The 61,509-nt window shown below is 38.4% G+C and overlaps 1 protein-coding gene across 3 annotated transcripts; it reads right to left on the minus strand.

Annotated features, from left to right (window-relative positions):
* Positions 1 to 22,371: 22,371 nt before the first annotated feature.
* On the minus strand, positions 22,372 to 60,721 carry GAS2L3 (growth arrest specific 2 like 3). 3 transcript variants are annotated; one of them, XM_062201999.1, is made up of 10 exons: positions 60,634 to 60,721; positions 54,429 to 54,570; positions 49,815 to 49,868; positions 45,326 to 45,494; positions 43,534 to 43,649; positions 42,345 to 42,486; positions 31,277 to 31,340; positions 30,485 to 30,623; positions 26,761 to 26,868; positions 22,372 to 24,512 (listed from the first exon to the last, which is right to left on the minus strand). In XM_062201999.1, exons 3-10 carry the CDS (start codon positions 49,836 to 49,838, stop codon positions 23,205 to 23,207), a joined length of 2,070 nt encoding a protein of 689 aa, XP_062057983.1. In that variant the 5' UTR covers positions 49,839 to 49,868; positions 54,429 to 54,570; positions 60,634 to 60,721; the 3' UTR covers positions 22,372 to 23,204. The 3 variants fall into 3 exon arrangements, with proteins under 3 accessions (XP_062057983.1, XP_062057982.1, XP_062057984.1); XM_062201998.1 differs by lacking the exon at positions 60,634 to 60,721 and adding an exon at positions 59,568 to 59,590; XM_062202000.1 differs by lacking the exon at positions 54,429 to 54,570.
* Positions 60,722 to 61,509: the final 788 nt, after the last annotated feature.

The following is a 61,509-nucleotide window of genomic DNA, read 5'->3' on the forward strand; positions in this document are numbered from 1 at the left end:
GGGGTTAAGGAGGAAGAAAGGGGCTCTGAGAAGAGAAATTGAAGATATAAGAAAGGGTTCACTTGTTTGAACTTGGCTATGGAGGAGCTCAAGGGCTGACTGAGCTCCGTGAGCAGTGGCACACCAGATATGTGGCCAATACACCTGGCTCTAAGACATTCGGGACAGGCATCACCAGCATATTTTCCTGCCCACTGGAACCACTTCTGGAGAAAGCTCACCCACTCATAATCAAATATTGTCTGTGATGATATAGTGTCATCAAGCCTTTCTCAGCAAGCAGAGTGTCATTCCCATTAGTTCTGCTATGACAAAATACCACAGATTGGGTAGTTATAGAAATATCACATATTTTTTCTCACATGTCTGAAAGTTAACAAGTCCAAGACCAAGATGCTGACAGATTTGGTGTCTGGTAAGGGTTCTCTTCCTGCTTCCAAGATAGCATTTTCTTGCTGTGTTCCTCCGCTCTGGGCAGAAGGGATAAACTCGCTCTCAAGTCGTTTTATAAGGGCACTAATTCCATTAATGAGGATAGAGCTCTTGGGGCTTAAACACCTCCTTTTGGTCCCACCTCTTAATCCTGCTGCTCTGGGGTCTGAGTTTCACCATGAATTTTGGAGGGGCACCCGCATTCAAATCGTAACACAGAGGAACAGAAGAAACAACTTCTCATGCCTTGGTCTCCTTATCTATAAAGCAGATATAATGAAGAACCTACCTTATATAGTTGTAAAAATTAAGTGAGTTAACTCTGTGTAAATAGCATCTGACACAAAGAGAGTTCTATTTAAGTGTGTTCTCAAAACCCTTCCAGGTTTTAGAAAGAAGCTGTCAGTGTTGTGGAGAGAGATGCTAAAGGCTGCTTTCTGCAATTATCAAAGAGTGAAAAAGAAGCTCTGATACATTAGGAGGCAAACAGGCAGAGTAAGCAATGCATATATTTAACATCTCCACCAGCTTCAAAGTCAGTGTTGTTAAACGAAAATCAATCTCCATTTATCTTCTGCAGTTGTGCCATTTCAACTAATAAAAAAAAAAGTAAAAGATTCAGAACAGGTAAAAAGCTCTTGAACACTTGAAAGAGTCTTTGAAAGTCATATTGGGACAGAATTTTAGAGATAGGAATGATTGGATCTGACAGAATAAACTCTGGGCACCACAGACTGTCTACAGACTACCAAAACAACCAACATGGAAAGTTTTACCAATCCCTTGTTTTATTTACATGATTCTCAAGCACTAGTATGACTGAGAGTTTTGTTTCTCATTTTAGATAATTAGTCTTTTTGAAAATTAGTTTTGAAATTTGACACATATTTGTACATATTTATGGCATACAGAATGATAATTCAATACTTATACAAATGTAATGATCAAATCAGTCTTAAGCATTTCCATCTTCTCAAACATTTCTCAATTCTGTGTTGGGGATACTCAGACACTTCTTTTCTAGCTATTTTTAAATATATCATAAAATTGTAGACTACAATTACCATTCTGCATTATAGATCACAAGAATAATTCCTCCTAACAGTATTTTGGTACCTGCTATATAACCTCTCTCTACTCTCAACTCCCCAACACATAGTCAAAATGAACTGATTAAATCAGTAGGCTGTTTTGACCTTGTAGTGTCAGGATTTCAGGGTTGGAGTATCACCTCCAGAAGTTGGATGGTGAGAGTCCAGGACATTTTTCTCCTACTTGGAAAAGGACTTTGGGAGGTCCCAATGTGGGCCTGTGCAGAAAAAGCTGGTAATTCTCCAGGATCCAGGAATAAAACACAATCTGGCTGATTTGGACTTTATAGCTCATCCTCAATAATATTGATGTTTTTGAGCCTTTCCAGTCACCAAAAATGCAGGTTCGTATTGGGGAGAGTCACATACACATCATACAACTCTCAATGACCTCAAGGGTCAATGATGGAAACTGATAATTGGTTGATGCAAAACAAGACCTCCCTAGGTAGATCAGACCAAAGTTGACCAGATTCTGGACTTGTTTTCCAGAGTCCTGGACAAATCAATCATACTCAGCCATTTAAGTGAAACTGCTGGGCCGTGGCTTCTGCTAAATCAAATGAACAAAGCAGTTCCTTGAGATGAAGTAGGCGTGCTCTGGACCATGTGACCTGTGTGTTCACAGATTGGTTGGTCAAGGGAAATCTGAAGGCAGCCAGTTCGTTGGTTCACTGGTGACCTATATACAGTGTCCAGGAGCATAAAATTCTGTCCCCAAGGGAACAATGGTGATTAAGTCACTCGGATTCTTGAAACCTTGAGTTGGCAAATGGCATCAGTTATTTCTGTTTATTTTTGGAAGATGCAAGAAAACACACAAACATGGAGACAGGTAGGAGACTGTTCAGGGCAGAGTACCAGAAGGAAGAGGTAGGAACCCAGACTGAAGAAAGGGAGCTGGAAGTACCCATCTCCAGCCCTCCCTGGGCTTCTGAATGCCTTTCTAATACCAGTTTCTGTGAGGCTCACTGGACGGCTGCCAGTTGCCGTCCTTTTGTGTATATCCACAAAGTAACTTGTTATTAGAGAAAGATGAGATGACTCTCTCTATCTTGCAACCAAGAGAGCTGAACTAAATGCACCAGGTCTTCCCAGGATGCCTATGGGTTGTGTGGACTACAGGCCAGCCAGGAAGATGCAAAGGCCCCTAAGGTGTTGCTCTGTGATTGACAGAATGTATTTGAGAGGACAAGTTTCCTCTGGCATCTGCTGGGGCAGCAAGACAAGACACTGAGATGTCAAATCACAGGGAGTGTCTGCTCCAAGCTGCGCTTCTCTGACATAACTGAAATGGCTGAACACAGACCAGCTTCCACACCAGTAGCCACTTGGAGACTCCATGTAATCGTGGTGCACTTATTCAGTCTGTGGTGAAGTTTAATGGATGGGGCAGGGAGAATCAAACTTCATTGTCACAGGAAATATTTTACAATTGAGTAGCGTCATTGTATTAGAGATGCACATTTCTTGATTTTTAAACAAATGGTTTACCCACAGAAAGCTCAGATTCCTCTCTGCTTCCGGTGACTCGCTTAGGGCTTGATCCTTAACTGTTCTGTTCCTGAATGATGATTCTGAGCAGGAAAAAATTCTTGTTCTGGAGGCTGAGATATGAATACCAGTTTTTCCTTTTTTTAATGGACTCCAGATCATTAGTAATATGAGAAAACATAAGCTGTTCTCATGGAGGTATTTTATGCCTTGAGTGAAATAAATTACAAAGCAAGCATTGAGTGGGATACAGTGGCAAAATATGTCACACTTTCAAACAACACTTCAGTGAAGACTAATCTCCTTGAGAGCAGTGACAGGTTGTATCAATTCCTAGTGCCTAGTTTAATATCTGAGTAGGCACTGTCAGAGCAGGCACTCGGAAAAACTTTGCTAAGTGAGCAAATGAATTGATGAATGTTTCACTGCACTGTGGCCAATTATATTGCTTTAGAATCAATCATAAATATGGGTAATACAAGAAACTGGCTGGCATAGAGGATTCATTGGAATAAGCACCTGGTTTAGGATTCACCTGACCTCCCGAGGAAGACTACATCCACCATGTCGACTTCACTCTGCTGCTCAGAGGTTGGCTTTAGCAAATTAAAACAGACCATGGTCAAGAAGCTCCGTGCCTGAGTTTCCACATCTATTCAGTGTGTTGACTGCATTAGTGGCAAGACATTTGTTATTTTAATCAGTACTTTATACTCTGAGAAGCCTTTCACAACCTTCATAATTAGTATTTTAAGATATATTTTAATTGACACATAGTAATCATAGATATTTATGTGGTACAGTGTGACATTTCAATACGCATATGCAATGCATAATATCAGATTAGAGTAACTGGTATATCCAGCACCTCAGACATATTTCATTTCTTTGTGTTGGAAACATTCAAAATCTTCTCCACTAGCTATGTTGAAATGTTCAATTTTTGTCAACAATATTTAACCTACTGTGCTACAGATATTACAATTTATTCCTCCTGACCAACCACGTTCCCATTGATAATCCTCTCTCTCCCTCCCTCCCCTACAGCCTTCGGTGTCTGGTAACCACTCTTCTAGTCTCTACTTCATGACATCAACATTTTAGCTTCCACATATAAGTGAGAATATGTGGTATTTGTCATTCTGTGCCTAACAATGTCCTCCAGTTGCATCCAAGTTGCTACAAATGAGTTTCATTCTTCTTCTATGGTTGAACAATGTTCAATTATGCATACCTTACGTTTCCTTTATCCATTCATCAAGAGGTCAATGGACACGTACTTTGATTCTGTATCTTGGCTATTGTGGATAATGCTACAATAAACATGCAAAGGTAGATGTTTCCTAGAACATGCTGATTTCATTTCCTTTGGATATATATATCCAGTAGTGGCATTGCTGGATCACAGAGGAGTTCTATTTCTAGGTTTCTGAGTGACCCCCGTAACTGCTTTTCATACTGGCTGTACTAATTTACATTCCCACCAACAGTATACCAGAGTTCCTCTGAAAATAAATATTAAAAAAAAAAAAACCTCAGATCTGAGAAGAAGGTCTTCGGTATCTTGATTGGTATTACATTGAATGTATAAATTGCTTTTGGGAGAATAGACATTTTGATGATATTGATTCTTCCAATCCATGAGCATGGAAGATTTCTCCATTTTTTGGTATCCTCTTCTATTTCTTTCTTTAAGGTTTTGTAGTTTTCATCGTAGAGATCTTTAACGTCCTTGGTTAAGTTTATTCCAAGGTATTTGATTGTTTTTGTAGCTATTGTGAATGGGATTGATCTTAGAAGTTCTTCCTTAGCAGTGGCATTGCCTGTGTATACAAAGGCTGTTGATTTTTGTGCATTGATTTTATATCCTGCTACTTTGCCAAACTCTTCGATGAGTTCCAGTAGTCTCTTAGTAGAGTTCTTTGGGTCCCCTAAATAAAGAATCATATCATCTGCAAAGAGGGATAGTTTGAGTTCTTCCTTCCCAATTTGTATCCCTTTAATTTCTTTTTCTTGCCTAATAGCTCTGGCTAAAACTTCCAGAACTATATTGAATAGCAGTGGTGAGAGTGGGCATCCCTGTCTGGTACCAGATCTCAGCGGAAATGCTTCCAACTTTTCCCCATTCAATAGGATGTTGGCTGTGGGTTTTTCATATATTGCTTTGATTGTATTGAGGAATGTTCCTTCCATACCCAGTTTGCTTAGAGTTTTCATCATGAAAGGATGTTGTATTTTATCAAATGCTTTCTCTGCGTCTCAGATCTGGAAAAAATGATGCTGAAATTCATATGGAGACACAGAAGACCTCGAATGGCCAAAGCAATCTTGTACAACAAAAACAAAGCCGTAGGCATCACAATACCAGATTTCAGGACATACTACAGGGCAGTTGTTATCAAAACAGTATGGTACTGGTACAGAAACAGAAGGATAGACCAATGGAACAGAATAGAAACACCAGAAATCAATCCAAACATCTACAGCCAACTTATATTTGATCAAAGATCCAAAACTAATCCCTGGAATAAGGACAGCCTATTCAATAAATGGTGCTGGGAAAATTGGATTTCCACATGCAGAAGCCTGAAACAAGACCCCTACCTTTCACCTTACACAAAAATTCACTCAACATGGATTAAAGACTTAAATCTACGACCCGAAACCATCAAATTATTAGAGAGCATTGGAGAAACCCTGCAAGATATAGGTACAGGCAAAGACTTCTTGGAAAAGACCCCAGGAGCACAGGCGGTCAAAACCAAAATTAACATTTGGGATTGCATCAAATTGAGAAGTTTCTGTACTTCAAAAGAAACAGTCAGGAAAGTGAAGAGGCAACCAACAGAATGGGAAAAAATATTTGCAAACTATACTACAGATAAAGGGTTGATAACCAGAATCTACAAAGAAATCAAGAAAATCCACAACAACAGAACAAACAATCCACTTAAGAGATGGGCCAAGGACCTCAATAGACATTTTTCGAAAGAGGAAATCCAAATGGCCAACAGACACATGAAAAAATGTTCAAGATCACTAGCAATCAGAGAAATGCAAATCAAAACCACAATGAGGTTTCACCTCACCCCAGGGAGAATGGCTCACATTCAGAAATCTACCAAAAGCAGATGCTGGAGAGGATGTGGGGAACAAGGGACACTAACCCACTGTTGGTGGGAATGCAAACTGGTTAAGCCACTATGGAAGTCTGTCTGGAGATTCCTCAGAAACCTGAACATAACCCTACCATACAACCCAGCCATCCCACTCCTTGGAATTTACCCAAAGGAAATTAATTTGGCAAATAAAAAAGCCATCTGCACATTAATGTTTATTGCAGCTCAATTCACAATAGCTAAGACCTGGAACCAACCCAGATGCCCATCAACAGTAGACTGCATAAAGAAATTATGGGACATGTACTCCATAGAATACTATACAGCAGTAAGGAACAATGAAACCCAGTCATTTGCAACAAGATGGAGGAATCTGGAAAACATCATACTGAGTGAATTAAGCCAGTCCCAAAGAGAAAAATATCATTTGCTTTCCCTGATCGGCGACAACTGAGCACCAAAGGGGAAACCTGTTGAAGTGAAATGGACACTACAAGAAACAATGACCTGATCAGCTCTTGTTCTGACTCTAGATGTACAATGTAATACTTTATCCTTTTTAGTATTTGTTGTTGTTGTTGTTGTTCTAGTACTAGTGGTTGAACTCTGTAATTAACACACAATTATTCTTAGGTGTTTAAATTTTAACTGAAAAGTGATCCCTGTTAAATTTCAGAGTGGAAAAAGAGAGGGAGGAGATGTACAATTTGGGACATGCACAATCAGACTTGCCCCAAATGATGGAGTTAGAAATGTACCAGGGGATTTCAATACAATCCCATCAAGGTGGCATGTACCAATGCCATCTCACTAGTCCAAGTGATCAATTTCAGTTCACAACCGATGGCTCTGATAGGTCTAAGAATCAAAGGGATCACACAAACAAGACAAGTGTCTGCTAATACTAACTGATAGAATCAAGGAGGGAGAGAAGGATCCAGCATGGGAAGTGGGATACACAGCAGACTCATAGAATGGCAGACGTCCTAAACAAGACTCTGGCCTCAGAATCAGCCCTTAAGGCATTCAGATCTGGCTGAAGAGCCCATGAGAGTATTGTAGGCATGGAAAGCCAAGATACCATGGAAAAGAAAAAAAAAAAAAAAGAAGAAGACCTAAATGAAAGATCTCTGCGAGTGAGATCCCAGTGGAAAGAACGGGGCCATCAAAGAAGAAGGTACCTTTCTCTGAAGGGAGGAGAGAACTTCCACTTTGACTATGACCCTATCGGAATAAGATCGAAGTCGGTGAACTCTAAAGGCTTCCATAGCCCTGGCAACTCATGACTAGAGCCTAGGGAGATTACTGACGCCATGAACTGGAGTGTCAAATTGTTAAGTCAGCGACAGGAGTCACTGTGTGCTTACATCCCATGTGGGATCTGTCCTTAATGTGTTGTCTAATGTGCAGTGATGCTATAACTAGTACTGAAACAATATTTTTACACTTTGTGCTTCTGGGTCAGTACAAACTGATGTGATCTTTACTAATTATATACTGAATCAATCTTCTGTATATAAAGATAATTGGAAATGGAAAAAAAAACTGGTGTTAAATTGGAAATGGCATAGAAAATTAATTAATTTTTAAAAAAAAATATTATGTAGTATCTCTGTCTTTAATGTGCTGTACATTCTTATTTAATGCTATAACTAGTACTCCAACAGTATTTTTTTTCACTTTGTGTTGCTATATGGGGGCAAACTGTTGAAACCGTTACTTAATATATACTAAACTGATCTTCTGTATATAAAGAGAATTGAAAATGAATCATGATGTGATTGTAAGGGGAGAGGGAGCGTGAAAGGGGAGGGTTGTGGGTGGGAGGGAAATTTTGGGAGGGGGAAGCCATTGTAACCCATAAGCTGTATTTTGGAAATTTATATTCATTAAATAAAAGTTTAATAATCCCCCCCCCCAAAAAAAAAAAAAAAACCTCAAATAGTGAATCGGCATGGCTCCAACAATTCCCCTCTGTAAGAATGCCACAATCTCTAAGGTCTCTCTTATTTCTGCCCTTTTCCTCATCACCTTTCCTCTTCTCTCCAAAAGTCAGGATACATTTGCATACTTCTTCAAATTTACCATGACTTTTTTTTTTCCTGAAAAATATCCTTACACTGTAGGGTAGGCTAAGAAAATTAAAGTAGATGGTCATATTATGCATGCTGATGGCCTATTTCCACTAGTGAAAGGACATTTCCTTCCTTTCATTCTTTATTCCACAGACATTTAAGCTCTGTGCTAAATACAGGAGATACAATGATGAATAAGTGAGACAGAGTCCTACTCCAGGTTTGCTGAGAGATTTGGACAAATCAATGGGAAGTTACAATGTTATGTTAACGTTATACAAAGCAATGATAGCAAAACTGTGAGGTGGGAAGAAAGTGCATTGGAGGCATTTAATCTGGGCTTAAAGGGTTTGGAAGCTTCTGAATGTGATATTTAAAATGAGACAAGCATGAAAACTGTGAGCCAGGTGAGAAGTTGGGGTGAGGGAAAGGAGTGGATGAAGTCAAAGGAACAGCACCTGGTTCTCATCTCCTGCTGCAATGTCCTCTTAAGACTCTGACTTCTTGACTGTTGAGTCTCATGGTTCAAAGGCTGTAATTCTCAACAGGGTTGATTTTTTTTTCACCTGTAAAGAGTCCTGAAGTTTCATGGACTTCAAACACTGCTTTGGCTGAACTCAAGGTAAATGGAAGCCACTGCAAATTGCTGTTTGAAGGCACTTGCCTTCATTTTATCTTGGTGCTTGAGATTAAAATAAAATTGAAAATGTCAAGTTACACTCCTTTTCTACTCTATACCACAGTACAGCCTATTTTTCAACAGTTATTTATTGGACTCCTGCACACAGCACAATGCAATGAATTATTGAAGATACTGACATAACACAACTTTGTACCACATTTTTAAGGCTGTGTGAGAGAAATTTAAATTTATTCCTTTTGGAAGAAGCATTATAAAATCTGCTGACTCAGAGAACAAGCACTTAGTTTTATAAGTTTGTTTTTTTTTTTTAAAGAAGATTCTAGGGCCACCTATAGTACCTTTAACCAATATCTATTTCCATTACACTATCAGGAAATTAACAATTACAAATAAAAGTATTTTGTGCTAGATTTAACTTATTTTTCTCTTATCCATCAAATATGTACACAACAACCTTTACTTTCTTTTCCTAATGATTGAATACAATAATTCATTGTTCTAAGAATAATGCTTTGGGGGGTGGCACAGTGGGTTAAAGCCCTGGCCTGAAGCGCCAGCATCCCTTATGGGCACCAGTTCTAGTCTTGGCTGCTCCTGACTTCAGGTCGGCTCAGCTCCGGCCACTGCAGCCATCTGGGGAGTGAACCAGAGGATGGAAGATCTCTCTCTGTGTCTCTACCCCTCTCTGTAATTCTGTCTTTCAAATAAATAAAATAAATCATTTAAAAAAAAAAAAGGATAATGCTTTGTACAAAGTGTTTTACAATTATCAAACTAAAAGCATAATATACTTATCTCTAAATCCTTAATTTTACAATATTTAATAAAAGATAATTCAGAACGGGGCTGGCACTGTGGCACAGCGGGTTAAAGCCCTGGTCTAAAGTGCCGGCATCCTATATGGTGCCGGTTCTAGTCCTGGCTGCTTCTTTTCCAATCCAGCTCTCTGCTATGGCCTAGGAAAGCAGTAGAAGATGGCTCAAGTCCTTGGGCCCCTGTACCTACATGGGAGATCCAGAAGCAGCTCCTGGCTCCTGGCTTCGGATCGATGCAGCTCTGGTCATTGCAGCCACCTGGGGAGTGAATCAGCCGATGGAAGACCTCTGTCTCCATGTCTTTACCTCTCTCTGGAACTCTTTCAAATAAATAAAAGAAATCTTTAAAAAAAAAGATAATTCAGAAATAATTAAGAATTTTTTCTAAGAAATAACATAAAAGCAGGAAGCAATATTCCAGATTTTTAAAAGATGCCACTTAGTTCTATTTTGTGAATCACATTAACATAAAGAGCAACTGAGTAGTTTATGGGAAAATACTAAGATGTTAAAGAAAAATTATCCTTAAAATAAAATTGAATTAATCAACACCAATAAGTATTTTTGTATTTACTATCAACTCTCTTGAATCATAGGGTCATTTGTGCAGAGAGTTCTTTCACTGATTCATTCAAAGTTAATGCATGCCTACTATATGCCAGCCATGGGTTTAGGCTTTAGGAAGACAGTGATAAACAAAATATGCAATTCTTGCCTTCTTAGAGCTTATATTCTAATAAAAATAATACCTATCTCATGGAATTACTGAGGAGGTTAGAGGTTACATAATTGTTTTGTGACCCAAGGTCCTTCAATATGACTATCTATTCCTCCATCTCCTATAGCATCCCCCACACTCAGGAGGTATTAGTAAATGGTGATTTGCTACATCACCAAGTGTTTCCACTGTCACATCTGACTAGTAGAAGTCCTCACATATCACGGCCATCTTTAATTCATTCTATTTGTTCATTCCAACATAATATGCTGTGAGTTTACACAAACTAATTTAGGAAAACTCGTTACACTTTTATCAAATAAAATGTATTACAGGGAATCCCAAAAGACTAACAAGAGGTCAATGATAACAGTAATATTTATTGAGCCCACATACCATGCAACAGGAACTGTGTTCTTCCTGACTGAATATGGAAAACTAAAAATAGTATATATTAACGTTTTAGGACTACAGTTTTTCTAAACAAACAGCTTTATCATCCTATGCACTGCTTTTAAGAGAAATTGATTTCTACATCATTTTTAATGATCTATATTTAATTTATGGCTATACCAATACTAATAATGGCATGATCAACACCCCTATTGCTAAATCTTTGTATGTATTATTTCCTTAAGGTCAAGTCTTACTGTGTTTTCCTATAAGAACAAAACAATGTATTTACAGCAAAATACCTTAAGTTTAATAAAAAGCATGTCTTCCTATTTTACTAGAAAATGTTAATATTTCCCTAATATTTTCCAATTTCATAAAATGGATGTTTTAAATTTTTATATTCACAAAAAGATAGGAAAACATAAGAAAAGTTTTGTGTAACTTACGTTTAACTGTTCTCTTTTTGGAAATATATATTAATAGCTTTTTATAATTGCTCTGGACATGAGTGATGAGTACTTCAATAATAACCTCACTATTAATGTGTGACATTGAATAGGACTACAAGAATTTGAAATTTTTTATGAATAGTAGCTTCTGTGAACACACTTGTGTAATCTATAGAATTCCACCTGAATAACTGAAAAATTATTTCTAGTTTCTCAAAATTACTAAATATGAGGCTTGGGCTTTCCAGAACAAATTTTCTAGCAGATATAGCAATTTGGGAGACAAATACTATTGTTCAATGGCAAGACTTTATACTCTCCTGGAAGCAGTAAAACTGCACAGTATAGAAAGGGGATTTCAAATGGCAATAGAATTTAAAACTAATCTCAAATTATGAATGTTTCATATAACCAACCTCCCATTTGAAGCAGGTGATCAGACCATATTCAGAATACATGAAAAAAAGAAACTGAGACCTTAGTATACACGTGTAAATTTTAATCCTTGAGAAAATATAAGTCAAAATTCGATACAAACACTGCTGGCACAAAAAAATGCATAAATGTGGATTCAAAGTGGAGTCAGTATCTGAACCTAGATGTAGAAGTACATTGTAACACCCAGATACTAAAGCCTTTTGCAGAAGTAACAGATTTTAAAGCAGAACAAGACAGATTATAGAAGGGAACAATTTTTCTGTAAAAAAAAAAAAATACATTTTCCATTAACAACTGTAAACTCACCCCAGAGAGGAGACTTATAGGTCATGTAATTTATCAAGGCATTGTGATGACATGTCTTAAATATATACTCTAAGCTCAAACAATATGAAAATAATCAACATTCCATTTCCATCTGGAGTTTTATTACAGCAAAGAAAAATAAAGACATTCCAATTTTATTTCTTCTCTCACTTATTTAAGCTTAATACTCATTTTATTAAATATTAAATACAAAAAAGACCCTCTAAAATCTTGCATATTATTAAGAAGGGATGAGAATTTCTGCCCAACTACAAACGTAAAAAATTGCTTTAAAAATTGTTTAAGTGATTAAAAACACCAGGAGGAGTCCAAAATGTTTGAAGAAATTTTCTTTAGGCATTGTTTGTTCAAACAAAACTTTTATTTTGGAAGGGTAAACTATATATATATATATATATATATATATATATATATATATATATATATTCATTCAATGTGAATACAATTAGAGAAATTTCCTACAATTTAAGAACAAAGTTACCTATAAATTGACTTCCAATTATCCAAATGAACAATTACTTTGGTTAATTCTAGAACTTATTTCAGATGTCTGTGGAATACTTTTATTTCTGATTATGCTCAATACAAAAGTTAATGTTCACATAATTGTAAAATCTATTTAGATTCATAGTTTGGCTATAATACCATTTACTTTTTTTCCAATTAAAAGACTTATTGATATACAAGTATTGTTTGGTCTTGTCTTTTTAAAGATTTATGTATTTATTTGAAAGAGTTACAAAGAGAGAGGGAGAGACAGAGATCTATCTTCTATCTGCTGGTCCAGACCTCAAATGACCATAATAGCCAAGTCTGAGCCAGGCTGAAACCAAGAGCCAGGATCCTGGTCTCCCACATGGGTAGCAGGGGCCCAAGCCCTCAGACCATCCTTCACTGCTTTTCCCAGGCTACTAGCAGGGAATTGGATCAGAAATGGAGCAGCCAGGACATGAACTGGCACCATATGGGATGCCAGCATCGCGACAGCTTTTACCTGCTACGCCACAAAGCTATCCCCTGTATGGTCTTACAAGGGAAAAAAATTCCTTGAAAATAAACTCCCCACCTCCTTTGAAAGAAGCATTAAATAGTTTTGCCTACTAAAAATGTAAAGTTTCTACCTTTTGAGCATTGACTTTACTTTCCAAAGACATAAATATTATTAGTATCAATAGGAGAGTTAAGCCAAATATTTGTCTCTTTTAAGAGGAGCATCAGTTATTCCAAAATCTAACCTGCTTTTTTTAAAATTTCAAATGTGTATGTCAAACAAAAGATCAATTTTTTTAAAGATTATTTATTTATTTGAAAGACTGACAGAGATCTTCCACCATCTGGTTCACTCCCCAGATGCCCACAATAGCCAGAGTTGGGGGTTTGGTGCTGTGGCATAGTAGGTTAAGCCTCCACCTGTGGCGCCAGCATCCGTTATGGGCACTGGCTCGAGTCCTGCCTACTCCACTTTTTGAAAGATTTATTTTATTATTTATTTGAAAGGCAGAGCTACAGAGAGGCAGAGGCAAAGAGAGAGAAGACTTCCATCTGCTGGTTCACTCCACAAGTGGCCACAATGGCTGGAGCTGAGCTGATCTAAAACCAGGAGCCAGGAGCTTCCTCCAGGTCTCCTACGTGGATGCTGGGGCCCAGGGACCTGGGCCATCCTCCACTGCTTTCCCAGACCATAGTAGAGAGCTGGATGGGAAGTGGAGCAGCTGGGACTGGAAATATTGTCTATATGGGATGCTGGCACTGCAAGTGGTGGCTTTACCCACTACGCCACAGTGCTGGTCCCTGCTCCACTTCTGATCCTGCTCCCAACTAATGCTTGGGAAGCAGTGGAAGATGGCCCAAGCAGAGACCTGGAAAAAGTTCCTGGCTCCTGACTTCAGGTTGGCTCAGCTCCATCATTGCAGCTGTTTGAGGAGTGAAGCAACAGATGGAAGACCTCTCTCTGTCTTTCCCCCCTCTTTGTAACTCTGCGTCCTAAATAAATACATCTTAAAAAAAAAAAAAAAAAAGCCATGGTTGGTCCAGGCTGAAGTCAAGAGCCAAGAACTCCACCCAGATCTCCCATATAGGTGGCAGGAACCCAAGTGCCTTGGCTTTATGTCTGTCTCCAGGTACATTAGCAGGAATCTGGATCAGAAGCAAAGACTTGATCCCAGGCATTCTGATATGGGATGTAAAGAGTCCCAAGCAGTGGCTTAACTCACTGTGCCATGATGCTCACCCCTAGAGCACTTATTTTTATACGTTTTCTTGCTTTATGATTTATAGAATGTTAGTAATCAACTTAAGCTTCTTCTATGACTGTACACTTGTATGAACTTTATTTTTCTCTAGTAAAAATATTTTAGTTGAAAGCAAACATAGACGTGCAAACCTCAATATTGAACATAATAACCTAATACTGTAACACTTCTCAAAGTATATTAATAATTTTTAAACAGTCACAAACCTTAAAAATAAATTATTTGCAAGTGTAATTTTAAATAGATGGAGTCTATGCCATCGTTATGCGATAGGGAGATTTCTGAGAAAATCTGCCTACACAGCACAAAACATCCTCACAGGCTAGCCACTTGCCATCAGAAACATAAAGGCAGCATGATGTTATTAAAGACCATTAAAATAACTGGTAAAATCTAACTCTGGTATTATTGCACAATCTCAAGAAAAATGCTAATCACGTGATAGACATTACATATAGTATCAAAGATTCTTTTAACATTATCTTAATTTTAAGATTGTTAAAACCTGAAAAAAAGGTGGATTAGGGAGCAGCACGCTATGCAGCGTTAGGAAGAAAAAGCGTGGGGAATAAGGTAGGGAGTACACACTTGGAGGAGAAGAGAAGAGAAAACCACCCGGGCAGCCTCACAGGAAAAGGGGAAACAGCTTGAAACTGCGTGGTGAGTGCTAAGGCACCCACAGAGAGCCACAGCCGTGGACAGGGTGAGCCAGCTGCACTCCTGAGATGTTGGGGTAGGTCAGTCTGCACCAATTCATGGGGATCAAGCCAGAGAGAGTGGTGTGGGTCTGGTCTGGAGCCCGGGAAGCTGGCGGTTGCCTGGGGTCCACGTGGAAGTAGAGGGGGACTGCTGATTCAAACCAATCTCCCCAAAACAAACCCACGACCTGGCTGAGAGGGCGTGGGGGCCATTTTAAATCAGTGCTACAACTCAGAAACCTGCAGGCACATGTACATAACAGATCACTGAGACAGGACACCTGAACGCAGTGTTGCCAGCAGCAGCAGGCAGGCATTAGACCAGGGACTCTAGTGTGTGTGCGTGATCCAGAGCTACCAACAGAGGGAATACCAGGAGGTGTGTGGTGGGTGTGGCCTGGGGGCTCTGGTTAATGCTCTATGGTGGGGCTAGTTTCCAGAATAACAACCACATTGGATATGGTAGCACTCCAAAGCCAGCTATGCACTATACCTTTTCCTGTAGCCACAGAGGCCCCAGGCTCTAGCATATAGGGCTCCCACAGATGCTGAGACCAGAGGGCGTTGTTGGTGCGGGCTCCCCTCTGTCTTTCACAGTTGCCTGGCCACCTTTCACTGAAAGGGCAGAAGCTCCACGAAGCCACAGAAGTAAAACCCCAAATATGAGAACCAACAGAAGGAAAAATTAAAAATCAACTCCACAAATGCCATAAAACAATAGTTGTAATTAAAGAAATAAGAATAAGGACGTCACCATGACCTCCCAAGAGGAACACAGCAATATTTCAATATTAGAATGGGAAGATGAAGAGATCATGGAAGTGCCAGAAATGGAATTTAGAAAATTAATCATAGGCATATTAAAAAAAAAATCGGAAGCAAATCCACAACCTAAAGAAAACCATATATGACATGGATGAAAATTTTTCCCAGGAAACTGAGAATATAAAGGGAATCAAAATGAAATTTTAGAAATGAATTCAATGGATCAAATAAAAATGCAGTGAAAAATCTTAACGCAGGCAGAAGAAAGAATATCCAAAGTAGAAGACAAATCTTTGGAAATCTTAGACAAGAAAAAAAAAATCAAGAAGAAAACTTGAAATCAGTGTTGGATATCTATGGGATACTATCAAGCTACCTGATCATAGAGGTCTTAGGTCTTGGGAGTTCCTGAAGGAGTGGAAAGAGAGAATCGAGTAGAAAGCCTATTTAGTAAAACAGTTACAGAAAACTTCCCAATCTGGAGAAAGAAAGGGATGTTACAGTAGAGGAAACACATAAAACCCCTAAAGAAATGACCAGAAAAGACCCTCACCAAGACACATTATATCAAACTTTCCACAGTAAAACATAAAAGATTCTAAAATGGGCAAGAGAGAACCAACAAATCACTTTCAGAGAATCACCAATTAGACTCACAGTTGACTTCTCATCAGAAATCCTACAGGCCATAAGGGAATGGCAAGGTATAGTCCAAGTCTTAAAAGAAAAAAACTGTCAACCCAGAATACCATACCCCACAAAGCTTGCACTTATGAATGAAGGCAAAATAAAGACCTTCCTTAACAAATAGAAATTGGAAGAATTTGTTGACACTCATGAAGACTTACAGAAAATGCTTAAGGATGTGCTACACAGAGACACAGACACATAGCCATCATTATGAAAGAATGAGAAGGTAGAAAAACCACCAATAGAAATCCAAAATAAATCCAAGTAAATAATAGGAATATTTATGGAACAATGGCAGGGTCAGGTTGTTACTTATCAATAGTTACCTTGAATATAAATAGCCTCAATCCTCCAGTTAAAAGATAGAGATGGTCTGAATGGATTGAAAACAAGACCCATATATTTGCTGCTTACAAGAAACACATCTCACCAACAACAATGCATGTAGACTGAAAGTGAATGGATGGAAAGATAGTCTATGCTCATAGAAACCAAATTCGAAAAAACCTAAATCATTCCACGCACCTTCTCAGACCACAGGGAATGAAGCTAAAAATCAACAACTCAAGAATCTCTAGAACATACATAAACATATGGAGACTGAATAACATGCTCCTGAATAAAGAGTAGGTCATAGAAGAAATAAAAAGAGAAATCAAAAATTTCTGGAAACAAACGAAGATGACATACATCATATCAAAACCTATGGAATACAGCAAAAGCAGTGTTAAGAGGGAAGTTCATAGCAATTGGTACCTACATTAAGAAACTGGGAAGGCACCAAATAAATGAGCCATTAATGCATATCAAGGACCTGGAACATCAACAACAAACCAAACCCAAAACTAGTAGAAAGAAAGAAATAATTGAAATAATAAAAATTAAAATAATTAAAAGAAATAAAAAATAATTAAAATAAAATAATTAAAATTAGTGAAAAATAAACAAAATTGAAACAAAAAAAATCAGTGAAATGAAAAGCTGTTTTTTGAAAAAATAAACAAAATTGATACACAATTGGTGCACCTAACCAAAAAAAAAAAAAAAAAGGAAAAGACCAAAATTAATGAAATCAGAGAGGAAAAAGCAAATCTAACAACAGACAACACAGAAATAAAAAGAATCATCAGAAATTATTACAAAGAGCTGTAGGCTAATAAACTACCAATCCTATAAGAAATGGATAGATTCCTAAAAAGATACAATCTACCAAAACTGAGTCATGTAGATAGAGAAAACGTGAGACCAATAACCAAGATGGAGACTGAATCAGTAATAAAGACTGTTCCAACAAAGAAAACCCTATGACTGTAAGGCTTGAATGCTAAATTCTACCAGAAAATTAAAGTACTAATTACAATTCTTATCAATCTATTCAAAACATTTGAAAAGGAGGGAATCCTCCCAAACTTCTTCTATGAAGCCTGCCTCACCTTAATACCCAAACCTGGAACAGATGCAACAGAGAAAGAGAACTATAAACCAATCCCTGATGAACACAGATATAAAAATCCTCAACAAAATATTAGTCAATGAAATCCAACAAAACATCAGAAAGATCATCTACTCTGACCAAGTAGAATTTATCCCTGGAATGCAGGGATGGTTCAATATTTGCAAATCAATGTGATATACACATTAATAAATTCAAGAGCAAAAACCAAATGATTATCTCAATAGATGCAGAGAAAGCATTTGATAAAATACAATGTCCTTTCATGATGAAAATTCTAAGCAAATTGGGTATAGAAAGAATAATTTTTAATGCAATTAAGGCAATTTATAACAAACCCATAACCAGAATCCTATTGAATGGGGAAAAGTTAGAAGCATTCCCACTGAGATCTGGAACCAGACAAGCATACACATTCTCACCACTGCTATTCAATATAGTCCTGGAAGTTTTAGCCAGAGCCATTAGGCAAGAAAAAGAGATCTAAGGGATACAAATTGGGAAGGAAAAAGTCAAACTATCCCTATTTGCAGATGACATGATTCTATATTTGGGGATCCAAAAGACTCCAGTAATAGACTACTGGAACTGATAGAAGAGTTTGGTAAAGTAGCAGGATATAAAATCAACACACAAAAATTAATAGCCTTTGGATACACAAATAGTGCCACGGCTGAGAAAGAACTTCTAAGATCAATCTCATTCACAACAGCTACCAAAAAAATAAAAAATGTTGGAATAAATTTAACCCAGGATGTCAAGGATCTTTACAATAAGAATTCCAAAGCATTACAGAAAGAAATAGAATATACAAAAAGGGAAAAAATCTTCCATGTTCATGGATTAGAATAATCAATACCATCAAAATGTCCATACCACTGAAAGCAACTTAACAGATTCAATGCTACATCAATTAAAATACCAAGGACATTCTTCTCATATGCAGAAAAAATGATGTTGAAATTCATATGGAAACACATGAAACCGCAAATAGATAAAGCAATTTTATACAACAAAAACAAAGCAGGATGCATCATAATAGCAGACTTCAAGATACACTACAGAGCAACTATAATCAAAACAGCCTGATACTGGTATAAAAATAGATGGATAGACAAATGGAACACAATGGAAATTCTAGAAACCAATGCAAGCATCTACAACCAACTTATCTTTGAGAAAGAAGCTAAAATCAATCCCTAGAGTAAGGACAGTCTCTTCAACAAATGGTGCTGGGAAAATTGGATCGCCACATGCAGAAGCATGAAGCAAGATCTCTACCTTACACCTTACACAAAAATCCATTCAAAATGGATTAAAGACTTAAATCTACAACCTGATACCATCTACCATCAAATTATTAGAGAACACTGGGGGAACCCTGCAAGACACTGGCATAGGCCAAGAGTTCTTAGAAAGGACCCTAGAGGTACAGGCAATCATAGCCAAAAATGACAAATGGGATTACATTAAATTGAGAAGCTCTGTACTGGAAAAGAAACACTCAGGAAAGTGAAGAGGCAATATAGGAGATATTATTTGCAAGCTATAAAGCTGATAAAGGATTAATAACCAGAATATACAAAGAGACCAAGAAACTCAACAACAAACAACCCAGTTATTAAATGGGAAAGGAATTAAACAGGCATTTTTCAAAAGAGGAAATCCAAATGGCCAACAGACATATGAAAAAATGCTCGGGATCACTAGCTGTCAGGGAAATGCCAATCAAAACCATGTTTCTCCCATTAGAATGGCGTTCATACAAAAGTCAACAAACAACAAATGCTGTTGAGGATGTGAGGAAAAAGGTACCTTAAACCACTGTTGGTGGGAATGTAAACAGATAATGCCACTACGAAAGACAGTATGGGGGCTGGTGCTGTGGCGTAGTGGGTAAAGCCGCCGCCTGCAGTGCCGGCATCCCATATGGGCGCCAGTTCGAGACCTGGCTGATCCACTTCTGATCCAGCTCTCTGCTGTGGCCTGGGAAAGCAGTAGAAGATGGCCTAAGTCCTTGGGCCCTGCACCCATGTGGGAGCCTGAAAGATGCTCCTGGCTTCAGATCAGCTCAACTCCGGCTGCTGCGGACAACTGGGGAGTGAACCAGTGGATGGAAGACTTCTCTCTCCCTCTCTCTCTGTCTCTCATCTATGTAACTCTTTCAAGTAAAAATAAATAAATCTTTTTAAAAAAAGACAGTATGGAGATACCTCTGAAATCTGAATATAAATCTATCATATGACCCAGCCATCCCACTCCTGGGAATTTACCCAAAGGAAGTGACATCAGCATAAGAAAGAGCTATCTGTACCCCCATGTTTACTACAGCTCAATTCACAATAGCAAAGATATGGAATTAATCCAAATGCATGGAAGACTGGACAAAGAAATTATGGGATATATACACCATGGAATACTATACAGCAGCAAAAAAAATGAAATTGGTGATTTACAATTCAATGGATGAAACTGGAAAACATCATACTTAGTGAAATAAGTCAGTCCCAAAAGGACAAATACTGTATGTTCTCCCTGACCCATGATAACTAACAGAACACCTAGGAGGCAATCTGTAGACATGAAATTGACACTTTGAGAAGCAATGACTCTGAACAGCCCTTGTCCTGACTATTGAGGAACAGTTTTTTTCTTCTTACTATTTATTGAACTCTTTACTTAACATAGAGTTAGTCATATGTGTATAAAATTAATTGAAAATAGATCCTAGTAAAAAATAAGAGTGGGAATAAGAGAAGGAGGAGGAAGAGGGGTTGGAGTATGGGCACAATGGGAAGAATCAATATATTCCTAAAGTTGTAATTAGAAAGTGTATGAAGTCTGTAATTGTAAAGCTGTATAGTTCTTTATACATTCTTATGGACTTACTTCTAATGGTACAGTTTAAAAACTTTCCATGGGACCCCAAATCCTCTTAAGCTGGGGGGTAAAATAGCATTTTAAATATTGGAGTGATCATATGGATAACATTAAGTGTTAAAGTGATCATATAAATAGGATTAAGTGTCTGGTAATAATAATAGATAGAAATAAAAAGGAGTGAATGCTCCAGCATGCAAAACAGTCCATACAGCAAACTCATAGAATGACAATCACTTAAAGTAGCACTTTGACCTCGGAATCAGCCCTTTGGGCATTCTGGTCTGGCTGACAAGCCCAAGAGAGCACATCAGGAATGGAAAGCCAACACACTATGGCAAAAAATGAAGACCTCTATGGGTGAGAACACTGTGGATAAAAATGATCATCAAAGATGGATGTATTTTTCTCTGAAGGGAGGGGAGAATTTCCACTTTGCATATGACCTTATATAAATACTGATGGAGTTTGTGGATTCAAAAGGCTTCCATAGCCTAGGCAGCTCATGTCAAAAGCCTCGGGTGGTCATTGACATCATACATAAGAGTGTTAATTATTAAATTAACAACAGGAGTCACTGTACACTAACTTCTCATGCAGGACCTCTGCCCTCAAAGAGCTGTCTTAGGAGAGCTAGCAGTAAAACTTGTTTTCAAAGATTTATTCCATCTTAGTATATTAAGTAGAGGATATACTTATGTCTCATAAGTTTTAGTTACGCCAAAGTGTCCAACTCCATTGTTTGTTTTCTTAGGAGCTTCTTTAATTAATGATAAAACTTGTTCCCAAAGACTTACTTTCTTTTAATGTAGTAAGTATTTAGGATATTCTTATGTCTCATAAGCTACAGTTCTCTCTAAGTGCTTCTAAAAGATGTATCATTCTTGGTTTGTTCTTTTTTAAGTTAATTAAGTTTCTTAAAAACAAGTTAATTTAACTTTGAGATGCAATGACTCTGAACAGCCTTATTTCAACTGTTGAGAAAGTTTTTTTTCAATTTTTAATCTTTAAATTTTTTTCCTTTTTTCATACAAATTGAGAAGTTCTTACTGTAGACTTAATATTCTGTGTATAAAGTTAATTGGAAATAGACATTAGTATAAAATAAGACTGGGAATAGGAGAGGGTGGAAGAAGTATGCGAGTGTGGGTGGGAAGGCAGGCACAGAGGGAAGAATCAATATAGTCCTAGAGTTGTACTTATGAAATGCATGAAGTTTGTTTTTCCTTAAATAAAAGGTTTCTCTGGGGAAAAAAAAAAAAAAAGAGTGCCCAAAAGGCAAAAGCAAAGTAATTTGAGCAATAAAATAAATATTAGTGTTGGATCATCAAAATATAAAATAAAAAGATTGTTAAAATAACTCTGATGTTAAAATACATTATTTTCATGTAAAATTCATATCTGTATTCATAGGAAACATTAAAATATCTTTAATATGCTAGTAGCTATTAAATCAGTCTCCCCATCACATTGCACAATATCTACTAAAATATAAGCAAAGTTTTTATAGACAATATAGCTTAAAATCTTGGATTTTTTTAAACCAAGTTTCAGTTTTTGTTTCAATAAGTTAATTTTATTTATACCAAAAACACTGGTAACAAAATATTACCAATGTTAATATAAGCCAGGTAAAATAATCTCTTCCTTCTGATTTGAAAGCTTAAAAACATGTAAGTACTAAGAACTGTACCTCACCCAGAGCAATGCCAAGCTAACATGCACACCACTGTCACCTGGCATTGTTGGACTAGGCAATGCTGACCAGGAAGTTAAATTAGATACCTTCTGTAGGACAAGTGCCAAACCGTTCCTTTTTTACTAAAATGTAATATCTAATATTAAGAGCACCACTGCTGTATTAGCAAGTATGTAACCCCATCTTTTAAAACTCTATTTTAAAAATAGTCCCTATAGTTCAGGGGTAGGGAACAACCAGTCCATGGGCCTGCAGGTCCTTTGGTCTGGCCTGCCTTGACTCGCAATTCAATAAACCCAGAGCAAGCTAATTTTTTTAAGTTGATAATTCTGTATGAACCAAGCATGACATTATAAATATCCAAATGGCCCTTCACAGAAGAAAGGTTTCCCACTCCTGCTGTAGTTGTAATTCTAGTAGTGTTATTTGACTTGTACATTTCCCTTAAAGACAGCCACTGATAATGATGCTATAGACTGAAATCACATGCACGTCTATTTTTCAATAAGAACCATGTGGTGATTTTACAACAATATGCCTTACAAGAGTAGCTTCTGGTGAATTCAGAGCTCTGAATTCTGAGGAGCCTCCTCCTCATCCCAGCCTCTGACCCCATCCTCAACCTTAGTCATCCATTCCATTGTACTTAATGTCTGTACCTATTTGGACAAATACATACAGGAGAAATTTTTATGTGCAAAGCTAACACATTGACCTGCTCCTGTCCCATTTTCTTAAAATGACACACAAACATATATATATATATTTATTTATTTTCTAGGTTTCTTACTTCCAGTCATAACAAAATAATGGTCATCATCTTCCTTTTTCTTTGCAGTAGGTTTCTTATCTCCATTATCTGCTTCCTTACCAGATGAAGGTGGTTTCCTGCTTGAAGTTGGAGTCTTGTCACTTTTGGGAGGCCCTTTGGCTGAATACTGGCCCTTTGTGGCACTGTGTGCTGACTTTGGTATCATCTGTGCTTTTGCAGAAGACTGGGGAAGACTCATGATTGACAATGGAGTACGGCCAGGGGATTTTGAGGAACTTGGTCCTGGCTTTTGGCATGTACTTTTATTCTGATGCTGCTTTTTGGCAACTGAAATTTTAGCATCTTTTGATTCCTGTGCATTTCTCGCAGGGGAAATGGAGGACACAGAAACTGGCTGATTTAGATTCAAGGCTGACTTAAGTTTCTGTGCAGGGACTACCCCTGCATGAGAGGCTCCAGCAGATGGCTGAGGCAGTGTTTCTAGAACTGTGGCTTTGGTTTTAGAACTGGATTTTGTCATTTTTGCAGGGGACTGCAAAGGAGAAGGTTTAGGCCTTATGTGTATGTTTGCTTTAGGTACCTTTGGATACTTTGACGATGAACTTAAATGTGCAGCTGAGTGAATTACTTTTTCATCCTTTGAAGAAATATGATTCTGTTTCAAATACTTCAACTCAGTTTTTCCAGAATATTTACTTGGCAACAGAGGAGACTCAGGCAGGTCTTTTGATCTGTGGGCCGGAATAACCTTGGCCTTAGGGGTCCTGGAGGATGATGACTCAGAAACACAAGGTGCAGTTCTTGATAAAGCAGGTGAAGAAGTGTTTTTACTTACCGGGTTTAAAGAAGCCAGTGAAGATGAGACATTGTTTGATGGAGTATGTGGCTTTTTTGTTTTGTCTTTAGAAGACTTGAACTTAAGATGGGAAGACACTGCTGGGGACTTTGGAAATTTAGACGGGTCTGACGTGGAGCCGAGATTACTTCCTTTCCGTGAAGAAGCTGGCTGCAGAACACCTGGTGGATGCACCTGCTTCTCCTTGCTCCTGGGAACTGGTGTGCTAGGTTTTGAAGTTTGTTTCTGAAACATGTTAACTGCTGACAAAGGATTCATTTCAGGAGGCTGAGGTATTCTGGCAGGTGAATCAGGTATGCTTTCATTAGAAACTCCTTTTTGAAATGCTAGAATTTTTTGCTCTAGTGTAGCAAATTGTAATATTCGACAGGGATCATATTTAAGCAAAAATCCTTGAAGAGTATCCCAGCCTCCACCAACACGGACCATAACATGTTTTCCATGAAGCATCTGCGCCCAAAGGAAAATTTAAAAATAAGCTGTGAAGTAGTGAAGTTTATAATAATTACAATTCATTAGCAGTCACAATTTGTGATGTCTATGAACTATGAGATTCAGAGATTTTGCCCACATCTTCACTACAAATTGACTGTCCCTTGTATTAATAGATTTAATTCATGTTGAATTATACAACAATCAAAATCCTACAATCTGTAAGGAAGATATTTACAAATAACTTGCATCTTAAAAATTCAAGTTATTAATACACAAAAGTAAGTACAAGGGCAATATTGTTCAATGAAGAGTTAAAAATAAATGGAAGGAGGGGCCAGCGCTGTGGCATAGCAGGTAAAGCCACCACCTGCAGTGCCGGCATCCCATATGGGCACCGGTTCTAGTCCCGGCTGCTCCACTTCCAATCCACCTATCTGCTATGGGCTGGGAAAGCAGCAGAAGATGGCCCAAGTCCTTGGGCCACTGCACTTGTGTGGGAGACCAGGAAGAAGTCCCTGGCTCCTGGCTTCAGATAGGCACAGCTCTGGCTGCTGCAGCCATCTTGGGAGTGAACCAGTGAATGGAAGACCTCTCTCTCTCTTTCTTGGCCTCTGCCTCTCTGTAACCCTGCCTCTCAAATAAATAAGTAAATCTTTTAAAAAATAAATAAATGGAAAGAAAGAAGAGAGGAGAGCTGGAAGGAGAAAGAAAGAAAAGAGGGCTTAAGGAAAAAAAGTGCCTGATTTTTAAAAAAAATAACAGGGAAGAAAAAAGATCAAGCAATTTATAATTTAATAATTTTACAAGTTAATGAATTATTTTCATATATCATATAAATTTAATCTTAAAGGCACTTTGCTAAGATTTATTATTAGTTCTTTACAGACAAGAAAACTATGTCTCTTGAAATTAAGGAGCATTTCCCAAGTCACACAGCTTGGCCTGGCTTTTAATAATCTAGACTGCCTGAATCCAAATGATGCTTTTGTGGGGATAAGAAACCCTGGCTTTGTCAGTACAGCACAAGTTGGATTTCAGGCATCTGTCCATGCAATAGGCAAATATGCACAACTATATAAAACTGCCCACAAACTTTAAGTATTTATTTATTTGGCAGAGAGAGAGACAGACAGACAGAAAGCTCCCATCCACTGGTTCACCCCCCAAATGCCTGCAGAGGAAAGCTGGGAACTCAATCCAGGTCTCCCATGTGGGTGGAAGGGACCCAAGAACTTGGCCTGCTGTCTCCCAGGGTACGCAATAGCAGCAAGCTGGACCCAGGAACAGAGTCGAAATTTGCACACATGCATTCTGATATGGGATGCAGGATTCCCAACTGGCAGCTTAAGGGCTTGGCCAAACGCCTTCCACTGCACACATTTTAATTCCAAATCCCATGCTTTGTGTGTTATGGCTATAACAGATTGCCTTTAAAAAGAAAGTTAATTAGAAGGTAGACAGTACATATGTTTCTGTGTGACTTGGGTAGAGGGTGGAGAAATAATGATAATATGTGAAAGAGAAGGAAACCGGATGGTGAAATATTATATCAGAATTGGGAAGAATGTTGAAAAGAGGAAATTTCAATCTCATCAGGAGAAGGGACAATTAATGAACTGCAGATGAGACAGGAAGAAATGAACACGTATATACCAGTGTATATATATATATATATATATATACACAAATACATATTGATGCTGGGTCAGTGAGGAAAAGATTTTATGCATAAAGTCCAGAGCATATATTTTCATAAACTGCATTTCTATTTTCTTTACTCATTACAGATATTTCAGTTCATTAGATGTTTTGTTTCTGTTTTTTATTCTTATAGTTGAAGATTATTTCCTTTTAGAAAATTTGAAAAATGGCATAAGTTACTTGAAGTACCAAAGTTTTGTTCCCTCAATTATATTTCAATGTCTAGCCTTAGATATCCTGAAGTTAGCTGTTCGCTGTTTAAAGTGTTTACCTGAACTCATCATGAAAGGCAAGGGTACCATATTTTGCCTTTTTAAAAGCTTATAAAAAGTTAAGAATTGAATAGAATATAATGCCATTTAACATACATGTTTCAAAAACAAAAAAAGAGATTTTCATTAAAACATTGATGGAGCATATTTTTCCTGTACAATGAAATTCTTCCATGAGATGCACCCTCCATTTCAATTTTTTAAAAGCAAAGCAAAAAGAGGTTGGTAAAGCAATAAACCCAATTTCAAAACGAGATCTGTTTGTACGTACATGTAAATAGCACACTTACTCTTATAAACAGTATTTTATCCCCTAGTCGGTAACGCCCTTCAGATAAGTACTCAATTGAAAATCGATGAGAACAACTACAGGGAGGGTCTTCAGCAATATGTTTAACCTAAGATTAAAAATAAATACAAATTCAGTGCCTGTTACAAAAAGTAGTTTGTTTAAAGTTAAAATGCAATGTCATTTGATAGCTAGGAAAATCAAATCCAGTCCAACCATATAATTTCTCTTTTCCTTTACTAGTGAACACATACTAAGATTAGACACTGCTAATCTAACATAAATACCAGCAGTGATAAAGTCCCTCCCTCTGCCCAGTGTCATTGGGCTTGCTGTGTCCTCATGACCACAGGAGGAGATACACAAGTATGATTAGACAGCGCCAAAGATTCAAAACACACTTACTGAGTGCTAGGTGGCCTGAGTTCATTATCAGGCCTGAATTGTTTCAAGACCTGAACTAGTAATATGTCAGTGTCAAATCAAAGTCTGGCCAGTCTGAAAAGGGTTAAGTAGGAATTTGCATTTGTCCCTTAACACGATGCTAAACTAATATTCTGAGGAAATATCAGGATTTGTTCAAAGCTATTGTTAAAAGAGGCAGAGATAGACTGATCTCTATTTACTCAACTCTGGACAAAATTCTTAAAAATTTTAATTCAGGAAGGATTTTTCTGAAAGTGCTTGCTTCATTTCAATGGTCTGCCACGGGAACTCTACTTCTAAGTTTCAAGGAGCTTACAGAATTTTTTCCCCGGTAAATATAAAATAAGAGAAGTGAAATTTCTGTAAATATAAAAAATATTTAAAAATTCTATATTTAAAGCATGAAGATTAAAATAAATTGAAGATATTTATTGAAACACACTTGATTGAGAAAAAAAGACATTTCAGCCACATTGGGAAATATTTGACTTTACCTAAAATTATACTTTTGAAAAAGCAAGGTCAAAAATACTTTTCTCGTCTATCTTGTCACACAGGTATATTTAAATAAACATTTAATTAAACTTGGACATGATATAAAGAATATTTCCTCAGATATATACAATTTAGCTGTGTATTAGTAGAACTTTATATGGTTATATTTAATTATCTACCAAAAATGAATGATAAGGGTCAGGAATTTATTCTCCTCCATCATTCACTTCACAAGATGGTATGTTTATAAGCTAATAAAATGGATTTTCATGAATCAATCAAGATTATCATGTACATAGCTTAGACACTTGTATGTGTGTACACATGCACACGTTCATACACACACATCCACATAACCATATACATGAAATGATTAAAAAGAAACTGAACTCAGGTAAAGAGTTTACAATTATTAGAAGCATGTTTTGCATTAGTTAATCAAACTAATATGAAAGAAAACATTTCTTTTAATCACTACTTTCTGTACAAAAATTTCATAAGTACACAATACTGCAATTGTATACCTCTTAACAGAACCCTAATTGACAAATCAGATCATTGCTCTATTTTTAATCATGACCTCAAGATATCCATAGGTCATATATGTATAGGTGGACATTGTATTCATACACACACACACACACACACGTTTAGAGAAATGTGTTCGGATAAGTCACTTATTTCCTTATTTAAGATCTCCAAATACCACTTATATTGAACAGTACAAATCAGCACTAGCCTAAAATCTAAACAAGGCAGTGGGCATAAGAAACTAGAGCAGTGGATAAGAAATACTTTCTTCTGGTTTTATTTATTGCATAACTAACATAACACTAAAGGAAAAAGGAAATCATCTACAATGGCACTACAATACTACTGATTATTGTCAAGCTTATGATTTTCATGCAGTTGGTTTGTATGTATATATTTTTCCCAAAATACATGTTTTTCTTCTTGCTACACAGGCATCATAATGATCACATAACATGATTATTTTGTTGAGATAATGAATCCTAATTCACCAAGCTATTAACCTATTTGAGGGTATTTACATTGTTTACAATTTTTTACCAATATAAATAAAATGGTAATATTTTCATTTTTCATTATTTCCTTTGTCATTTTCAATAAAAATGAGCAAAGAATATTTTTGTAGTTCTTGATATCCACTTGTCAATCTATTTTTCAAAAGTCTACATCATTTTCCACTACCAACAGCAACACATAGGAATAGTTTAACCAGAATTTTCCAGGTTTCATAATTTAAAAATGTTTTCCTAATGGGGCAAATAGTATTGATATCAGCAAGTTTCAATATGATTATTTTCTTGTATGAACACAGTCCTGCCCTTTTACTGACCAGAAATGTTTTTCTTACTAAATTTTGTATGGTCTTTATATAATAAGAAAATGAAAACCTAGTAATTCTCATCAAATAAAAATATTTTCCTGAAGTTTTCTTGTTATTTAATCATTCTTTAAGAGATTTAAAATCAACTTTGTTTTTTATCAAGTATATTATTTCTTCTTTCCATACTGATATTCAAAGTCTTCATAAATATTAGTAACATTACACAAACAAACACATCTTGATCTGATAAAGAGTTGCTCTGGTTGACATGTGCATCTCTCCTGCAAGGCCTGAAGGTTTTATTGTAGACTTATGTTAAACAAATAATCTAAGCAATACTTTTTAAATGTGTATTGGTAATGACTTACTTGTTATTTACAATAGTTTTACACATTAAGCACTTCTAAAAAAATGGTACCAACATTTGAATTATTCTAAACTAAATTCACCAAGATCACTTAATACTGCAGTTGCTGTAGAAAACCCACAGCCTAGTGAAATGCAATTCTATTAACTTTTACATAATGAACAGATCACGTTAAGAAGACTTTTCAGCCTCAATCTATCACCTAACAAATTTACATATATTGTCAGGGGACAATATTTAGGGAAAAAAAAACCAGTTTTCCCTCACAAATATTCCTATTCCTAGATTCTCCAAGTACCAGTATATCATATATTTAGAATACTTGGACATCACTCTAGCTTTTCTCCCTTCCTCACAGTCATGGATTCCTGTCAATTCTACTTCCTAATTGTGTCTTACATTTGTTCCTTTTGCTCCATTCCCACTACTGCTGTTCAAGTTCAAGCTCTCATCATCTTATGCATGGATTATTACCATAAAACCAACATAACCTCTACATGACCGTGAGAGTAATCCTTATAATATGCAAATCAGATTATAATACTACCATGTTAAAAAAAGAATCAATGAGTTATTGTGGCTACAGTATCCTACATGAAGGGTTCCAGTCTGTTGACCCCATCACCCCCCAAATAAACCCATTCCTCATCACACAAAAATGATAACCAATCACCTTTAAAATATAGTGCCTTGGGGCTGGCAATGTCTAGGAGGTAATGCCACCACCTGCGATACTGGCATCACATATGGGCACCTGTCCAGATGAAGCTCCTGGCTTCAGCCTGACCCAGCCCTGATTATTGTGGCCATCTGAGGAGTGAACCAGGGGATGGAAGATCTCTCTCCTCTCTATATATCTCCCTTCTAACTCTGAATTTCAAAATAAATAAATCTTAAAAAGAAAATACGTATATATTTTACATATATATAAATATATGTATTTCCTTGAACTCATCAGGAAGTGGAGATTAGTAACTGGTGTATGTTATGAACAAGAAACACTGTCTTTTAAGCATTAGCATCATGTGTAGCAAACTAGAAGACTCCGAGGTATCAAAATCAAACGAAAATGTGGCCATTACTTACAGCTTCATGCAGCTCTTCATGCTGACAGCATGATTTGGGAATACTGATGGAATCTTCAGGCCCAGAAGTATTAAGCAAGGTTTCTTCTAATTCAATTTCTTTCTCCAGTTTTACTAATACCGGTGGCTCCACTCCATATCTGAAAACCAACCAGGAGATCTGATCATTCAAGCAAAGGTGACCCAAACACTTCCTTGCATTTCAAGACTATACACAGATACATACACACACACACAAACACACACACACGCGCGCGCGTGCATTTTCAAAGCAAAAGCTGTATGATTTCCTTCTACCAGTTGTTTGACTGGAACATCCGGAAACACTTTTAAATGTCTCACAGGTTGCCAAAAGTCCAGGTCAGAATCTTCACATCACAGCATATATTTGGGTTACTGGATACCCTCAGTATCTACCTGAGACCCTGAAAGGCAGCTTTAAAATCGGGAGTGAATAAAGATGGGGCTGAAGTAGGTAGAGGGGACACCAAGCCTTGGTCTTCTTATCAGATCCTCTCTTCATTCAGAGGACTTGCTTTGACTAGAACTATAATTAAGACTATGTGTCCTTACCCTAGACTTAATCTAAAAAGTTTAAGTATTTCCTCTTCCAGTTTATATGAGAAAACAGATGTTGGCATATGCTCACACATAGTGAATAAAGTTAAAGACACCAAAAGGAAGTTAAAATAGGAAATTAAGTTTTTAAAGAGGAAATGATGTTATAAGCTAAAACTAAATAGCTTAAAAATGTTTACGACATTGACGTTCTGAAATACAGTGGAGTACATACCTTGACACAATCCGTCCAATTTCAAGAAGACAAAGATATACCTGTCTTGGATCTTTGTGCAAAACTGTGGAAATAAGACATATTTTAAGAAGCAGAATTAAAGAGGAAAACACATTTTCAGTCATGAAAGAAAGTGAAAAAAAAAAAAAAAAACAAAACAGTGGGTTTACTTTTTGGAGAAGACTTGAAAAAGCACTTTTATAATCTCTACATATTGTTATCTTTTATAAATTTTTTTTAAAAAACTGGCTTAGAGGAAGATGATAGTATTTTAGATCTTTGTAGCATTATTTATATTTAAGTTCTCTCAATGGGAGATGCTCTTAGAAGAGATACAACACCACAGTTTTAGTCTAGGTTATCTTCAGCACAGCACTATGTGCTAGCAGTCTCTCAGGCTCACAAAAACAGAGGGGAGAGCGCTTCCTACCACATCCTGTGATTCTCATGTTGCCCTGGTAGCAAAGCCAGACAAAGGCTTCACAAGGAAACTAAAGACCAATATTCCTTATAAATATGATATAAAAGTTCTCAACAAAATACTGGGACATGAAGCTCAGCAAAATATAAAAATGGGTATAAACCATGACCAAGCAGGATTTACGCCAAGAATGTAAAGTTAGCTCAACATGAGAACAATCAACGTAATACATAATTAGCAGAATAAAAGAAACACACAATTATCTCAACAGACATTGAAAAAGCAATAGACAAAATTCAATACTCCTCTCCTGATTAAAAAAGTGACTCAATAAATTGGGAATAGAAGAGAATTTTCTCAGTCTTATAAAGGACATCTATGATAAATTCACAGCTAATGTCATTCTTAAAAGTAAAAGATAAAAAGTCTCCCTTCCAAGACCAGGGAAAAGACAAGGATGATCACTCTTACCACTTCTATTCAGCATTACACTGGAGGTTCTAGCCATGGCATGTAGGCAAGAAAAACGAACAAAAGGTATCCAGATTAGAAAGTAAGAATGAAAACTATTTCTATTCACAGAAGAAATAACCCTATGTGTAGAAAATCCCAAAGAATCTACCAAAAAAAAAAAAAATTCAAGCTCATAAGCAAGTTTAGCAAAGTTGAAGAATACAATATGAACATATAGAAATTACTTGTAGACACTGGAGATAAAATAACTTGAAAATGAAATTAAGAAAATAATTCCATTTAGAATAGCTTCAAAAAGAACTTTGAAATGTAAAAAATGTATGTTGAAAATATAAAATGTTGAGCCTCCACTGTAGGGCCAAATTGCCTGCCACACCAGCCCGTGGAGTATCACCATGTGCTTGCCCCATGGGTATTGATGGGAACACAGGAGTGCCGAGCTGGACTAACTAAGCAGGGAATCCAAGGCTAAAACATAAGGAGGCGTCCTCTTCTGATCCAGTTCTCTGCTATGGCCTGGGAAAGCAGTAGAAGATGGCCCAAGTCCTTGGGCCCCTGCACCCGCATGAGAGACCCGGAAGAAGCTCCTGGCTTCAGATCAGTGCAGCTCTGGCCGTTGTAGCCATCTGAGGAGTGAACCAGTGGAGGGAAGACCTCTCTTTCTCTGTCTCTACCTCTCTCTGTAACTCTCTTTTCAAATAAAACAAAAAATAAATCTTTAAAAAAAAATGATTAGGGAGAGGCGACAAGATGGCGGAATAGACAGGAAGCACACTTAGTCCGGGGGGAGAGAAAGTTTAATATAAGTGGAGATACTGCAGGGTCAAGGAAGAGTAGGGGATGAAACAGCAGAGGAAACTCTTCCGGAACTAGTGATTCACAGTGGACCTGCGTGGAGAGCGTGGGAGCCCAAGTTCGGGACACCAGCGGCAGACTCAATGCACCAGCGCTGGAACGCGAGGTGAGCCGAACCTCCATAGCCCGAGATACCAGCAGGCAAGCGGAAAGAGGAGGCTAGAGGGAACGAGGCTTGAAACTCCGTGGGGAAAAGTTCACCAGGCTAACTAGAAGAGAGAGAAAAAAAAATAAAAAAAGTGACTGATACGGACACAAGTTTCTCTCTCTCCGCTCACCTCTCACAGGCGAGCAAGACAGAGCAGGCGCCATTTTGGACATACGTCATAAGCAGGGCGACCTCAGGTCTGCACCAGCCCTGAGCCTAGCAGAAAAACCTGACTCTGTGGGGAGGGGTGAAATAACAGGAGGTTAGCATCTAACTTGGCAACCCAGTGGGAGACTGCAGGAGAATTGGAGCCCACACTGAGGGCAGCAGAGATTCCCTGTGTGGCCCTTGGGAAAGAGCTTCTGATCTCTGGCTCCTGTGGGTATATCATTTGCCTGCTAACTACCTCCAATTACGTTCAGCTGTGCGGAATTACTTCCCTTTTAAATCAAAAAAAGAAAGAGAGATTTACCACACCTAACCTGGGAGTGTCATCCTTGACACACCCTCAACCCTGAGGAACCAAACACAGCTCTCAGTCCACACTCATCTCAAGCCTCTAAGGCTCCACTGAAAGCAGACAGTCCACTTAATATAGAGCCATAGTGTAACAAGAAAAAACACCACAGTGAAGAAACCAAATATCTCCAACATGCCAAACAACAAACGCAAAAACCAAGCTAACAAGAACAAGGAAGAAACTATGACGCCCCCAAATGAAAAAGACACCCCAATTCAAGATTATGAAGATGATGAGATCGAAGAAATGCAAGAAGCGGATCTCAAAAAATTGATAAGAACATTAAGAAGTTCTCAAAAACAAATTCTTGAACTACAGAAATCCTTCATGGACAAGATAGAAAATCTCTCTCGTGAAAGTGAAATATTAAGGAGGAATCAAAATGAAATGAAACAACTACTGGAACAAGAAACTGTGATAGTGACGAGAAATCATAATGAAATGAAGAGTTCAATAGATCAAATGACAAACACATTAGAGAGCCTTAAAAACAGAATGGGCGAAGCAGAAGATAGAATATCAGACTTAGAAGACAGAGAACAGGAAAGGAAACAGGCAAACCAAAGAAAAGAAGAAGAAATTAGAAATCTAAAAAATATTGTCGGGAATCTACAGGATACTCTTAAAAAACCCAACATTCGGGTTCTAGGAGTTCCTGAAGGCATGGAGAGGGAGAAAGGATTAGAAGGCATTTTCAGTGAGATACTAGCAGAAAATTTCCCAGGTTTGGAGAAGGACAGAGGCATCTTAGTACAGGAAGCTTATAGAACCCCTAATAAACATGACCAAAAGAGATCCTCACCACGACATGTTGTAATCAAACTCACCACAGTGAAACATAAAGAAAAGATCCTAAAAGGTGCAAGAGAGAAACGTCAGATCACTCTTAGAGGATCTCCAATTAGACTCACAGCAGACTTCTCATCAGAAACCCTACAAGCTAGAAGGGAATGGCGAGACATAGCCCAGGTACTAAGAGAGAACAACTGCCAGCCCAGAATACTATATCCTGCAAAGCTCTCATTTGTGAATGAAGGTGAAATTAAGACTTTTCATAGCAAACAGAAACTGAAAGAATTTGTTGCCACTCATCCTGCCCTGCAAAAGATGCTTAAAGATGTCTTACACACAGAAACACAGAAACATGGTCACCAATATGAAAGAAGGTAAAGGAAGGAAACCTCACAGCAAAAGATCACAGGAAGCTCAATTTCTCTTTGACATAGAATTAAACTCTGATGCTCTGTTAAAGCAATGTGTTAAAGTAATCTATTATGTTCTCTTGATGTCTGTTAAATTCTAATTGTTCAAAAACAGCTGAATTTTTATTAAGAGCTATGGGTTATTTAAATATGTGCTTTTTTCAAAAATTTGAATAATCACCTTGTAACAATGATCAAATTTGGTCTATGTTATGTCATGATTTTAAGAAATCTTATTTCAACCAGATATTTTGGATTTTGAGCCTTCTTGGCATTCTTGACAGGCATTCAAAAAATCAAAGTTTCAAACAATCTGGTCTCTAAAATTTCCAGTAAATCCTGGACTTTGGTTTTTCCAGTTTGGGCCCAACTGAAAAAATCGAAGGACCTATGTCTCTCATCTTATAGAGACACCAACTAATCAGTCTATTTGGAGTATATTAGAAGTACTGTCAAGATGTGATGTGGTACCAGACTTTAAGTTTCTATAATGGAAAATGCTATTAATACAAATGTTTGAGAATTAAAAAGTCTAATGATCTTGTGTTACTAGACATGATAGTTATCTTAATGAGAAAGCCCCAGAGGCTTAAAGGGTTAAATACTTGTAAAATCCTACAGGTGCTTTCAAAAATACTGTGAAGTAAGCAAGTGCCTCTTGTTGGTTGATGAGTTTATAATTTTAAACATGGCGACTTAAAGTCTTTTGTCATCCACAGTTATATAGGATCTGCTGCTCATAAAACTAAAGCGTTGTTGGTTCTGTGTTTAGCTGTCCTCCTATAGGTTCCTATGGACTTTTTCCAGCCACTTTTATTGTATTCAGTACTTTGGGATGGCTCTATAAACAGATGAAGCCAATAATGTATTAACAGTACCAACTGAGAGAAAGTATGGTTAACTGAGGTTACTAAAAAGAAAAAGCAATTCAAATCAATTGGCAATCTACAAAAAGAGTTAAAGATTTTAAAAGCTATTATTAAAATTGATATATTGGTCTATTATGCTATATTATATGTGTGTACATATTGTATGTCCACATGGGAAAATTTTATTAAGAGTTTTATTTTAAATGGCTTATAGATAAGATTGTCCATAAATTTAAGCTGCTAAAATCAATCAAAGATACATTTTAATTTGTGGGACCTGAATCTGTGTATCATATGTTTTAGACTTGTTGGTAGAAAGAAACTAAAAACATTTTAGATGGTTGTGCTTAAGTTTACTGGCTAAACAAACTACACCATGTTAGATATTTAAGAGGTGTTTTCAAATACATGATTCTTAAAATTTATAGAAGGCATTGGACCTTCTGGTAAATGTTTTCTTAAGTTGTTATCTAATGGTTGAAACGGTTTGCTAAGTATTCATGTGATATTGCTATTGTCAGCAAGCGATCTAGGACTTGCTTCCTCATTTCTCTATTCTAAGCCTAACTTGTTCTTTCATTTCTCTATTCTCTTCAAGGTAGGAAACTAATTCTATTATGAAGGAATCTGTAGGACGCACAATTTAATCTTTAGACCTTATAAAAGAGATGGCTAACATTTTTCTGTAATAGCATAGCCAAAATAAGAACTCAAATAATAATCTCATAGCTAGATTCACTTCGCCATCAGCGAAGTATACAGTAAGTAGAAAAAACCTCCCTTTCAGACCAAAGGGAAAGAAAGTTTTAAAGTGAGAATATAATTTTCCTCATGGACATTGTCTACCTTAGAAAAACTACTACAGAACATGCCTGTGACTATAGACTTGTAGTTCAGGCCACCGAAGATTAGAGATGGGACACGGGCACTCCCTTGACTTGCATCCTCTGGTCTGCTTTAACACAAACCAGGAGGAAAGGAAAGCTCGGCATCAGAAGCAATGGGTGGCAGGCCTATTAATGGCTGATCTGTACAGTGATCTGCCCTCAAGGAGACCCAACAGGCCAGTCCACTGCAGTGGCTTTCAATGTGGTAAGCCTGGGCTTCAGCAGAAGTCAGCTTGTGAAGAGCCCTGGCAGCTCTGCCAAGAGTTGGATCACTGGAAATGGACCTGCCCTGGACTCGAAGGATGCCCAGGTCAGAGCCACAGATCTTATTGGCTCTAAGCTGAAAAGCCCTTCACTCAGCCCAACTTCCAAAGTGACCACTGCAGCTGAGGGGATGGTCAAGTAGCGTCAGCAACATTGAAGGCAGAACTGTAAATTTCTTGTTAGAGATGCCACCTGCCTTTACCTGGCCAGCTCTCCTCCCAGGCCAGCCAAGTAATGAAAGTCAACAGAGTGCCTTCCCCTAGGAGGTTCACACCTCCCTTAAGATATACCCCATGTGAAGAGATAGATAGGTCTGGGCCTCTGAATTTACAAGGCCTAAAGCCCACCAGATTATTATCAAGCCCCTTATGTCAGGTTCTATTTGCCTCTCAATCAGAAAACTTAATTGTAGCTTAGACAGCACCTTTCTTAGCTCCTCTAATAATGACTCTGTCCTTTGTTCTAGGCCCTGTCTAGTGCACTTGGGCCTCATTCCTTTGTAATCATAACCTCTACTCTACCACCAATGGCTCTACTCCCAACATGTGTGTACTGATGGTCCTCTTCCCCACTTAATGCTGTATAATTGTTCAAACCTGGTAAATGCCACTCTTAGGATCATTGGTTACTATCCTCACTCTGTCTTTTATGACCTTGTCTAAATATGATCAGAGTCGGCAAACTTGGAAGGCTTCCATAGCCTTGGCAACTCATGACGACAGCCTAGGGTGGTTACTGGCGCCATAAACTAGAGTGTCAATTTGTTGGGTCAACAACAGGAGCCACTGTGCACTTGCTCCTCATGTGGGATCTCTGTCCTTAATGTGCTGTCCATTTTGATTTAATGCTATAACTAGTACTCAAACAGTATGTTTCACTTTGTGTTTCTATGTGGGTGTAAACTGTTGAAATCTTTATACTAAATTGATCTTCTGTATATAAAGAGAATTGAAAATGAATCTTGATGCAAATGGAAGGGGAGAGGGAGCGGGAGGGGGGAGGGTTGCGGGTGGGAGGGAAGTTATGGGGGGGGGGGGAAGCCATTGTAATCCATAAGCTGTACACTGGAAATTTATATTCATTAAATAAAAGTTAAAAAAAAAAAAAAGAAAATATAAAATGTTAAAAAAATGAGATATAAATAAAAGAATACTCCATGCTCATGGACTAGAAGACAATGCCCTTAAGATGTCAACAATTCCCAAGCTGACAGACAGATTCAATGCAATCCCTACCAAAATACTAACAACTTTTTTTTTAGAAATGGACATGCTGATGATAAAATTAACATGGAATTATAATGCGCACAAAATAGCTAAACCAATTCTGAGGAAAAAAAAGAACAAAGAGGATTCATACTTCTTGATTTCAAAATTTACTACAAGCTACAATATTCAAGACAATGTTTATAAGTATAAATATAGACATATAGACTAATGGAATGGAACCAAGCATCCAGAAATAAAAGCAAATGTTTATTTTCAACAAAGGTACCAAGAGAACTCAATAGGAAAAGAACAGTCTTTTCAAATAATGTCATGGGACAATTAGCTAGCTACATGCAAAAGAATTAATTTGAACACCTGCTTCACACTAAATATCCAAATGACCTAAAAATGAATCAAACACCTAAATGTAAAAGATAAAACAAATAAACTCTTATAAGGAAAGGTGGGTAAAAGTCTTCATGACCTTGACTAGGCAATGCTTTTTAAGACACGACACCAAAAGCATCAGCAAACAAAGAAAAAAAATGTTAAGTTAAACTTTATCAAAATTAAAACTATTTCTCCATCAAAGTATACTATTATGAAAGTGAAGACACTCAGAGTGTGAAAAATATTTGCAAATCATATCTCATAAATGACTAGTGACTAGAATATACAAAGGATTCTTGCAAGTCAACAAAAAAAGATACACAGCCAAACAAAAGGAATTTAATATAAATTTCTTCAAAGAAGATACAGAAATGACCTCATCAAAAAATTCTCAATGTCATTAAGGAAAGACAAATCAAAATCACAATGAGATACCATTGCACGCCCACCAAGATGATTATAATGAAAACAAAAAATAAACAATAACAAGTGTTGGTAAGGATATGGAGAAATTGGAATACTTGGGCATTGTTGGTGGGAATGGTAAATGGTACAGTCACTATGAAGCTTGGTGGTTCCTCAAAAATATAAACATAAAATTACCATATGACCCAGCAATTCCATGCCTGGGTATACGTGAGAGAATTAAAAACATAAATTCACTGAAAAACTTGTATAAAAATGTTCATAGAATCATTATTCATAATAGCCAGAAAGTGGAAATGACCCAAATATCTACCAGATGATGAATGGGTTTAACATATGTGGTATATCTATACAATGAAATATCATCAGCCATAAAAAAGGAATGATGCTATATACTACAACATAAATGAACCATTATGTTAAGTGAAGGAGCCAGACACAAATGCTGTACAATGTATGATTCTATTTATATGAAATGTCTAGAATATGTAGACACATAGAGACAGAAATTAGGTTGGTGGTTGCCAGAGCCAGGGGAGTACCTGGAATAATTGTTAATAGGCATGAGTTTTCTGTTGGAAGTGACAGAAATGTACTTGAATTATCTAGTGGTGATGATGATACAACATAGTGAATATATTAAAAAAACACTGAAACATACATTTCTTTTTTTATTTTTGACAGGCAGAATGGACAGTGAGAGAGAGAGAGAGACAGAGAGAAAGGTCTTCCTTTACCGTTGGCTCACCCAACGGCCACTGCGGCCAGCGCACCGCGCTGATCCGAAGCAAGGAACCAGGTGCTTCTCCTGGTCTCCCATGCGGGTGCAGGGCCCAAGCACTTGGACCATCCTCCACTGCACTCCCAGGCCACAGCAGATAGCTGGACTGGAAAAGGAGCAACCGGGACAGAATCCGGCACCCTGATCGGGACTAGAACCTGGTGTGCCGGCGCCGCAGGCGGAGGATTAGCCTATTGAGCTGCAGCGCCGGCCTGAAACATACATTTTTAAACTATGAATTTTATGTTGGGGTAGCATATCTTAATTTTTAAGTGCTATTTTAAAAGCAAACGTGCTATACTTAAAGATATTTAAGAGAGTAAAATATGTATCTTAAAACAATCTAAAAAACAAAAGTAAAAAGAATTCTAAAAGGAATTGTAAGGTAAAGATAAACAGAGCTCTTTCAGGGGGAAAAAAAAACCCAAACCTGATCATAGAATCTGTGCTAAATGCACCAATATAGTAGCTACAGGTCATCTTCCTGTCTGTTCCAGTCCTTAGAGTTAGAAACTCTAGGAAACTTGTGAATTCTAATCCAATAATGTGCAACATGTGATGAATGGCAAGTACACTGGCTCCTTGATAGAAATGACAGATGTTCTGTGATTTATGACTAGCATATATTATATACCCCCAGCACAAAGTATAATCTCTTAAAATCAAGAAGAAGCCTACGTGAGCTTATAATTCATGCCAATAAAGGAATTGAGATGAAGAAATTGTAAGCTTGTTTTTTTAGATCATTAGAAATACCTTTAAATTGTATATTTGTTCCTTAAAATTACTTTCAGTTCCTTGCAAAACAAACAAAAAAAATAAATAAAAGACATTTATAGAGTAAAAACATCAGTTCATCAGCTCAATACCTAGAAATAAATTCATGGCATTGGTGGCACTTTATTTAGTGCTTTAGTTAGTCCTATAGTGACCTTCAGGACGTTCAGACGATGTCCTTTACTGAGAATGAGAAATACATAATCATATCCTTTCAGAAACAAACTATAGAGAAACTACAGGAAAGCATTTCCTCTTCTCTTTGATCTCAAGAAGCTGAATGTGCTAGTAAATCAACTACCTTGTCAATAGTAATCAGCACACCTGGACTTAAGGCAACGAGTAAACTGCGGAATGAAACAGTGATCGACAGCACCTTATTCCATACTGGACGGGAGAATCCAGAGGAACTGCAAATGGGGAGCAGTGGTAACAGTTTACCCTGAGTGAAGGTTAAAAGAGTATAAACTGGCACCACAGGATTTAAAGATTATGATAAAACCAACTAAAAGTCAGTTTGCTTTTTGTTATCACCAAGAACCAGCAATTCTAAGCAATGTTAGTGATAAAACTTCTCTCTACGGGGAAGACAACTCTCACAGCCCCCACCATTTTTGCTACTGCTCCTATCACAACATTATAAATTCTGTGTGTATGTGTGTGTGCCTGTTTATGGACACATATATTTTTACAAGGTTCTTCAAAAGGTTTGTGGAAAAATGAAATCATAAGATAAGTTCATTTTGGTGCAATAAAAGTTTTGAAATCCATGCATAGTTTTTCATAATATACATTTTTCATGAACTTTGTGAATATCACTAGTATGTACAGATTTCAAAAATTTTACACCAAAATATTAATCTTTTAATTCCATTTTACAGAATCGAAGTATCATCATATATATATACACACACTCATTTATAAATGCTTGGCAATTTATACAGTACAAAATTTAAATCAAACAGCTACCATCTAGTCACTGCAGATGCCTCTGTTTAGTTAAACAAAATGAAAAATATGTCAATTATTCTTCAGTAGAGCATGACGTCTCAAAATTAATTGTCAAAAATTAATCCATTTAGTTAATCAAGTTTCAGCTGTTGTTTACAAGAGAAACCTAAACACTGGAAGTACCCTTCATTTGGCCTTCTGTTATTTCTATAATTACCTAAAGAGAAATTATGAGTAATTTAAACTTGGTAGAATAATTCTTGATGAAAACATTAATTATTAAGGCATTAGTCCAGAACCTTCCTGCAGCCCACTCATTTAGGAAGTGAAGTAGTTTTAGGGCATTCTAAATAAACTCTTTAATGATGAACAAAAAGCAAAATATATTTGATTTAGTAATAGTTTCATATTTTCTTAAGTTATGTTTATTTATTGAGAGGCAATGAGAGAGAAAAAGACAGAAACAGACATAGAGCATACAGCGAGAGAGAGCGAGCGATGCAGTGAGAGATGCAGCTAGACAGAAATGGAACCCATCCACAGACTCACTCCCCAAACCTGAAGATAGGAACTCAATCCTGGTTTCCCACGTGGGCTGTCAGGGACCCAGATACTTTAGCCATCACCTCTGCTCCTTCCCAGGATGCACATTAGCAGGGAGCTGAAATCAGGAGTGGAGCTGTGACTCAAACCCAGACACTCTTGGAAGCAGGCATCCCAACTAGTGTCTTTACCACTAGGCCAACTGCCTGCCTCTCACATATTTAAAGTACACGTTTTTCTAGGAAAATGAGATGTGCCATTTGAGTCTTTATTTGAAAAAAAATTAGAAGTGAAGGATAAAAAACATCTAATAAACATGGAAAACAACAACAGTGATGATAACAACACTTACCTAAACCTTCAGATTCAAAGAGGTAAGTTTCATCAACCCCAATATGCCTACACCAGTGAAGGAAGTTTGCAGTATTGTCTCTGGCAAAGAATGAACCTGGTGCAGCATCTTTCTTACATGGCACTTTTCTCAATGGAAAATTCTGGAAAAGAAAATGGAATAATTTCAAAAAGGCATCAAAGATATTTTCATTAAATATTTGAATATTTCTAAGTAAGTGTTCAATGCATTAAATCTAACTAAAAAAAAAATCTAACTTTAAGAGAAAACCACCTTCAAAAATATTTAAGTTTACTATGCTTTGAAATACATTCCAGAAAATATTTCCTAGGAAAATAATCTTAAGCAAACAAAATCAGCAGCAGCATCAAACACCTCTAATCTCTTTCTATTTTAAATAACACAAGAATCTTAATTGAAAAAAAAACCAGTTTAATAATTTCAAAGCACATCTCTATAGTATAGCTCTGCACATATAGTTCAACACAAACACAAAATTACTGCTGTGTTAAAAGTTACCAGCCATAGTCATGTTTGTTTATTTCCTTATATGCATATTCATAAGGATGTTCTGAATTTCTCCAGGAGACTATCAAATAAGGAAATAGTTGCCCATTTTCATACAAGTCTTTTGAAAACTGATGGTTCACATTTCACAGAATCCTAATTTTTTATCATATGGTCCAAGTATTTAGGTAATCTTACCTAGGGTTCTTTATATTTAAATTTTTGCCTGAATAAGCAACTCATGAATATGATTATTTTTAAATGCAGAAGGTACTGCAGAGCACAATGTCTTTGTCACCTCTACCCTTCAGCTCCTCTCGCTCCCTGGAGATAAACCACTACTGTCAGGTCCTTGTATATTATTCCTGCTGCTATTATTTTCCAGAACTAAAATATCCCCCCTTTTCATTGAATACATAATACCTAATTATTACAAAAAGGAAAAATAAATCAGATATCTCATTTGGTTTTGGAAAACCCTTGCAGTTAACCCCCTCAAGGTAAATGTTAATACCTTCATTTTACAAAGGAAGACATTTTCCCAGATCTAGCTAAAAAATGTTAAGTAAATTACTCAAATTGTCGCAGTCAGGTGGAAGTTTACAACCTTAGAGAGGCAAGAAATGGACATAAATTAATATGTACCAAGTTATAAAACCACCACTACCAAACATTTACTTACCTCTGGTTCTACAGTGCTACATGCTTTCACCATGTTTTGAAGAATGTCAATCAGTTGGCACAACAGTACTCCATTATCAAGTTCTTCCAATAAGCTCTCCGCCTTAACTTCTATACCTACAAATATATTTCAAAGTTAACATTCTTCTAGAAACAGTAAATTCAAACAATATGATGAAAATTCAATTAAATGGAAACAGATTACAGTTCAAACACTAGAAAAATATAAACTCAGACTCCAAATATCCACTCTAGAAGGTACAATTAACACAGCAAATAATGTCAAGCTAGATGAGAGAATAGAAAAAAAAATCTGAGATGTAGTATTGAAAAAAAGTAAAGAAAACTGACATTCATTCAAAACAAAATAAATACACTGAATATTAATATTGTTGACACAAAAATGTCTACAAATAAAATAGGTTTTGTTTATAATTTAAAAATTAAAGATAATACCATAGCCAATAACCAACTTAACACCCTTAAAATGCCTTTTTAAAGCATTGTTGTCACATAATAAACTATATTTTTAAAAAATATTTATTTATTTATTTGAAAGTCAGAGTTATACAGAGAGAAGAGAGGCAGAGAGAGAGAGAGGTCTTCCATCCGATGGTTCACTCCCCAATTGACCGTAACAGCCGGAGCTGTGCCAATCCGAAGCCAGGAGCCAGGAGCTTCTTTCAGGTCTCCCATGCGGGTGCAGGGACCCAAGGACTTGGGCCATCCTCCACTGCTTTCCCAGGCCACAGCAGAGAGCTGGATGGGAAATGGAGCAGCCAGGTCTCAAACCGGCACCTATATGGGATGCCGGCACTTCAGGCCAGGGTGTTAACCCGCTGTGACACAGTGCCGGCCCCAACATAATAAACTATAAAAATGATCCAAATCCCACACTGATATCACACGACTACAGTGAATGTTGGGTATTTGTTTAATTATCCTCAGAGGACAATAAACGATATTTAGGATATATATCTTTTCATGAAAACACTGGAATGCTACATGAAATTCTGTATTTAAAGGGTGCAAACCATTGAAATCTTTACTTAGTATATACTAAATTGATCTTCTGTATATAAAGATAATTGAAAATGAATCTTGATGTGAATGGAAGGGGAGAGGGAGCGGGAAAGGGGAGGGTTGCAGGTGGGAGGGAAATTATGGGGGGAGGGAAGCCATTGTAATCCAAAAGCTGTACTTTGGAAATTTATGTTTATTAAATAAAAGTTAAAAAAATAAAGTGTATTTTTTCTAGGGAGAAAGTTCAGAGCATTGAACAAAATATCTAATGAGTAAAAGATATAATGCCAGACATTCTCCAACCTGGCATTTCCTCCTAGGTTTCATATGCCCCCAGCCCTCAGTGCCTCAAAAATAGTCATCATTTTACTAGTATATATATCTCAAAAGGAACCTCATGCCTGTAAGAGATTTACTGGAGGGAGTGGAAGGAGGTCAGTGAAACAAAACAAAATAAAATGAAGCCTATATACTTCTAAAAAATTACTATTTAATATTAACAATGAAAATATTGCTTATTCAAAACATACTGATATCTTCAGTTAAACCTCAAATTTCTTACTATTTAAGACCCAAGTTTCAAGGTGAATCACAGTACCTCCCCAACTGGACTGCAAGCTTGGTGACAACGGGAACACTGAATATTTCATTTGTTACAGAATCACAGTACTCCGGCATCTAGAACAACTACTTGTCAACAAAGAGTAAGGCTCTCAATAAAGATTTATTGAACAAGAGAATACAATTTTGGATATCTCTGCCAGCCTTACCTAACAAACCAGACAACCAGATTGACAGATCTTCTTGCATAGGCAACAGAGTAGCTTCATGCCTCACAGCTATCCACTCATCATATTGACAAACATCAGCCAATCCTGGTCCATGTCTGGGAGTCAGAGGATTCCTTGGACTTAACGGCAGATCTTCTCCAAACCATACCTAAAGAAAATGCCGATCAACTGAATGAATGCAGCCTTATATTAAAAGTCATAGTAATTCACATCTACATTTAAATAATGAAGTATAAAGTCTCTATGATATATATATATATATATATATATATATATATATATAAACTACAGCAAACCACAGAAAGCATATCGTTTAGAAGTACACTATTAGCCCTTGACATGTTCCTATACTTGAGATATTTTCAATATTCAACACTGTGGTCAATTTACATGAACCCCTAATTAATGAATGGATTCTACTATTGAGCCAAGAAAAAAAAAATTCAAGAAATATTTTGCCTTCACTTGTGAGCACAGTAAGCTTAACAAGTTCTCATACTTCACAAGTGTCTCAGCATTTTAATTATAAAGTAGATTATCACTCCTTGCCTTAAAAGATACATCTTCATAACAGCTGGCATTGGGCCTAGCAGGTATCAGAGATCCAATAAACATTTATTGAATGAGTGGATAAATGCATGCATAAAAACATAAATTATATTTTGTAAACTTCAAATACTAACAGTGTTGTCTTTAAAAGAAGAATTTCTAAATATTCTGACTTAAAACTATGTAGTTTGCCACATAGTCCATGAAGCTGACTCTATTCAGTCACATGCCTTCGTTTAGCACACAAGCTAATAATGGTTTTTACATTTTAAGATGGTTGTTACAAAAGTACCTATTTAATAGTCTCAATTTTCCCTATTGGCCGGCAAAGCCTAAAATATTTACCACTATCAGGCCATCTCCTAGTTGAGAGTAAAAATTGACATAAGCATACTATCAAAGCTTGTAAAATTTAAAATTTACCTATATGAGTACTTATAGAAAATATCATATTCAATTCTTCAAGTTGTGAAAGAAGCAATCATGTCATTATGAAGTCACTTTTTAAAAAACATAAAAATACTCCTCCCTTGTCTGTCCCCATCCTAAACAACTCAGGAAGGATATTTTTAGAGCCCAAGTGACGTGAAAAGGTTTTGCAAGAGGGCAGGGAGTGGCTTGGAATGAAGAGTCAGAGCCTGAGCGAGGTGAGAGGTCAACCACACATGGGGACAACCTTGTGTAATGGGTCAGACCCTGATGTCTTATACAACCAATGGTAAATGCTATTTGTCCATTAACCATTTTGCTAAGGTATAAAAGGGAAGAGCAGGTGCATATGCTTGCCAAGGAAAGATAAGCATGTGTTAGGAGAGTGGTTCTGAAAAACTTACATGTGAAAATGGAGAAGTTAACATTAACAAAAGTCATTGTTACGTTTTGCTATGTTAGAGAGAAGAGTACATGTTAGATTCTCCTATTATTGTAACCAGAAGACTATAATAACCTGGGCTAGTCAATAGCATATTAATGTTAATAGCAAAAACTATGTAAAAGTTATTCTAAAACATGCCCAAAACTGTTACATTGCAGAAATCCTTAATGCATAGACAGTCTATAGATGAACTTAGGTATATAAGCTAGTTTCCATTTAGGGAAAATTTTATTACTAAGTGCAAGCTGACCTTTCCTCAGGGACAATGTTTGTAGCTTTTATCAGATTACCAAAGGGTCATGATTCAAAAGAAGTTAAGAATTATTGTACATCAACTTTTAGGTTGTTTATCGATTAATCAGAATGAGAGACACAGAAGAAGGGCATGAATTGTCTTACTATATTAAATTAATAAGAAATGAATTGATAACAGCTATTTGCTAGATGTATCCCCTGTGAAAGGCACTTATGAATATAAATGTCTAATATAGTTAGCAGAGAAAAAGGTGAAAGTCCTGGAGAGTTCTGATATTCAGCAGGGAGAAAAGCAAAAATCTCCATGGGAGATATCAAGACTATTCTTGGTGAACACCCAATGAAGATGGTTCAGTATATCTAGACCAGAGGAGATTTTGTGGGGCCTTAAGATAAAACTACGAAAAGAATCATAAAATTAAGAAATATTAATGAGTTTTAGCACGGTCAATGTGGCAGTGATTAAAAAAAACACTCAATAAGGAATTAAGAAATGGTGATCAATAAGAAACTAATGACAGTTTGAGATGTGGATAAAAAGGTCTGGAGTAATGAAGAGTTACTGAGCATACTAACAGTGGAGGAGAGAGGGCCTACAGATAAAAAATATGAGCTTTTTTTTTGGGGGGGGGGGCTGTTGTGTACTCCCATGTCCCAAAACGAACACAGCGTGATGGAGCTCTTTTTTGACAGGGGAGAACAGTAGAGCTACACAGCATAGGAAAGTTGTAAAAGCAATAATACATTCAGGGATGTTCCTAACCCTTTGATAAACAAATGCTCCTCCTTTAGCCTGTCATCCACTGTTCTGATAAGCCTTCTTTCTTTTCCAGTTTTACATCTAGATAATTTTTTTTTAAATTATTTATTTGAAAGGCAGAGTTGTTACAGAGAGGCAGAGTCAGAAAGAGAGAGAGGTCTTCCATTCGCTGGTTCACTCTCCAGATGGCCACAACAGTTGGAGCTGAGCTGATCCAAAGCCAAGAGCCAGGAGCCTCAACATGGTTGCAGGGGCCCATGCACTTGGGCCATCTTCTACTACCTTCCTAGGCCACATCAGAGAGTGGGATCGGAAATGGAGCAGCAGGGACTCAAATGGGCACCCATATGGGATGCTGGCACAGTAGGCAGCAGCTTTACCCGCTATGCCACAGCATAGGCCCCACATCTATATAATTTTGGTTTACCAACCATATGACAAACTTTTTCTTTAAAAAAGATTTACTTATTTATTTTGAAAGTCAGAATTACAGAGAAAGAGGGAGACAGAGAGATTCTCCATCTGCTCATTCACTCCCCAGACAGCCGCAAGAGCCAGTGCTGGGCCGAGCTAATGCCAGGGGCCAGGAGCTTTATCCAGGTCTCCCATGTGGGTGTCAGGAGCCCAAGTACTTGGGCCATCCTCCACTGCTCTCCTAGACTATTAGCAGGGAGCTAGGTCAGAAGTGGAGTAGCCAGGACACGAATTGGCACCCATATGTGATGCCAGCAGCAGCTTTATCCACTACGCCACATCGCTGGCCCCACAACAAACTTTTTTTTTTTTTTGACAGACAAAGTGGATAGTGAGAGAGAGAGACAGAGAGAAAGGTCTTCCTTTTTGCCATTCGTTCACCCTCCAATGGCCGCTGCGGCCGGCGCATTGTGCTGATCCGAAGGCAGGAGCCAGGTGCTTCTCCTGGTCTCCCATGGGGTGCAGGGCCCAAGCACTTGGGCCATCCTCCACTGCACTCCCGGGCCACAGCAGAGAGCTGGCCTGGAAGAGGGGCAACCGGGACAGAATCCGGCGCCCCAACCGGGACTAGAACCTGGTGTGCCGGCACCGCATGGTGGAGGATTAGCCTGTTAAGCCACAGCGCCGGCGCACAACAAACTTCTAATGTGTTTCTTAGACAACATAAATTCTGGGAGGACCTTGGAACATGTTATTTCACTGACTCTTCACAACTACCCTGCACCACCTTAAAGATAAGGAAGCAGAGGCCTGAAGAGGTAAAATAACTTGCCGGAATCTCACAGCCAAGAGTAGCAGAACTAGAATTGGAACTGAAATCTGATTGACTCTAACATTCTCACTTTCCAGGAGAAATTTTACTATTAGCTGCTTGCATCTTTCTAGGTAGACCTTTAATATGACTTTTAGATTTAAGTTAATATTCGTGTTTATTTAATTATTAAGTTAATTATTAATTAAAATTATTAAGTTTATTATTAAATTAATAATCATGTTTATTTAGATCAAAAGAAAGAACACTTAAAAGGACATAAGAATTATAAAGTAAATACCCACTCTGGAAATCATTCAAAATTAGGATTATTCTGGCTTGTCTCATTACCTACTCCATGTTTCCCCCTACCATAAACACACACACACACAAACACATGTCATTCTTTAAAAATTGTAATGCCTCGTCACATATGTGCGCTGAGTACATGCACATTATCTAAAAAAACAGAAAACCAAAATGAAACAAATTTGCATATGTTTCCCCAGAAGCTCATTTAGCCATAAAGAGGAGGAAACTACAAAATATTCCAATTCTTTCCCAAGACTGGTATGAAAAATATGAATTCCCCAACCCAATTCTTACAAATACTCAGTATAAAAAAAAAGCTTGCAATTAAAATCTTTTCAGAACTAGAAAGTCAAAATGTAGTCTCCCTGTTATTAAAATATGATGTTTAAAAAACTAGTATAATAAAATTATTGTGTAATAATTTAGTATTTAGTATTTCAATTATATTCATCCCAAAATTTAAATGCATATTTTTCTCCAATAAATCACTTACTTGAATTGCAGGCTGCATGGCCATCTATATTGATGTAGTTGCTTTGTTGCTTTTCTGAAAACAGAAAAAAAATTAATTCATAGTCAATGGCAATTTTCCTACTTCTTAAAACCCCCAAATCACAAAAATTGGAAATGTGCTGTGTTCTCCTGTGTTAATGAAAACTTCTTCTTCTAGTTGGAATGGTTAGACTATAAGAGAATTCAATAATCCTTCCTGGCTTCTTGTTTCATAAAGCCACTCCTCATTTAAAAGAGGAAAACCTGAAATACACTTTAATATGTAGTTTTCTGGCACTAGTATCATAGTAACTCTTGAAGCATTTAGCTAATAAAATAAAATTAACAATAAAAAGTCTTTAAGAATTTTATGTTCCCTTGTAAATATAATATAATAATATAAATACCACAACAAATGATATCACAAGTATCTAACCTTCATAGAAGTCACCTAGACTTTGTAAACATTTACAAGTTTAACCAAAAGTTTCTTCTACTACACAATAAGGTCATAAACATAGAAATATATTTAACTGTGGAAAAAACTACTCAATGTTTTTCTGTAATAATTTTTCAAAGGCAAAATCCAAAAGGAACACCAATCTTAGCTCTGAAGTTTTATTCTTGAAATCTACAAGGAGAAAATAACCAGGTTAATAAAAGTAACCAATGTACTTTCAAGGGGAAAAAAATGAAGAATTTAAAAACCCTTTAAAATTTAAAAATGATACAGACCATAGAAGTTCAAGGATTTTTAATTGCTAATAACAACATAATAAGACTAGCAATTCCCAAACAAAAAATATTTTCTAAGTTATAATGGACATACCTGATACACAGCAGCAACTACATCTATCCCTTTCCTTTCAGGAATATTTCTTCTGATACCAAAGTTGAACCTGAGCTAAACTGAACTAAAGAGTCTAATATTATACCACATTTTCTTTGCAGGAAGGCAAAAGACAACAGAATGTCCTTTTTGATGTAATTTTTCCTTCTTTCTGCCACAGCAAAAGGCCAAAGTACAAGTGAGCATTATTAATGAGCTTGTTATCCTTCCCACGAGCTCATTCAGTGGGGAATACATTTTCCTTTAGCATAAATAATCCTTTGTCCTCAACAAAGATCCACAGTAAGAAGCTTCCAAGACCATTTTTTAAAAATTCAGCAAAGAAGCTGCTCCCATTAAAATGGAGTTCCACAGAATCAGACAAGAGCTTTAACAGTTGGAACTGCCAACCCCAAACAAAAGAAAGCCTAAATTATAAGGCATGCGCAAATCAGGAACACTGACACATTCACAAAGAAGCTATCACAAGAATGTTCAGTACTTGCATTTTATAGAAAATTTAACTAAATTATTTTTATGAAAGAAATGAAGAATTCGTATTCAACATTGGACACTAAACTTTATAAAAAGAATCATATGTAACTTTTTTCAAATCATTCTTCTTGTGTAATAAAAAGAACTACTTTGTAAGATGATAAAAACAATCATTTGGATTACCTTTAAAAAGAAATTATTTGATAAAATGGTACTCAGATAAGTTCAATGTATCTTCACATATGAAGAGCTACTATGGACACGAACATTAACTTTTTGGAAAAGTTTCATAAACTGTTAAGACTGTGTTAGTCAATCATCAATTAATTAATGAGTACTCACTATGCTCCAGACACTAACAGCCAACTTTTGACAGTTTCCAGTCATTCACTACTCTCTTTGAAACTATTTTTTTTTGTTTTAGGCAAATGACCCAAGAGTAGCTGCCTAGTTAGCACAGCCTCTGATCTGGTCACATTTACAGCTCTTGCTTCTCATTCAATGTAATATTTCCCTCTTTTCTATATTTTCCTAAAAGTCGCAATCTCTATGTTTTTTTCATATAAACCAATTATCCTGAACTGTAACACCTTATTTTCAGAACCTTATCTTAATCAGCAACTTTTTTGCCTTAAGTTTTTCTGTCTTCCTAGAAAAACTTTTTTTTTTTTTTTTTGACAGGCAGAGTGGACAGTGAGAGAGAGAGAGAGAGAGAGAGAGGTCTTCCTTTTTGCCGTTCATTCACCCTCCAATGGCCGCTGCAGTCGGCACACTGATCCGAAGGCAAGAGCCAGGTGCTTCTCCTGGTCTCCCATGCGGGTGCAGAGCCCAAGCACTTGGGCCATCCTCCATTGCACTCCCGGGCCATAGCAGAGAGCTGGCCTGGAAGAGGGGCAACTGGGACAGAATCCGGTGCCCCTACAGGGACTAGAACCTGGTGTGCCGGCACCGCAGGTGGAGGATTAGCCTGTTGAGCCATGGCGCCGGCAGAAAAACTTACTTTAATTCTTTGCCAACTTGAGAGTCTTTTCCCTTAGACTGGGGCAAAAACTGATCTCTCATGTGACCGAATCCACAACTTTGCTGGGAATCTATCACAAGACAAATGAATGCACAGATCATAAGAATACCATACTGAGCTTTGAAAATCTTGGGGGCTGGGGGAAGTGGACATTGAACAGCAGTTAAGATACTACTGTGTTGCCGGTGCTGTGGTGTAGTCGGTAAAGCTGCCACATACAGTGCCTGCATCCCATATGGATGCTGGTTTGAATCCTGGCTGCACCACTTCCGATTCAGCCCTTTGCTATGGCCTGAGAAAGCAGTGGAAGATGGCCCAGGTGCTTGGACTCTTGCACCTGCACGGGAACCCGGAAGAAGCTCCTGGCTCCTGGCTTCAGATCGGCACAGCTCCAGCCGTTGCAGCCATCTGGCCAGTGAACCAGCAGATGGAAGACCTCTCTCTCTATCTCTGCCTCTCTGTAACTCTGCCTTTCAAATAAATAAATAAATCTTAAAAAAAAAAAAAAAAAAGATACTACTCTTGTCACCTGCACATCAGAGTGCCTAGGTTTACATCCCAGCTCCCCTTCCAAATCCAGCTTCCTGCTAATACATACCTTTGGAGGCAGCAGGCGATGACTTAAGTAATTGGGTCTCTGCCACCCCTGTGAAAGACCTGGATTGAGTTTCTAGTTCCTGGCTCTGGCCTGACTCAGCCCAGTTGCTGTGGACTTTTGGAGGGTGAACTGTCTCTCTGCCTTTCAAATAAAATGAAAATAAATCAGAAATTTCTTTTTAAAAATAAATAAAAGGGGACTGGTGCTGTAGGGCAGTAGGCTAAGCCTCCACCTGCAGTGCCAGGATCCCATATGGGCGCCAGTTCGTGTCCCAGCTGCTCCTCTTTCAATCCAGCTCTCTGCTTATGGCCTAGGAAAGCAGTGAAAGATGGCCCAAGTCCTTGGGTCCCTGTACCTTGGCTCCTGGTTTTAGATCTGCCCAGCTCTGTCCATGGTAACCATTTGGGAAGTACACCAGCAGACAGAAGATTCCATTTTCTGTCTCTCCCTCTCTCTTTCTGTAACTCTACCTCTCAAATAAATAAATACAATCCTTAATAAATAAATTTTAAAAAAATCTAGATAAAATGTTAGAAACACAGAAAGTGTTCATCTACCTAAAACATGACCAGAATATAGGCCTAACCCACTCAAACCATTTCGGTCATGAGGTCCTCAAGATTATCTGTGGCAGGTTGTTCATTCCAATTTTTTTAAAACATTTATTTATTTATTTGAAAGTCAGAGTTACATAGGGAGAGGAGAGACAAAGAGAGAGAGAGAGAGGTCTTCCATTCCACTGGTTCACGTCCCAATTGGCCCTAACAGCTGGAGCTGTGCCTATCCAAAGCCAGGATCCAGGAGCTTCTTCCAGATCTCCCACATGGGTGCAGGGGCCCAAGGACTTGGGCCATCTTCTACTGCTTTCCTAGGCCATAGCAGAGAGCTGGATCAGAAGTGGAACAGCCAGGTCTTGAACCAGCGCCCATATGGGATGCTGGCACTTCAGGCCAGGGCGTTAACCCACTGAGCCACAGCGCCAGCCCCATTCATTCCAATTTGAATTCAATCATAACAGGGGAAAAAGTCAGCCTGCTGAATTGATTCTTGGTCCCTTAGCTACAAGTTCTATTACAGAGTATATTTTCATTCCTCTCTCATTCTAAGAGATAGGATGGGGATAGCTCAAAGTATTAGTGCTGAGACTAATCTGGGGAAGAGAAGCAAAAACCAGGAAGAGAAGAAAAAACATAAAGCAAGTTTCCTTAGAAAAAGAATAACATTAAATGTTCACACTTCCCTTCAGCAGTCACTAGATCACTGCCAAGATAAATAAGCTGCCAGGGTGAGCGAAATGCCAGCGTCCCAATGTCCAGATAGCGGTTGCCACTTAGGAGAGGAGAGGGAGGAAGACAGGACAGGGGAGGAATGCACAGGGGCCTTTCACCTAAACCGGTAGTGTTTCACTTCTAGACAGGTGGTGAGAACACACCAGTCACCACACTTGTCCACAAGCCCATCTGCACATCAAAAGATAATTCACCACAGCTAATGTTTCATTCCGAAAAACAGCTGAAGGACATATCCTTTTTGATTTATTCAGAAAAGAAAGTTTCTCAGCTTTATAATTTGGAGTTGACTATTTCCTAATTGCCTAACAAAGAAAACAGCAATGCTATACTTATACCAAATATATTTCACATGTTTTTTAATGATTACTAATGTAACTCACCATAAAGACAGCATTGTGGTAGTAGAAAGTACTAGATACATTTGGTTTGAATTCCAGCTCCAGCATATACTAGGTAGTTAACCTCTCTGAGACTCCATGTTCTCATCTGTAAAATGTTTTCTCACCACCTCCCCTCATATGGCTGTTGAAAAAATGAGATGTCACAGATAAAATAACTGACATATCACTAGCACTTAACAAATGAGTTATTATTAATACTGAGACCTAATCATAGTTCATTTAATATAATTTATCAAATTATAAAAAGATTAAAAAGGCTAATACTTGAACATCATTAAGCATAATTTGGAAAGTTTATCTTACTAACATAAAATATAAATGAAAGTAAAAGGGCTGATATTGTGGTGCAGCAGGTTAAGCCCCCAACTACAATGCTGGACACCATATCAGGGTAATAGTTCAAGTCATGGCTGCTCCACTTCCCATCCAACTCCCTGGTAATGTGCCTGAGAAGGCAGCAGAAGATGGCCCAAATGCCTGGGCCCCTGCAACCCTTGCAGGAGTTGTGAATGGAGTTCCAGACTCCTGGCTTCGGCCTGGCCCAGTCTCAGCTGTTTTGGCCATTTGGGGATTAAACCAGCAAATGGAAGATCTCTCTCTCTCTCCCTCTCTCTGCCACTCTGCCTTTCAAGTAAATAAAATAAATCATTTTTTAAAATAAAAGTAAAAGCCTTAAAATACCCACACCATAATTGTGAGGATATTCAGATACATCATAACTGAGAGTCTGTGACTTAAGCTCACTGCTAGTTAATCCTTCATAAATCTGTCTAACAGAGGCCCTGGGCTCCATTCAGCCTATCTCCTCAATATCTTCTCTATCTGTTTTGCTTATTTGGGGGTTATAACCTTTATCATGGAGCAAACATTCAATTGTTCAACAAGCATTTATCCACCCCCCTTTTGGGGTGCGTTAGGCAAAAGACACAGTGAAGAATATCACTTGATGCTCTGTGCCACCTCAGGACTCTGCCAGCAAGAATGCCACTGTCCAGTGAGGTCAATGCCGATGAGGCCTTTGCACCTTGCACCTCCAGAACTGTGAATCAATATAAAGTCATTTTCTTTACAAAGATAAAGTATTTCATTGTAGGAATGAAAGGCTAATACACGGCACAAGGGATCTTGCAGATTGGTCCAGTGAAGGGCCAGGTGGGCCCAAGGTAATCACAAAGGCCCCACAGAAGAGGCATGCAGAAATGTCCGTCCGAGAAGGCAGTGTGAAGGCTGAAGCATAAAGAGAGAAGGAGATGTCCTGATGGAAGATGGAGAGAAAGAGCAGAGGTGCAGCATAGCTGGCTGGGAAGAGGAAGGGCTAAGAAATGCAGGTACCCTCCAGAAGCTGGGGAAAAAACAAAGAAATGGGGGGCCCTCTCTGAGAGGCTCCAGAAGGAGCACAGCCCTGCCGACACCGTTTTTAGTACCATTAAAGCTCTGACTTCTGACCTCAATCTCTAAGATAATAAATGTGTGTTGTTCTAGGCACTAGATTCCTGGTAATTTCTTATTGCCATGATTAGAAACTAATACACAACAAAAGTGAAAAAAAAGGAAGGTTTGCTCAGAGGGCCAGGATGTTTGCTCTAGAAAATAGTATGTGCCCAGAATATTAGAAGCCGGATATGTTAAAGCAAGGAGCAAAAGGGCACCAGTTGCAAATAGCAAGCTAAAAGAAAACAAAAACAACAAACACCAGAGGTAGAACTGATGGGTAAAACTCATCCCGAGAGCTCTGTGTGTGCCATCAGGATCATGATCACCGCCATCTCAAATGGCCCTGCCTTTGTAGATCCACCATTTAAACCTTTACAAAGGTTCCTGTGCTTACCATCTTAAGAGAAAATACCAACACTATCCTTGAATCTTCCTTTCTCACATTTCCACCCCTCCTACTGCTTACCTCAGCCAGTATAATCAACCACTCTAGTTGCTTCTAGCTCCAAATTTTATCTCCAATACCTATCACTGCTCCTCCAGCTCAAACTATCAACATCTTTGCTTCAGCTCTGCAAGCCTCCTAACCTGTTCTTCATGTACTACAGCCAAAGCAATCCTTCTCAAACTCGTCTAAGGACATTTACTACTCCCGCTTAAAGCCATTAATGGTTCTCCAATGCCTTCAGGATAAAGCCCAAACCTAAGGAAGATAATAAAAAATCTCCCTCTTGATCCTTATGTTCTTACCATATTGAAGTTTTCTTTTAAAAAAAAAAGATTTATTTATTTATTTGAAAGTCAGAGTTACATAGAGAGAGGAGAGGCAGAGAGAGAGAGAGAGAGAGAGAGAGAGAGAGAGAGAGGTCTTCCATTCATTGGTTCACTCCCCAATTGGCTGCAAAGGCCGGAGCTGCGCCGATCCAAAGCCGGGAGCCAGGAGCCTCTTCCGGGTCTCCCACATGGATGCAGGAACCCAAGTCCTTGGGCCATCTTGTACTGCTTTCCCAGGTCATAGCAGAGAGCTTGACTGTCAGAGGAGCAGCCGCGTCTCATATGCCTGCGCCCATATGGGATGCCAGCGCTTTGGGCCAGGGTGTTAACCTGCTGAGCCACAGCAGCAGCCCCAATATTGAAGTTTTTCTAGACCTGTGGAGCACCATGCTCCTTCATCTCTGGATCTCTGCACATTCTTCCTCCTCCTCTCTTCAGACTCACTTCTATTCATCCTTCAGGTTCAGTTCTTCCAAAAGTATCCCCTGAGCCATCTCCTCAATAAAGATTCTACAGCAGGATATGACATATTTCTATTTTACTGCACTCTATACTTTTTAAAATAAGGTCCTTGGCCGGCGCCGTGGCTTAACAGGCTAATCCTCCGCCTTGCGGCGCCGGCACACCGGGTTCTAGTCCCGGTTGGGGCGCCGGATTCTATCCCAGTTGCCCCTCTTCCAGGCCAGCTCTCTGCTGTGGCCCGGGAGTGCAGTGGAGGATGGCCCAAGTGCTTGGGCCCTGCACCCGCATGGGAGACCAGGAGGAAGCACCTGGCTCCTGGCTTCGGATCAGCGAGATGCGCGGGCCGCAGCGGCCATTGGAGGGTGAACGAACAGCAAAAAGGAAGACCTTTCTCTCGGTCTCTCTCACTATCCACTCTGCTTGTCAAAAAATAAAAATTAAAAAAAAAATAAAAATAAAAATAAAGATCCTTAAGGGGGCAATATTTCTTCTACTTCTTTGTAAAACTCAATGCTAAAATTAGTACTAAGACTACTCCTAAATATAATCTTTGCATAAGTCACTAAAGGGAATAGGAAATGATAATATAAACCTGTGGTATATTCATTTAAGGAAAAAGCAGTTTCTATAGTAGATGAAGACTTTTAGATAAAGAACAAGAGTTTTACAGTTTAATGAAACACAACATGCTATTCACAAAATATTAGGACTTTATCTGTTGGGAAGTTTCGCTTTATTTGAAATTTTAGTCTTGCAATATCTGGGAGAGAGTCAACTTAAATAATTTAATCTTGGATAGAATTTTAAGCTTTGGCACAAAATTTTGTGGGATACAAAACATGTTTTTAAATAACTTAAAACCAGTTTTCCTTTACATATGATAGGCTAAAAGACTATACGGAAAACACACACACAAATATAAAGAAATGTACAAATAATCTCTAAGTGTCCATTTGCAGAAAATTCTGTATATAATGTATAGGTCTTTCATACAGTGGACACACTCAGCCACTTCAAAGAATAAAACAGAACTATGTTCACCGATATAAAAAGAGGTGTGTTATACATTCTGTGAACAAAGGCAACCTGTAGAACAGGATGAAGGCACTTCAAAAACTGCGGGAAAAACATGTTTATTTCGGTACACCCACACACAAAAAAACCCTGAAATTCACATATAGCTTTTTCACAATGTGCATTTTCCACAAACTTTCTGAAGATTCTTTTTATGTGACGGAGAGAGCATATGTGTAAAATAGAATACTTCTGTCTGAAGCATTTTTCTATGAAATTCAATTCCAATTAAATATAAGGAAACTCAATGTGAGATAAACTGGCTGACAGACTCAAGTTTCTTGTTTTCTCACATTCTATGTACACCATATAGATCATTAGGTATATAAAAGTATAACTAATATCAAAGTATGGAAAGTAGTAAGGAATAAGTAAAATACGCCCACGTATTACTGCAAGAAAGCAAAATATAATAAAAGTGTACACTAACTTTGATTATTTTCTCATCAATAGTTTTAAAAAATGAAATAATTGAAACTGTTTCCTTTATCTCTAAATTGAGGTAATACAGAAAATATACAGATTAGGAAACGTTGCTTCTGAACTGACCAGTTCTCTAGACATCAGTTCGTTTTTGCTAATGGCATGTCTACTGAGGACATTAGTCTCTTCTCACACACATCATGAGTTACCTCACAACTTGCTAATTCATAAAGTATTCAAAATAAACCCACATCCACAGCAGAGATGAAGCTGAGCCTTCCAACACTCCAGTGCAGGGAAGCTGCTTACTGTTAGGAATGCAAGGCAGAAGTGGTGCCACACAGAAAACAGCCTGAATGCTGGAGTGAGACGGTCCAGACTGAACGCCAGGTGGGCCTTCAAAACTTATTCCTCTCACTGAACTTTGCTTTCCTCCTCTAGAAAATGGAGATAACACCAGAAACACTGCAGGGTGACTACGAGGTTTAGGAATGATGTAAGCAGGCATTCAGAACACAGCACCTGGCACTTTCCAGGTAATAATCTGTGGGATAAACAGCAACACATGAGTTGACCCCAGTGCTGGACACTGTTCTAAATGCTTTCCATGTGGGGCTATCTATTCAATGAATGATAACCCCAGAGGCTGCCTTCACCTTCTGCTTCTCCCCACCCTTTGCTGAGAGCTCGCAACTTTTAATAGACATTAAACAGTGGAGCAGTAATAAGAGCTATGACTGTGCTAAACTAGTTACATGGATTATTTTATTTAATCCTCACAACTCTCTCATCAATAAAGTAGGAACTATTATTACCCTTCCTTTACGGATTAGGTAATTCAAGTTTAGAAAGATTACACCATGTCCCTCACGCCACACGGTAAGGTCTGACTGCAGAGCCCACAAGATTAGCAGTAACTCCACCATGCTAAAAAAGAAACGCTGCTTTTACTTCAATAACGCCAACCTAGCAGGCACGCCCACTGCCAGTTAGTTTCAATGAGTTTTTGAAACGGAGTCACAGCATGTGTCCTAATCCATGTCAGAACATTCGCGCTGGAGCTTCCGCTTTGTCGCTTGAAACAGTAGCAAGCTCCTCCTATAGGGAACCCGCCGTGCTGAGAACTCCAATTCCTAATCCCGCAGGTGCCAGCAGAGGCGGCCAGACACAGCCGTCCACAGACCGCGCATCTTCTCACTCAGTGTGGCTAAACTGCTCTCCACCCAAGCAGGCAAAAACCCAAGCTCTGCGCTAGTCCCTGCCTGAAACAAACAAACAATCTCGTCCTGGAGGAACGACTGGACCAGCGCTCCCTTGCCGCGTGCCACCACGAGTCATTCTAAGCGGACAAGGTTTAAAGCCCTAGCTTGAAAACAGCAGGAAGGGGTCGCGTGGCCGTCTAAAGAAGCAGGTGCTCCCAAATCTTCCTCCGACCCCCAGGGCCATCTGCAAGCCTCTCCCAAGGCAGTCCTCCAGACGAAGGGGTGCGGGGGTCTCCGCTTCTGCTCCCTAGGTCTGTACATGCAGGTCTGCGCCCTGCACAGACCGGAGAGCGAGACCAGCGAAGAGGTGGCAAAGCGAGGAAGCCAGGGGCCGCCCCAGGGCTAGGGGGAAGAAGGGAGCCCCCCTACTAGCCTCCGGCTCTGCTCCCTCCTTGGATTCTAAAGCAGGGCGGGCAGGCGCTCCAGGCCGAACGCGCCCGCCCCCACCGCTCGCCCCGCACCTGTTGCCCCGCTCACCCCACCAGGGTGTGAAGGCGAAGGCAGGCTTAACTTCACCCTGACGGCCCCAGGGGCCAATCAGAGCGCGCGACTCCCGCATCCGACCAATCGCAGGACGTTTTGAATTCCACAGCTCGCGGACCCAACCAAACCTCCGCTCGACCCCCGCCGAGCGCTGGGTGGGTGGGTGGGGAGGCTCCTTGAGCCCACAGGCTGAAGCGCGAGACCCCCCCCCCCACCGAGAAGGCGAAGGATAGTTCGTGAGGAAAAGAGAAAACAAGCAAGAAAGTACTCACCAGTCCAGGCTCCGGAGGGTCACTGCTGCCCGCGAGGCGACATCTCGGCTCAATCTGTGCCGGCTGACACGCCCCTGACCAACCGCCGCCTCCGCGGCCGCCGCCCCCGCCTAGGCCTCAGGGCCCCCGCGCTTCGCCGCCGCCTGTTTCGAAATGGCCAATCAGAAGGCGGAGGGGGCGTGGTCAGGAGCCCCGCCCCCGGGCCGCAGATAGAGCAGGAGACCTGCGCGCCTGTCTTAGTCCCGAGCGCTGGGTCTCAGGGCTCCAAGCCTTGAACTTCCTGGCGTCTCGGGTTTTGGTGGCCAAGCCCCTCTTTTCATGCCAAGCCAAAATGGCCTTGGCCCAGCTCTTTTTTTGTCGCGATAGACCGGAGAAGGGGATCTGCTTCTTCTCAAAGGATTGCTTTCTAGCATCCCAGAATGTGGGCGGATGGAGTTATGGGCGTTTCCCTAAGTATCTTGCTCTCAGACCTTTCTTACCTGGAAGCTGGTTGTGCGGATGGCTGGCGGAACAAGCCAGCAGGAACAGGGGCCTTGCAGACTGAGGCCCCCCTTCTCCTGGAGAGTGGGGAGGAACCCTGGAGCCCCAAACCACAACTGGTAGCCAAAGGAAGACTTTGGCCTTGCAGGAAACACGCTGAGCCTGAAAAAGAAATTAACTTCAACAAAAGGGGTGCTTCCTAGATCTGGGGGTTGAGATAAGGCACAGACTGGACCTGGTGTCACAATAGATCCGTGATAACGCTAAGAGTAGCTCTGAATGAAAGAAAAAAGGCACTGGCCAAAAGCCAGGAGGCCTGTGTTGTCGTCAAATCCTGTCGCCTCTCTTTGCGCCAGTTCCACACCTGTGACGTGTGGGCACTGAACTGGAATAATG

Source organism: Lepus europaeus, chromosome 10 (genome assembly GCF_033115175.1).
Source record: "Lepus europaeus isolate LE1 chromosome 10, mLepTim1.pri, whole genome shotgun sequence".
Taxonomy (NCBI): Eukaryota; Metazoa; Chordata; class Mammalia; order Lagomorpha; family Leporidae; genus Lepus; species Lepus europaeus.

What these genes read in the sequence shown, in the direction of transcription:
- GAS2L3 (XM_062202000.1), bottom strand. Translation starts at nt 49,838, where the DNA reads ATGGCCATGCAGCCTGCAATTCAA. An exon ending in ATGAAGAGCTGCATGAAGCT is followed by an intron (nt 26,869 to 30,484) that starts GTAAGTAATGGC and finishes TTTTAATCTTAG; the next exon opens with GTTAAACATATTGCTGAAGA. An exon ending in ATAAAATACTGTTTATAAGA is followed by an intron (nt 24,513 to 26,760) that starts GTAAGTGTGCTA and finishes CTTTGGGCGCAG; the next exon opens with ATGCTTCATGGAAAACATGT.